This window comes from Scaptodrosophila lebanonensis, unplaced genomic scaffold (assembly GCF_003285725.1).
Source record: "Scaptodrosophila lebanonensis strain 11010-0011.00,11010-0021.00 unplaced genomic scaffold, SlebRS2 tig00000085-arrow-pilon, whole genome shotgun sequence".
NCBI classification, from domain to species: Eukaryota; Metazoa; Arthropoda; class Insecta; order Diptera; family Drosophilidae; genus Scaptodrosophila; species Scaptodrosophila lebanonensis.
In genome coordinates, this window is record NW_022060564.1 from 4,785,491 (window position 1) to 4,857,579 (window position 72,089).

General features: G+C 34.5%; 1 protein-coding gene across 1 annotated transcript; it reads left to right on the forward strand.

Annotated features, from left to right (window-relative positions):
* The first annotated feature begins 707 nt into the window (after positions 1-707).
* LOC115626588 (lachesin) lies at positions 708-33,676 on the forward strand. The gene is made up of 10 exons (XM_030521970.1): positions 708-852; positions 7,375-7,481; positions 11,544-11,760; positions 14,306-14,464; positions 14,579-14,707; positions 26,335-26,485; positions 28,064-28,206; positions 33,077-33,199; positions 33,382-33,588; positions 33,649-33,676. The coding sequence occupies exons 1-10, from the start codon at positions 708-710 to the stop codon at positions 33,657-33,659; spliced, it is 1,392 nt and encodes a 463-aa protein (XP_030377830.1). The 3' UTR covers positions 33,660-33,676.
* The last annotated feature ends 38,413 nt before the right edge of the window (positions 33,677-72,089 follow it).

Consider the following 72,089-nt stretch of genomic DNA (forward strand, 5'->3'; position numbering starts at 1 on the left):
GGTTTTCCATTAAATTAAAAAATTTAAGGGAATTTAATTCCTGCATTTTCGTAGCATCCATTTCATAAGAGTGACATATCTCTCAATTCTATATTATTCTATATTTACTGAATTAAACTGAATTATGTGGGAAAAGAGTTGCCTGCAATATTTCTGAACAATATAAATAGTTTCTCTCATTCAGTTAATTATAATAAATATTTGCTATGTAATTTTTTCAACAATATCATAAACCTTGATAATTAAATAGTGGTTATTGCAATTATTATTAAAAATGAAATGGTGGTTGCTTAAACAAGAAAATGCAATACTTAAACATTTAAAGGTGTTGCGCAGAGACATTGAAAATAACTCTGCTAAACTATTTAATGCAAACGTTAAACAAAGAACACTGCCAAGAGCTGAAAAACTAAAACAAAATACTCTGCGAATTGCAAAATTAATGCATAAGTAGCGCCAGAACAGAAAGAGAAAAAGAATCGCATCCAGAAATCGACGAGTAACCAACAACGCAACACAAACTGAGCTCGAACTCACACACACATACAAACGTTCAAACATACATACGTATAGTGTATCCCGAGGGCAGCCTGCCACGGAATAATGCACTTTGGCCAGACCAAGACGCCATTGGAGCTGTCTAGCAGTGGCAAACTAACGGCGAGTTGATGTTGCTGCCATCTTGGCATCTAATTGGGGCCCTCCTAATGCTTACGGCAACGGCGGGGGACTCCACCAACAAGATCATCCTGCCGCAAATCCTGAACGGCAGCTTGGGGAGTGGCGGCAAACATGCAAGTGGCAGCAAAACGGCAACATCAAATGAAGGAGCAACATCATCAAGCAGCAGTGGTGGAGGGGCAGTTGGAGGGAGTGGTGGCGGCGGCGGTGGCAGCGGTGGCAACACGGTGGTTGGCAGCAATGGCGTGATTGTGGCCGGCGGTGTCGCCAATGTGCCAATGTCGAATTTAAATAGTGAGTATGCCTCGAAAATAATGTTTTAAGTAAATTCCCAAAAAGCTTTGAGGCTGTGTTTAATATCCAATATATATATATATATATACTCGTATATAACATGCCCGCTGGCTAAGAAAGTGCGCGAGCACGCCAAGTGATGCCATCAATAATATTCAGATTGTCGCCACAGCTAAGGGCACTTCCATATAAAGTTATGGCAGCTGCCACAACGGCCCTTCGGGCCACAAGTGATACACGACTTTTTGCCAAAAATTGAAAGCCGACAGACAGAAGCGAAAATCTTGATGTTCGCACAACGATGATTGCATACACTATCCAAGCTAATGCTTAAATCAGAGTTTGGATCATGTTTTTTATTAAAATTTGACTAAATTCTTGGAAGCTTCTAAATAGTATTTGCGATGCAGTCGATAATTTCAAATCTTGATGACCGAATAACGATGATTACATACACTATCCAAATCCAGAGTTTGTACCTTCTTCTTGATTAAAGTTTGACTAGATTCTTGAAAGCTTCTCAATATTTGCGATGCAGTTGATATTTTCAAATCTTGATGTCCAAGAAAATGTCTTAATTATAGTTCGGTCTATCAGACGCCTTACGTTCTATTCATTACTAAAATTTATAGTTATACTAGATTTTTGCTAATCGAGAGAAGCTTCTTAATATTTGCGATGCAGTCGATAATTGGAAACTTTTCTTGTTTGGCATCGCATTGAAAACTCCGCATTACTAACTATAGTAGCTGCCTAGTAGAGCCATTTCTGTAATCAACGAATGCAATAAACAAGAATACCCAATACATCGATAATACGAAAAGGAAGTTTTTTAATTCTTTTGTAATACTTATGAATACTAGAGTTTCTTTTAGAAAGCCGCATCGGCACAATTCCCCGTACTATGTGGAAAAAAGACATAAATAATCAGAAAGTATACTTTATTAAAGGTCCCTAAAATAATTAAAAAGACTAAGAGTCTTCAAGCAAATTTTTAGACCACTTTTATAGATATTATGGTAAACAAGATAGAACGCTACAGTCGAGCAAGCCCGACAGTAAAATAGCCTGTACTCTCCACAAAAAAGAAAAATTAAAAAAAAAAAAATTTTTTAAAAAAAATTAAATTATTAAAAAAAATTAATGAATTTATTAATTAAATTAAATGAGAATACATGTTTATGTTCAGTTTTAACAGCATACATTTACATCACGTACCTATGCGTGTTTATATGCGTGTATGTATGCAGCACAAAGTTGAACCAAAGCAGCAACAACAACAACAGCTGCGGGCAGCGCTGCCGACAGAGGCAGCGCATGAGCAGCGATTTTACTTATGGCTATAACTTTCTTCAGAATTGACCTATCATGATGAAATTTGTCACACGGACACATTAGTACTAACTGGATGTACCTACCAAAATTGATTTCAAAATTCCGAGAATTACGGAAGTTATAAGAAAAAACACGAATTGCGGGGGAGTGGGGGGGTGCATCGAAAAAAAACTCAAACTCGTACTTTCTCGGTCTTAGGAGAATATGGAAACCAAGTTTGGTTATTCTAGCTCTTATACTTTCTGAGATCCTTGCGTTCATACGGGCAGACGGACAGACGGACAGACAGACGGACAGACGGACAGACGGACGGACGGACAAGGCTATATCGACTCGGCTTCTCATCCTGATCAAGAATATATATACTTTGTGGGGTCTGCCACGCCTCCTTCTGTGTGTTACATACATGCGCACAAAACTAGTATAGCCTTTCACCCTTTGGGTACAGGCTATAAAAATATGAATTCTACAGCAATGGATTGCTAGGATCTAATACAGTAGCTCTGTTATACTGTAGCCCTGTTATGCAGTACCTCTGTTAATGAAACTCTGTTAATGAAAATCTGTTAACGAAGCTCTGTTAATGAAGCGACTTAAACGTAGAGAGAGTTAAGAAAAGGACAATGAGCAAGAAAACCAATTAATAAGTAGCATCTGACTGGAGCATTAACAATCAACGCATTAAATTAATAGAAATTTAGACTTTCTACTCAGACTATTTTGGGCCTTTGTTTAAATGTTCGAATAATAAGTTAATCGCATAATTAGTTAGTTGCAGCAAAACAAACTAAAAATGTCCTCATATGGTTTGTGGAGCTTTTCTGTTCGATGCATCGCCAACATCGTGACAAAGTTATTATGCCCTTTTGTGTAAATGTAGACTGAAAACCGACAATCTACACGAGCCAACTGTCATTGTTCTCAGGTGCAACAGCAATAATAACAACAACAATAGTAACTGAAAAAAAAAGAAATGACAATAACAACAACAACAACAGGACAAGCATTGACAATAGCTGAGCATCGCTTAACTGTGCGCGAAATTTATCCAGACAGACGCAATTTATGTCGTTGGGCAACAGGCGATGGCAACAACAACAACCACAACAACAAAAACAACTACAACATGCACATAGAAAGCGGCAGCAACCACAGCATCCCCCCTCCCCACCGCCCTCTGCAACAGTTTCTGGCATGTCAACTGCAGTGTCGTGCCAATTGCCGTTAGCCAATATGTATCATTGTCAGCCTTTTTTGCTGTCCTTGCCAGCAATGTTTCTGTTGTTGTTGTTGTTGTCAGGAAGCAGGCAGGCAGTCAGCATTTATATGCAGACGCGTGCTCTGTGGCGCGAAAATTGCAGCTGCCTGAAATCCCATGATTATGCAGAAAATTTCCTATGAAAGATTTACGCTTGAGTTGCAGCTCTGTGCGCCCAATTTTATTTTTTTTTTTTCGTCTTCTGGCACCTGTTTTGGTCCTCGCTTTTGTTTCTTTGCAAATGTATATGAGAATATACTAGTATAAAAATAGACAACATTTGAGCTCGCATTTAACGTTCATTAATTAGGAATGCAAAGCATTTATGTCATTTATGTTTCTGATGCATCGACTTTTTAAAGTTGCCAATAAAGCAACAAAGGCTCAACAAATAGTAGCACTGGAATAAGAATTTGCCTTCTCTTTCTTAAAACTAAAGCTATTATAATATATTTAAAAGTATGTATGTATTCTAGTGGACTATAAAATCTAAAAATATTTATTTATTTAATATTGCCAGATTCCTTTTAGCCATTTAATTTTATTCAATTTAATTTAATAACTAATTTATTTGACATTAAACATTACAATTATTCATTTTATTGTTTTTTTTTTAAATACTTTTCTTAGCTGTAATGATCATTTGCCTTCTCTGTCATAAAACTAAAGCTATTAGAATGCTTTTAAGAGTATATATTCTATTAGACTAACAATATTTATTTATTTAATATTGCCAGATTCCTTTTAGTCATTTAATTTTATTCAATTTAATTGTATAACAAATTTAATTTTGTTCTATTTGACATTAAATATTTTATTTATTAATTTTATAGTTTTCTTTTATATATTTTTTAGCTGTAGTGAATATTATTATAAATATTATTATATAATTTTTGTATACCAATTAGTCGATTCTTATGCCTTGGTCCTTACTTCTTACATTACTTTAAATATTTTACGGCTTTAGTATGGCTTTTACACATATTAAATGCATGGGATTATAAACGCTTTATTTATTTAATGATAAAGCTAATATTTAAATGTATTTCCCCAAAACCTATTTTAGTTTATAAAATGAGATTAATTTATAGTTTATAAAATTTGGCATAATAGTGGTGATTAACTCTCACCTTCTGCCTATAAGTTACAGGCTATTTACCGAAACGAACCGTTAACACAAACTTCCTCTACTAACACATATATACACAGCAAATTATTCGATGCATTCTTCTTGTTTACATGCGAGTCCTCCTACGACCGAAATTTCGCGCTAGCCAGCGGCTACTTTCATGGTCGAGTTTAATGGGCTTATGTACATTGGGCAATCCATATAATAGGCATATATTACACATTACACATAAATACATATGTGCATTAGTGCATATGCCTGCCGGGATCCTCGTGACGTACTCATCATAAATAGCTAATTAGGCTAAAGCCAAGGCTGTTGCATAGTTGCAGGCGCTTGGGAACTGCAACGTAGTGCTTGGTTTGCTTATTCGTAAATGGAAATTTGAGTTTCCATGAATCGATCAGCATAATTTAATTTAATGCAAAGCAATTCCTATAATTCACAAAATCCTATATGAAATGCAAGTAAAATGTTAAACTTGAACTAATTTCATTTTATTTAGAAACTTGAAATAATTTCATCTCCTTTTAGACCTTAGCTGCATTTTAGTTACATGTGTATACAAAAATTAATTACAGCATTAACATGTTTTGATACATTTTAATTAATGTAACGTAAAGGCAATAATTTATCGCAATCATTTATTTATTTCACTTCTCAGCAAGTACTATAGTGATATAAGTTGTAAATATAAGTGTTTGTGCTACGCACGACTTCATTGTAGACAATTGTAAACCTCTAAAAAACAGCTGAGTATTTTTATTTTATTTGGCAACATATCAATAAATTTCAGTCCATAATCAATAATTTGGTTGTAAGTACAAATAACACATTTTTTATCATTTGTTGTTGTATTTAAAACGATCAATAATATAATGAATAGAAGAGTTTAAAGAAGAGTTGAATTTTAACGCAAGTAATACAATGGTGTAAGCTAACACTGGATATTCAAGTTAGACGTCGACTTATTGCTACTTCTATGGACAGCTGAAATGTCAGACGGTTACTGAATACGACAGGACCTCTGATGTGGTTCTCAAATGACTTGCTGCTGCTGATGACTCAGTCCCGACGACTGCTGTTAACGACTCGTGGCTAACGACTGACTGTAAAGGGATGTCATATTGTTGATATAGGTGCCTTGTTTGATATGAACATGTGAGGGTTATGTTCAGGAATATGTGGGCGGATATTTAGAACCAAAATAAATGAAATATTTAAACAACGCTTTATTATTAAATGAACAATTTCTACATTCTACTGAAATGCTCTAAGCAGCAATCGCTGTTTAAAGCGTTTTAATCAAATTATTTATTTATAAAATATATCTAAGTTGAATCTAGTTTAAGGACCCTAATGCTTGATCGGACAAATATTTTTAAATTCCCCGTTGGATTGCTTTATTCGTTATCCTTTAAAAACCTATATACTCTTTATCTTAAGTTTAAATAAAATAATGGATGTTAACGATAATCGATAACTGTACAACTGTAGTCTATATTATCTCAAAAGTCTCAATTCTGAAGTGTTTAAGCTAGTTAGAGTTAAGTTTCCTTTAATATAACAGAGCATTTAATTCAATTAATCCATCAAATAGAATATTACATTTTTAAAACACACTTTACAGAAATATATTTAATTAGAAAACATAAATGGATTTCTTATGTTGGCACACGGCCAAAAGACTTTAACACTTTAAACATGATTTTTTTTAAGTTCATACAAAAATAGTTTTAATTAAAAAACATAACTTGATTTCTTAGGTTGGCACACGGCCAAAGGAATTATGTTGAAACAGGCGGTGAAAGCATCGACAATGCTAACGAAATAATTGCAACAGAAATTATATTTTCCACTCATCAAACTCAAAATATGGCATGTTCTGTCGAATCGGATTACCAGACATCTCTGCAACCATTCTTTCGCAGCATTATGTCATTGCAATAAAAAATAAAAACAATTTCCGCTGTGCTTCTCTTTCTGCGCGTTATTAAAACTGACGTAAGTCAAATGCGCACTTACCTATACATACAAGTATGTATATATACTCGTATATACTCGTGTACTATACGGACACTTTCGTCCTGCTTTTATGGTAATTTAATATATTTTATGGTCATTAAAAATTGAATGAACGCAGCAGCGGGTGGGCGGCCAACAATGTTCGGAGCCGAACAAAAACAAAAAGCAACGATAATATTACGGGTACTTGTGCGATTTTTTGTAACTTGTTGATTTTTAAAGCAAACATCGAAATGTGTGTGTGTGTGCGAGTATGTGTGCGTAGATGCGTCAATATGCATGTTAATTGCATTTCATTTTTGTTTTTGCAATACATGTGTTTTTTACACGGAAATGGCCCTTTTTGTATTTACAAGTATTATGCATTACATAAAATCAATGAAATAATTATTTCGCCTTTGCCATTTTGCCCAAAAGTTTTATAAAGTCACTCTTGATTTGTTTTGTTTTTTTAATATTTAATTTTGCATGTAGCGCATAATTGATTTCTATGGTTTTTTGTTTATGCAAATTAGTAATTATTGTTGGAGCAGAACGTGTGTGTTATGGCTGCAGCATTAACTAAGTTAAGTAAATATTAGTAATAAATATTTGATTCTAACACCAAATTGTGGCATTTTTGTTCATCAGTTATTTGTTTATTTATTTGCAGCTATTGTTGAAGAACCCGAATTTACCGAATACATCGAAAATGTAACTGTACCTGCTGGACGTAATGTCAAATTGGGTTGTTCGGTCAAAAATCTTGGCTCTTATAAGGTAAATTTTCACCTATTATACTTCCTCGATTTTGTATTTTTAATTGTTTAGTGCTGAGAGGACTTCTTTAAAGAAAAGAACACTATATTTTTTAAATTTAATTTAAACTAATTGAACTGATTTGATCTTAAATGTCTTTAAAACAGTCGCAGCTTATATCTCTGTTTAAGGCTATGTAACATATGTAAATATTTATTTAATTCAAATTTTCAAACTGTCAGTAAATCTTATTAGCAGGGTTGCTTAAATATAATTATGCCTAGGCAATGCAGTAATCGCAAATTAATTATTCCTTGTAGTACATTCGTATTGCTTGTGAATTAATAACCAAATATGGTTTGCTATTTGTACTGAAATGCAAATTTAAATTGAAATCTCTATATTGGTGGCATCAGCCAATCATACTCAGATGTTCTAGGAAGATCTTGTCTGCCATGGCAACCAACTTCAAGAAGTCTATATATTCTTCTGTCATTTCTTTCAGTTGGTACTATTTTCCAAAGCACGAGCAATGCTCACATTCTAATGAGTAGCCGGCGATTAAGGCATATATAGTGATATAATTTAATAAATTTAAATTCGTTTTAATTCCAGACCTAATATTAATTTAAATAATTTTATAAAACTTAAGAATTTACAATGTCGTTGCTATACATTTCCGGTTCCTATTTCTCCCTAGTTCAAAAATAAAAACCTAAATATTCAATGCACTTTCACTGCTAATTTTTCGCCAACCATCATAGAATAGCATTTAATATATCAGTGCTAGAAAAACTCTACCGCAATATACATATACTATTTAATGAAGCTTAAAAATTCAATCAGAAGAGAAAAAACATGCACCGCTTAACACCCAACTTTATGCATCATTAGCAGTTTTTGTGGCATTCGCTCGATTTGCTATTGGCAGGAAAGGAAGGGAGGGAGTTAGGGAAACGGATGATTTATTAATTAAGCAGCTTGTAAGAAATCAGCGTAATGAGTGCTAATGATTTGATTACGGTGCAGAAAAACGTATTGAAAGGATTAGATAAGCGAGCAAAAAAAAAGCACTGCTGCAAGGTTGTCCCAGATAATTGCGAGCGTGGTGCAAAAAAAAGCTTATTAAATGCAGAAAATTACGTATACGCAATGCAAGCCAAATATGCTTCAATTTATATAAATTGGTTATAAAAAAATGGTTCGCAATCGCATTTGATGTCGAAGATCAGGCCAAGTAGCTCAGTAAGCCAGCGATTCGTTTCAAATTTAAAAACATCATTACCATGAAAATGAAAAGGTGGCTATGGCTATGAATATCAAAAGCTTTAAATTGATGCAACACTGCGCGCCCAGCATCATTATCGCACACTCAAAAGTTCACTGAAGTAGCAGAGAGGATAACCGACTCAAGACTCCTTGCCTGCCTGTCTGCCTGCCTGACTGACTGACTGACTGAGGGACGTTCGAACAGACTGAAGTAAAGACTCAGACAGCGCCTTTTTAGAAGCGCTTCTACATCCAAGTATCGCACCTGGATAGCTCAGCTTGCCTTTTACTGCAAGTATTTTGGCTTGGCATGCCAGGAAATAGAATCAAATTGAGGTGTAAATGAGAGTAACAAGAAAATGGCGACTTAGGTGACGACAAGGAATCCATACACACACACGCACACACAGAAGCACGTGTCCTGCCAATGCAGCAGGAATGGAAAACGTGCATGGCATCCAGTAAATAAAATGGCAAATAACAATGCGGATAGAGCTAGAGATGGGAAATATGGAAACGGCGCAGGAGTAAAGATCAAGGCAGTCGCTTTAGCTGATGGCATGGCTAAGTAGCTGAATATGTGGTTAAAGGTAAATAACTCCACATCCAAACGGATTGAAGTCGCTTAGCTTTGATTGGAGCCAGTTCAGAATGTAAGAGCAAACTTTTTGTCAATATCAAAGAAGAGAAAGCAAACCATTTAAAATAGTCGTTTAGATTTAAATGAAGATATTTTGAACTATTATTGCAATGGCTCCATAAATAAGAGTTAACAATAAAAAATGGTGAAGAATAAAGTTTTTTCTCGTTTGAGAAATTTGTTTGGTAATTAGTTACTCTATTCGTATTACAATTAATATTTGAATCAAACTGTTTTCAAAATGGAGAATTAGTAGAATTGATTATTTATTTATTTATGTATTTGAAACTCAACAACGAAAAATATTGAAACATTGTTAAACAGAATTTTAGATTAATGAAATGCGCAATACGGTACTAATCTTAAAAGAGTATTTTAGTTGCCGAAATAAGCCGTTGATTATAATTTAGCACTAATAAGATAGCCCCTAAGATAGACTTTATTTCAAACTATTATTGCAATGGCTTGATATGTAAGAGTTACTAAAATTGGTACAGGATAAAGTTTTTAAACTCGTTTGAGACATTTTTGTTAGAACATTAGCTGGTCTATTCGTGTAACTATTAATATTTCAAACAAAATATCTTAATTGGGTAATGATTAAGCCCTAATATAGGTACATTTTGTTACTGAACAAATATGAAACCAATCTACTTGTATTGGCAAGCTGAAATAGACTGCACAGCTCTAGTCCTTCTTTGTGGGTTTCTAAGGTAGACGTTATTTGAAGTTTTTAGAACTCATCTGACAAATTTGTTTGATACACTAGCTGCTCTATCCTTGTTATTATAAATATTTGTATTTCAATCAAAATGTCATAAAAATGATTAATTAGTAGACATGATGATTGATTAATGATTTAGGTACATTTTTTTAGCCAAGATGTAAAAATAAATTAGACAAGATGAAGTTTCTTAAACTTGTTTTAGAAATTTGTTTGATACATTATAAATAAATATAAATAAATATTTCAATCAAAATGTCATAAAAATGGTAAATTAATTTTTTTTTAGCCAAGAGGTAAAAATAAATTGGACAGGATGAAGTATTTTCAATGCGTTTGAGAAATGTGTTTTAGTTTTCTATTCGTCTAACAATTAATATTTCAATCAAACTGTTTTAAAAATTGTGAATTAGCAGAGTTTATTATGCCAATTCATTAATGATTTACCTCTAATTTAAGTATACATTTTGTTAGCGAACAAATATGAAACCAATCTACTTGTATTGGCAAGCTGAAATAGACACAGCTCTAGTTGCCCGTTCTGGGTTTCTGTTTCAGGAAACTTACAATACAGTCATGGATGTGCGTACGTATGGTATGTTTTCCATGTCTATCAGTGAAAACCAGGAATGGCACATTTCACACTCACACACACACACCCACACACACTCACACACACACACACACTTGCAGCAGCACTGCGTTTATTTTTATATGCGACACTATGATGCAATTTTCTTGCTTCCACTTTTTGCGAACATGGCCACCACTCCTGTTAGAGCTTCCTGTTACTGCTCCTCCTTTCTTTTTTTTTCTTCCTTTTTTTGGCTATGAGCTGTGAAATTGCTACCCGTGCACGTGTGCATTGGAAAAACCAACTACGCTTTTTTATATTTTCACTTCCTTTACGGTGTTAAAGGTTATTAAATATTTTGTAAAAGTTAGTACACCACACGCGTGTTTTGCAAACAAATATTCAGGTGTGTTTGATTAGCTGAGATGTTTGATAAGCAATGGAACTAGGATAATTTAGATAGGTAGTTAGGTAGGTTGATAGCTAGAACAAATTAAATGCATTAAAAATGTGGAAAACTTTATCGCTATTTTAAGATAAATGTCAAGGCTTTTAAGTAGAATTTGTTGGTTATATTAGAAGCCTATCAGTATTTATAATCTATTCTAAGATAGAAGAAGGCAGTTGGTGGCAAATGTGTGAAAATATCACAAATCTGCACAACTTTCAGTTGGAATGAGCTTCATAATTATTGTAGAGTTCTGTGTTGACTGACAAGGTCGTGAAAAAGATCAAAAAAATGTCTTAAATAGCTGCTTAAATCATCAAACTCAATTAAGTCCTACAAATCTCAAATTAGCAACAAAAAAAGAATTGATAATTTAATAATTTGGCTTAAGGATTGTAATTACATGATGCACTCGTTTCTCTTTGCAGGTGGCTTGGATGCACTTTGAACAATCGGCCATATTGACGGTGCACAATCACGTGATAACGCGCAACCCACGCATTAGTGTCACGCACGACAAGCACGACCGCCATCGCACCTGGTACCTGCACATAAATAATGTGCACGAGGAGGACAAAGGACGCTATATGTGTCAGATCAATACAGTGACAGCGAAAACGCAATTCGGTTACCTAAATGTTGTGGGTGAGTAAAAAGAGCTAAGAGAGTGAGAGAGAGGGAGACTGGGGAGAAGATTAGGCGCAAATTTAATAAAACTAATCAGTTTTTGCTTTGGCCATAGCCTAGGCTCTAGGCCATGTTTACGACAAGTCGAAAACAAGCGAAAGTCCTTTGTAAATTCTCGCCAAATTACAAAAATAATTAATGTGCCTTTAAGCAACTGAAACACGGGCAACGGTAAAAACAAAATGGAAAAAGCAAGCAAAAGGTTTCCGCTTGCTGCGCGAAAAACGAAAAAATAACCAAAGCTCACTTTTCTGTTTGTGTGTATTTGTGTGTATGTGTGTGTGAGTGTGTTGGTGTATGTGTGTGTGTGTGTGTGTGTGTCCACCTCACAGTTCAGTGAATCTTTTGCTCGCAAAATTATTTTCCCGTTGGTAAACAAACAAATTATAAAAAATGCACGCGATATTGGGCGAAAGGGAGTGTGCAGTGTTTTTATAATTAAAAAATATTCATTTTTTCCAGCAATGAAAGAAATTAAGCAACAAATTTGACCACCATTTACAAAAATGTTTTCCTAATAAAATTCAATAACAAAAAATTTGAATTAAATTGTTGAATGCACAAGGGACAGACAATCAGTCATAATTGTGCCTATTGATATATGAATAGATAGTACTAAATAGAAATTACTTATTGCTGTAAAACAAATATGTTTTAAATTGTTTTATTAAATTTTTCATAGCGTAAATGTTTGAATAGATTTTGTGTTTTTGTGAAGCGCATATATTTATTGGTGCTTATTTATTATTTTTTTATTTTTTATTTATAAAACTTCTCCTAGCGTTACACGCATTAGGTTACTTTTAAATTATTACGCTAGTCAAATAAAAATTCAATTATATCGAGCTTTTAAATATGTTATTTTAATATAATTAATTTTATTCGAACATTAAACATTTTTATTATTCATTATTATTTAATTTTTTTTTACAGATTATTTGATTATTAAATAATACTAGTTAATAATAGAAGGTTGTTCTAACACACAGTTTCTAGCCATCGAATGCCTTTTTTTTTAGTTTATTGTCGTTTCATAATTATAAGAGAATATTTGAGAATATGAAGTTGTTCAAATAATAATTGGGAGAATCTTGCCGTGAAGAACTATATTTTTAAATGAAGAAAAAGATAGTGTAATTATTAATTATTATGCAAATAGTAAGGATATTTGATTATCTACTTCACATTTAAAAGCAGAATCTCTCTGCTATTGGCGAGTAATTGAGAAGGTGTTATTTATTTACCATTTTTAAATTGGTAGTTAATTAAATATTTAAATATTAACACAGAATACAAGTATATTGTGTCTTCATTGTAACCATGCACGATTGCGCAATGTGGTTTAACGATTTTCAATTTCCTGTTTGTAATTTCTCATGTGTTTAAACGTGCGCTGAAAACTGTGCTGTAATTGTTTTCCACTAAATCTAACGCTCTGTTGGGAGAGGCGGCTTCACTGCCGACCGCAGCAATAAAGCGTGAAATAGATATTATTAATATATGTATGTGGTTGGTCACACCAATATAATTCCGCCCCCCTCCCCAGTCTCAGTAGTCAGGAGCAGGAGCCGCAGGAGCCAACCAAAAAGCCAAAAAACGACGCGTATTTCATGATGATGTGCAAACAACAAAAAGCAGCCTTTTAATCTTAAATGGGTTTCATGACTACTGTTTGTTGTTGTGGCGGCTATTATTATATTTGTTGTTGTTTAAGCGGCTTATGGGCATAACAATTTAGTGATAGCATTGAGTCTATGGTAAATAAATTAAAGCACTGATTTTTTGTTGTTGCTTCGCAGTCAAATAGCCGAGAGCATTAATGGCTTTTTAATATGATGGCTGTATAAATAGATATCACTATATACCCAAGCGCTTTACCCATCAGCGCTAGAGCAATTATACAAAACTTTAATCCTTCATGATCATGTATATATATCTGTACTCACAAATTGGGGATGTAGCCCAATTTATTATTTAACAACAAAAACATGCTTTTCTTACAGTCTTTCTAAGTTGTATGGTTTATATAACAGCTAATCGGCTGATTGAGTTTCTGACATATTTGGGACAAGCTTGTGCTTTCCTCTATAGCTACATTTTATATTCCTCGAACATTATGTCGATCTAACAAGGAAAAGCAATAAAAAGTTTTTGATTATCTTTGAAATCCATTTATTTAAAATTCTTTCTTATTTGAAATTATTTTTAATTCGAAATTCTTTCTTATTTGAAATGCTTTCATAACTCGATTATTTGTCATATAGACTGTGTATAAATGTTAATACATGTATCGTATAAGGTACAAGTCCATTAAATTGAAAATAAACTGCAAGTGTTGATATTTGATTTTCTCTGAAATTTATTTACCTGAAGTTCTTTCTTATTTGAAATGCTTTCTTCACTCGATTCTTCTTTCATAACTCGATTATTTGTCATATATAGTATAGCTCTGTAGTATAAGTGCATTAAATTGAGAATAAACTGCAACTCTTCATTCATTTAGTGCCGCCCAACATTGATGACTCGCTGAGCTCGAGCGATGTGATTGTGCGCGAGGGAGCCAACATATCATTGCGATGTCGTGCCAGCGGTAGTCCAAGACCCATTATCAAATGGAAACGTGATGACAATTCTCGCATAGCCATCAATAAGAATCACATAGGTAAGTGGATGGGGCCAGAGAGTGCTGCATCAATCATTTAGCTGTCATACTAGTCGAAGGAAAGGTAGCTCTTCACACACACACATACAATCCCTTGTCTCCTTGTGCTTGCAGTGAACGAGTGGGAGGGCGACACACTTGAGATAACGCGCATCTCTCGCCTGGACATGGGAGCATATCTGTGCATTGCATCGAATGGAGTGCCACCCACGGTTTCGAAGCGCATCAAAGTCAGTGTGGACTGTAAGTAGCAACAAAGTGAATGAAAAGTATCCCATAGCTATTCCTACCTATTCGTCGTAATGCCACACCTACCTGCAGCTCTACTTTGACTTTTCCCGTAGCTCTTTAATGTTGACTGACTGACTGCCTGACTAACTGACTCGCTTGTCAATGTACTATATACGAGTATGATAAAGTGCGCTTGCAGCTAACTTTGCAGCCCGATACTGCGTCGTCCGCATGCACAAATATTGACTAAACACTGGAATAACTTTTGTGCAATTTTGTTGCAAAAGACAAACTTAAATTGATCAGAAAACAAAACAAAAACAAAAACAAAACCAGAACCATACCACACCGAACCGAACAAATGTTCATACAAATTTTTATGGTTTTGCACTTACCCGGGAAGATTACAAAAAAAATACAAACCATTGAGTTGTTCGGCAGCGATTTTCAATTTATTTTCGCTACATGTTGACCAACGCAACGCTCTAAATAGTGTGTGTGTGGGTGCGAATCCTTTTTGTTTGCATTTTGTTTTTGCTTTTGGTGGAGATCGGTGTTGGAAGATGTGTGCGAGTCTCATATTTTTATTTCGTGTTGGCGGATTAAAGCAAATGGCAGGGACAGTGGACGGGCATAAAGGATTTCAGCGCACTAGACGAGCGAGAATGTGGCAAACACTTGCCAGCATACAACTTAATAACGAGTTGTATTTGTAAAACAAAGGGCAGGTCTACTTGTATATGAAAAATCTCTCTCTTCTCAAATTTCTAAATTGCTGTTAGAGCCTTGCTTGAAAATTCAGGCACTTTTTAAACAAACAGGTGATATACTCGCATTAGGAAGTTTTCAGCTGCATATTTAAAATGTATATACAAGTAGTTGCTGCATTTTCTCAACTAGCCCTAAAGTATATTTAGAGTTTAACTGCCCAGCCAATAAGACAACCTTAAGCAGTTATAAAATATCAAAGTGCAGACTTTTGCTTAAAAAGTGTTGATATGGTTTTACGACTTTACATTTTTAATTTTTTTCTCTATTAAAAAATGATTACTGTTTTAAAAGAGTTGATATGATCTTAAGACTGAACAAATTGCATTTAAAATTATTTTTTCTACTAAAAACATTTTTGGAAAAAGTCGCTATTAATATTATATTCTCTTTGCTGCAAAATTGCAACCACATTTTAAAATTAGTTTCAGTATTTATGTTTAAAAATAAATAGTGAACAGGGCTTACCTTAAACGAATACAAGTTTAAATATTTTGTTTCAAGAACAGCTACAGCTGCAATTCTTGAACGTATGTAGTTTCTTAAATATTCTTAACTGCCCTAGAGTATATCTAGAATATATTAGCCGCCAAGTTGTACGCCATATTTAGGCAATGAGACAAGCTTAAGCAAGTGCCAACTTTTATTTAAAAAAGGTTGATATGGTTTTAAGACTCAACAGTTTACATTTAAAATTCTTTTATCTGCTAAAACATATTTGAAAAATGTTGCTATTAATATTTTGTTCCGAACATAATTTCGAGTATATTATTTATCTTTATTAAAATTGCTTAGGTCTGTAGAAGTAAACAGGACTTAACTTTTTTGTTTCAAGAGCAGCTCGGTGTTCTTTCAGAAAGAAAGAAAGAATATACTTAAGTACACGTACAAATATAGATTGATATTTCTGAAACCCTTAAAAAACACACACACCCACAAAAAAAGCTCTGCTAAATGTGTTCCATTCCAAAAAGAAAAAAACAAAACGTTCCTGCTTTGCATTCTACTTGTTATCGGCATCAAAAGGCTTTCAAAGGCTCCACCGTGCTCAATTGCAATTTAAAACTCGCATCGGCTCAACTCAGTTGTGGCTTCAGGAGAACAGCACAACAACAATAATAGAAACAACAACAACAACAAGAGCTACTCATAATAAAAAATGGTAGCCGAAAGCAAATCAGTGCTTGGCTGCCGCAGTATTTCAAGATTTATTACCAGCGACAGACATCACATGTTGTCATGTCCTGTCATGTCAGCTGCAATGCTGAGCATGGCCGCCAGGACAATGGTGGGACAGGACCTCAAAAATTTGCTCGTTTGCTGTCACTTAAAAATGCCGCAAGCATAAATCTATTTTTGTTTTGTAGCTCGACAAACCGGCACAGCCAAGCCAAGCCAAACGAACAATCAGACAAACAGATAAACAAACAAACAAACAAACTTGTGTACTATATATATAGTATAGTACGTATGTAGGTAGGTATATATACTATATGTTCGTGTGTATGCCTCACATCGGTCAGCGAACAAAAAAGTGCAATACAAATTATACGTGTGTGCCGAGCGCATAAAAAATGTTGAAATGCCTTGATTGCTGCAACCGTCTGCAAAAAAAAAAAAATGGTGAACCAGTGGTGGGAATAGGTGGGGTTGTGGGATTGCACACACACACACACACACCCACACACACAGCTAAACAGTTTTGTGGCTGAATAGTGTTGTGCGATAGTGAGTGAAACAAATGCCTGTAAAGGCAAACGTTGAATGGAAGAAGTGATCGGTTGGCTGAACAAATACTATCGCGCAATTGAGTGAGTGTGAAAGAATATAAAAAACTATTTCAGCAGCAGTGGAAAATGTGAAAATTCAACAAATACTTCTATTTAGCAGTGCTTGAAAAACATTTATACTCTGCACCTAAATGTGGTTCAGACATACTTGAAATATAAGCGTACAGGGGTATATCATAAAGTGTATTTATTCTTGATCAGCATGACAAGCCGAGTCGATAATGCCATGTCCGTCTGTCCAAATGTCTGTTCGCAAGGATTTCGTACTTAACTTGCTATCCAGATTTTTTTAGTCCGTGTAAAGACAAGTTAAGTTATTTTCTGATGTTATTTCCTTTTTTTTAAATTAAATTTATTTAATTAATTGGAAGTGAAAGTACAGGGTATTTAAAGGTGGAGTCCAGCTGACTGTAGCATTTCCTTTCTTGTTAGTTTAAATAAATAGTTTTAATTTGTATATTTAGTCCAAGTTAGCGACTGTCTGTTTTTTACAAGAAAGACTTACAATACAATGCTCTGAGCAGCAAGGAATGCAGGAAAGTTTGAGAGAAAAGTAAAAAAATAAAACTGCCAGATCGGCTGCTTAACTATATAACTTAGTTAATTGCTCAAATAAAGCAATATCATAATTAATTTACAGTGTTCTCCTCCAAGAATATGCTTTAGAACATAGTTTAGAACTGATTTGGTATTTTCAAAATTGATTGGCAAAGTTTAATGAAAATAAATAAATAAAAATATATGTAGATCCTGAAGGACCTGGTAAAGTTTTAAATTCTTTATATGATGTTAAAAGAATTGAAATTAAAAAAATTTTATATCGTGAAGGTATTAATCAATAAATTGATGGAATTATTAATAACAATACATATACATTTTGCCTATACAAAATTAAAACTGGAGTTTAAATTTAGTTAAAAAATAGGTGAAGAATAACATTATTTAATGAGTTTTCTTCTTTTTTGCTCAAAAATAATGGTTGTTGGTTGAGTTCCAAAGTACAACTCAAAGTTAATCCATATTGTGAGGGATTGAATAAATTAAAAAAAAATAATCAATATTTTGTAATTTTAGTAATAATACTTATAATTATTGTAGTTCCTGATTGTAATCCATTAAGCGATAATCACAAGCAACTGTTCCACAACTTCCAGAAAGTAATAAAATGGATTGAGGTGTTAGAGGTTACCCAATAAAATAAAATAAGCAGCAGTGTTTAATTAAAATCACAGCTTACTTTAATAAAATAGTTTTCTAGACTCTACAAACAGTTTCTTATACTTTCAATATGAACTTTAAATAGTTTCTTACACTGCGTCTGATTTCGAACACTGTTAAATCAGCACTCTTTTCTTCATTTAATAAGTGGTACTATATAGGTTTTTAATTAGAATATGCAAATATCAAGGTCTACTTATTTCCGTGTGGCATCAAAATGCATCTGTATAACATGCTATATATATGTATCTCACTATAAATTGTTTTCATATTATAAGTAAACATATTATGCTTGAACTCTATTAAGAACAATTTGTGGCAGTCTTCACAGGTGTCGTTTTATTCTTTTATATTTGTTTTAAAGATTTTATAAGGAGGATACTAAATTACTGAATTCATTTTCTTATTAGTTAATGTGATAAAATTGTTATTCCTCCAATACCAATACATTCAATTACTTGTATTGGAGTTATTCTTAAATTTATTTTGAATGTGTATGCTTCTATACTTATATTATATAGCGGAAAATATATGATTGAATTAATTTTTCTGTTAATCATCTATTTCATGTCGTTATTTCCTTGAGCTATGTTTCTCCTCAACCCATGCACTCGACAGCTTGTCTTTTATTTATTACTTAAACGAGCTCGCAAATGTTTATAAACATTTATGTGTTTACAGAATAAAGTACTGAATAATGTAACCTTAAATAGGAGTTGCTACACCAATTGTTGTGAGAATATACACTCCTTAGTTCCATCTCAACTGAAAAGTAAGTGAATTAACTTAAACATTGTCTACGGTTCCCATTCTCCGGTGTCGTTTTTAATTCAGCAAATATTGCCAAACATCCGCTGCCACAATCAATGCTGCCAAACAATGCCACTCCGGCAGCTGCCGTAATCCTTGCAACGTAACGAGTCTTCATTAGCGGCTAATTTTCAAGTTGTTTACACTCGGCAATGGCACCTAGAGCTTTTTTTCTCTTTCTCTTCCCTGTTTTTTTTGTCATCTACAAAACTGACAGACAGGAAATGTCAGTCCTTGTCCAGTGCGAAGTGCGGGCAAGTGAAGCGAAAATGCCGGTCTCACCAGCCCTACTCCAGGTCCTGTCCCATCCCTTTCCATCCAAAGTTGCCATTCCAGGCACCCGCGCTGCCATTTGACATCAGTGCAGGCTACAAGCTAAATTATTGTTGACTTAAGTCCTTGTACAACCTGAAACGCCGCCTTCCCAACTCGCTGGCCAGCCACTTAGCTAAGACGCGAGGCGGGACAAGAGACGGCTTTCTTTCTTCTACTTGCACAATATTGTCGCCACTCAATTGTAATTTAAATCAGTGCCCAGTCGCTTGAGTGCCCCAGAGGGCGGGCCAGGGCTTGGGCTAGTGGTTGGGCAAATGTTTGTGCAGCAGCTATTGAAAATAGTACGAGTATACATAGTATAGAATACCAGTAACAGGAGCAGTAGCAGGAGCAGTAGCTGAAGCTGAATCTCAACCTGCTGTTGAAGCAGGAGGCGAGCACTTAAGTTTTTTGCCTTTGCTTTGCCTTTTGACTGCTGCTTGAGCTGCTTTTTCTTTCATACATTTTTTTCGTATTTTATTTGTATTTTTGAGCGTTTGGGTCAAGCGTGCAATGAAAGGGTAGAACAAGTCCATTCAGCTGAGCACTTGCACGTCCAAATGTGTGCAATTATGGGTCGCCTGCCGTATGTCTTGCAGGTGCACTCGCCAGCTAAGTGGTCTCCAAGGTGATCGCAGTCAATGCACATGCACACTGGGCCGCAAACAGTAGTTTTTGACAAATTTTAAATCATTAAAAAAAAGTGGAAAATACTTGCTTCTAAGCTTAGGTTTTATTTACTTTTTTATTTATCATATCTCTATGCTAACAACTTTTTTTTATTTATTAATTTTTTAAAATTCATTTTATTTGCAATCTGAAACCTTTATACAAAGGTGGAAAATACTATACATGCTCCTAAGTTCAGTTTTTATTCACTTATTTATCATACTTATTTATTTTATGTTGACAATAATTTTTTTTTTTAAATTCGTTTTATTTGCAATCTGAAGTTTTTTTTTATCAAATTTTAAATCATTTAAAATAGGTGGAATAGTTCAGGTTTTATTTACTTATTTATTTATCTATCTATCGTATTTTCATGTCAACACCTATATTTTATTTATTTATTTCTTTAAATTCATTTTATTTGCAATATTTCTTAACCTAGACAATAAGGCTTAAGCTCAACAAACAAAAACTGTCGACGTAAGAAAATCATTTAAATGTTATTAAAAAGCCTTATAAGCTAGGAAAGCCTAAGTAGGATCACATTCTAATACTCAGCTGTTTCAGCTAAAGATCTCAAAAACTGAAAAAAAAAACAAAAAAAAAACTACAATACTCGTATACAAAAGAATTTAAGATATTACATAGTACGAGTATAACTTAAAATATAATTCATAATGTGAAGTAATTAAAAGAGTAAGATTTTATTAGAGATTCTTTGAATCAAGATGCACGTTTATTGGTGATGAGATAGTCTTATCTGTCGTATTCAAATATGTGATCAGAAAAATATATATAATTGGAGCAGAACAAAAGAAACGGTTCGTGTAGGGAAAAGTTAGAAAAACTGAGTAAATCTGAAGGGATGTGCCAAATCTACCAAATGACGGAATGGGGAATCTATATCACTAGCAAGAAGCTTATGAAGGAGGGTGAATCCTGAACAAATTCTACGTTGATGGTAGATCTATTAATAGAAGTGAGCCAACTATACTGCTTCCAATTTGGAATCCGAAGGGCAAATAGTAGAAATTGTTTTTGGACAGATTCAATTAACATTCCTTTTTCATTGTATAGTAGGGCGAACTATGGATATGTACAATGATTTATATCCATTTGAAATATTGCTTTTCAAACCCAGTTCTGTTTAAAAACCTCTCAACAACTTAATTCGGTTTTTTTTAAACAACTCCAAGAATATCATTATTGTAGAAGAATACGGAACTATTTTTTTTACTTTTTAGTGCACATTAGTTTGTTTTGGAATAGTTTGAAGTCCGGTTTTTTTCTGGTTGTTCAAATTGTTGTTTATTTATATCGTTAGTCTATATACAAGTTTATGCTCCTTTCCTCATACCACAACTTCATCAAGCAACCACTGTGCAGTGTGTGCTGTCAGCTTAAGGACTGAAAAATCTGAAAACTAAAGCTGAAGTTGCTTAACATTTGGACTTGGCACGCATTTGTCGAGTATTTGCTGGGCAGGGGAAAAAAAACTGAGCAAAAATGGATATCAATATAAAATATCTGTAGTGCATACCAAATTAGTCGACCGGTGGGAGCAGGCGCAGCAGAAATCCAAATGTGCCACCAACACCCACCCGGCCATCCACAAAACCCAGTGGCAAATTGTAGTTTCAACTTGCGATGATTTCTTTCTCAAGTGGGGCCCCACAGGTTAAGGGTCTTGTGCTGCTTTTGTAGCATGTGTCGCTGTTGGCCGCTTGTCGGTTTGCTGCACAAAGGCAACAAATCAGTATGCAACAAACTGAACAGTAAGCAAGCAAGCGAGCAGGCAGGCAGGCAGGAGCGAGAGACGAGGAGCAGCTGCAGGACGGGGGGAGGACAAAAATGGCAAACAGGAAACAGTAGCTGAATTTGTTGCTTCCTGTTTGTTAAGCAACGCACGCCACAATAAACGTAAACAAATACACACACAGCCGAGACATGCTGAGTGCCGTTGTGTGTCTCTGTCTGTCTGTCTGTGTGTGCGTGTGTGTCCTGGCAAAAGGACATATGCAAGCTGTCACAGTTGTTTTAACAAATTGTTGTTTTGGGTCGGTCTGCAGCAGCTTTTGATAGCAACAACAACAAAAATGAAATGGGAAATACTCGTACACGCAGAAATTGTTCAACACAAGCTCTCCACTGAAAATTGTACAAAAATTCGTGAGTAAAGAGCAAAATTGCTTGTCAAAATATTATTGAGAAATTGCGGCATGCTTGCCAAGCATGTGCTGCAATGATAGAAAACTACATTTTGTGGCCCAAACACAACTACAAAGTGCATAGAAATTTGTGAGCCAATTGGCTGCCAGACAGTCATCAATGAAGATAACCAAGAAATATTTCTAAATAACGACAACAAATTGTTTGAAACACAAGTACAAGTATATACGAGTAGTGTGTTCTATTTTTTTAAGCTACTTACTAAAGCTTGTCGATTGCAAATTATGGCTTTTGAGTCGATGGCCAACTACTGCCTATTTATGCATTTAGGTACGAAATGATAGCAAATTATTCGTACTAAGTTTTTAAAGCCATGAACTATTAGTTGCAAAGCATAAGACTTAAAAACAAAAATAAAAAAAATTAAGTGCTTTATAAAAAGAGGTTCATTTAATTATGAAAAGCCATAAATTAGTTTAACGGATGTTCGCAAAAGTAGGGTTAGATATTTCGTTAGCATTACCCAAAAAAAAAAAATACTAAAAAGAACAACAATGTTTTCTAGATGGTTTCCTAGATTGTTGTTCTTGGTCGAAACGACTACGGCCGATTTCAAATTGTTGCTTTTCTTTTGATCCCTAAACACTAAATTCTCATTTGTTAAATTTTTTATTTTATTTATTATGAAATTCATTTCGCATTCAGTTCTAATATTTTTAATATTATACCCAAAAACAACATATATCTTCATCATATACTTGTATTGCGGCTAAGCTTCAACTTGGTAGATTAAATAAGACTTTATAAAAACTTATTTATACTTTTTTATTTATACTTATTTAATTATTTACTTATTTTTACTTATTTATTTACTTACTTATTTATACTTACGTTTATTATTGTGTACATAATACTTTTTTTTTATTTATTTTTTTTAAATTATACTGTTATATTTATAACTTAAATTAAACTTATAGTTAAATACAAATACACCTTAAACTAGGTGTTTAGTCTTGGAATTAATAAAGGAACTTAGTTTCATGAACATTCACAAGTATTTTGTTAAAAAAGTTACTTTTTGCTAAAGTCTAGTCATCCACAAAAAGCGCAGCTATGAAAAAAAGAACAACCATCTAGGGTTAAATTAATTAATTAGGCACAAAACAAATGTAGAAACACTGTTGCTTAGGAGTATTATTTCTATCGAAAAAATGAGCAAATATTACAAATGTGTACAAATATTTATAAATTTTCAAATTCTTATCAAACAAAATGCAGTTGCCATTCGAAATGTTAATCCAAGCAAATGCATTTTGATTTAAACAGAACCAGTTTCAAATATTTCCATAGTTAATGAATGCATTTGAATTAAATAGTTAATCAAGCTATTTAGTTGTGCAAGTATTTAGAGTAGATAATTCTCTATAATAGCAGCGTCCAACTCATCAAATTAGTGCTCCAACTCAGTGACAAGAGCAGGGCCATCAACGTCATGACAAGCTAATTAGGTGCGCATTTTGTCACACTTAGCTCGAGCACTTAAGCTCATTTTGATTACAGGATTATAACAAACAAAAAAAAAGGTGAAAAGCCCCTTCAGTTGCGCACCTTCGTAATCGCAAGCCAGCTTTATGAACACAAAAAGGCGCTAATTTGTGTCCGAGCTTATTAAAAATTCAATTGCTGAAATGTTGCGCATCCGAAATGACCATTCAACAAAAAACCAAAAAAAAAAAGAAGAGAAATAATAATAATGCTGGATGGACTGCATCCTTTTTGCCGCAACTTAATTGGCAGCCCGCGGCAACCATAAATCAACAAAAGGTAAAGTGGACAGCAATGCGAAACGAAGCGAGAATGACAACGGGGTATAAGAGGCCTATTGTGGGCTTTGAGGCATTGTGGTAAGCCCTAATGATGATGATGGCAAGAAATGACAAAAAAAGAAAGAAACGAAAAAGAAAAGTGCCACGCAACTATGAGAAATGCAAAAATGTTCATTAGTCTTCATGCAGACCAAAAAAAAAAAAAAAGAAGAAGAATAAAATGCGACTCACATTTAATATCTTAATTAAAAATGTGCGCCGAATGCACCTGAAGTTCGCGCTTTTGAAAGCCTTGGTTTGGGTCGCAGTGCATTGACAAATCGCAAGAAAATTTCTATAGGTGTTTTACATAATTACTGCGCAAGTCAAAAACTCACGACACGCTCATTGACTTAAGCACAAAAAAACAAAAAAAAAAAAAAGAAAGCTGGGGAGCTAAGAATTCCACACAAAGGCTCGAGACAAAAAATCGACAGCAAGGATGATACGAACTCGAGCACACACAGCCAGCCCAGAAGAATATTTCAAAAACGCAGCATAATGCTATTCATAAGATTTTTTGCACAGCCAAGAGCCAGAGTCAGAGCGGGGGCAAGAAATAGTTTTCCACTTCGGCTGTGGGAGATTGGGGCAGGTGGCAGGTTTCGTTGCTGGCTTGGTGACAGCCGGCGGAGGCAACTTTCTCAGGACATGGTTAGGCAAATAAAAGGCAAAGTGCCGCCTTGTGTCTTGCACTCATTTAAATGAAAATCAGTTGCAAGACAGCCAGGCAGGCAGGCAGGCAGGCAGGCAGCAGAAAAACATACAAAAAATATAAGAAAAACTCTGCTTCAAACTGTGACTGCAGCATTTGCATAAGCCGAACCAAAAACTATGCATAAATAAATTAGACTTGAAACTTTTGTTTGTCAATATGGGAAACGAATGAGTGCTACACACAATTTAAACTGCACAATAAATTAAGGAGCAGGTTACAAGCGACCATGTCCCGACCTCCTGCCAAAGGCTCTCAGAATGAAACTAAACCTAAAAGAAGTTATTTAAAAAAAAAAAAAAGTATTTTCAATTCTGTCAATATGAATGTCTTGAAATTTTAGTTTATAAAAACTTTTCATTTATATTTGTTGAATCTTTTTATATTTATTTTATTAAATATGCTATTACATTTCATAATCATAAATAAAAAATAAGAAAACGTATTTTAAAATATCATGAAATTTTAGTTTATAAAAACTTTTGGTTTAAATCTGTGGGTTTTTTAAATTTTTATTTTATTTAACATGCTATTACATTTCATAATCATAGACAAAACAATAGGATGTTTTTTTAAGAAAGAATATTTTAAATTCTGACAATATGAATGTTTTGGAATTTTAGTTTATAAAAAATTTTAATTTAAATCTGTTGATTTTGTAAATTTTTATTTTATTTAATACGCTATCACATTTCATAATCATAAACCAAAGAAATGGAGGTTTTTTTTTATAAGAAAGAATTTTTTAAGTTCTGACAATATGAATGTTTTGAAATTTTAGTTTATTCAAATTTTTAATTCAATTCTGCTGATTTTATTTTTATTTTATTAAATATGCTATTACATTTCATAATCAGCCTATAAAACAAAACAAAAGGAGTTTGTTTTTGTAAGAAAAAGTATTTTAAATTCTGACAATATGAATGTTTTGAAATTTTAGTTTATTAAAAACTTTAATTTAAATCTGTTTTTATTTAATTAAATCAACAAAATGGGCTGTTGATACAAATTACAATATTTATTTAACAAAAACAAGATATAATATAGTATTACGTTACAATTTATAACTTAAAAGCTAAACAGCCTACAAAATAACTGTACAATATAGTTATGTCTATCAACGTCTTCGACACGTTGGGGGAATTTTATTCGCCATACGCCCCGATTCACAGTCAAATGTTTAATTCCATTTAAGCAACTACAAGTATAATTACTTTTTCCAAGGTAGCTAGCACTCCTAATTTGTAAATAGTTTTTATAATATTATCTATGTATAGCAACTATTGTCAATAAATAAATATTTACCTTATTTCCCCTCAGTTCCTCCCATGCTACTAATACCACATCAGTTGGTTGGCGCACCAGAAGGTTTCAATGTCACCATCGAATGTTTTACGGAAGCGCATCCAACATCCCTAAACTATTGGACACGCGGCGAGGGACCAATCATTCACGATTCACATAAATACAAGTAAGTATCAAGAGATAATAACAATTAATTTATTGCTTAACAATGCCACAACACCAACAAATCTTTCCAAACAATAACAAATGTAGTTAAATAAACATTTTTAGCTTAAGTTATATATTTATGTCAACAAACATTGGTTGCCGACATCAAAAAATTATAAAAAGCATCTTATAAGTTAGAAAAGCCTAAGATGGAGAAATCTAGTCAAATTAAAATAATAGCTAATCAATTAATTTATTTATTAGCTCCTACTTTGTTTAGTTTGTTATTTTCTGGAACTATTTTTTATTTTGCAATTTACGCTCCCCTCTCTTTCCTTTACAAACTTGTTTGAAAAATATATTTTGAAGTGATATTTCAAAATAAAAATTGAACGGTTATCATTCGATTTGAATTTGATTGCCTTTTATTACAATTATTGCAATAAAACAAAGGTTCTCTTAGGTGACAGTTCAAGATATATAGATCGAGTTGGTGTTAATGGATATCAAGTCGCAGAATATTGGAGTTCAGTTCGGGGAGCGTTTTAATAATGAAAAAAGCATCTAGTTACATTTCATGGAATTTCACACTTTATTTATTTGTTGATTTTTCTATTTCTTTATTTATTTATTTGTTTACTTGTATATTTCTTATTTCTGTACTACTTTGCTTCTCTATTTCTTTATTTATTTCTTTATTTTATTTTTTCATTAATTTTTAATTCTGTATTTTATGGCATTTCACACTTTATTTATTTAATTATTTCTTTATTTTTATATTTCTTTATTTATTTATTTGCTTACTTGTATATTTCGTTATTTCTTTACTACTTTGCTTCTCTATTTCTTTATTTATTTCTTTATATTATTATTTCATTAATTTTTACTTCTGTATTTTATGGCATTTCACACTTTATTTATTTAATTATTTCTTTATTTTTATATTTCATTATTTATTTTTTGTTTACTTGTATATTTCGTTATTTCTTTACTTCTTTATTTCTTTAATTATTTCCTTATTTCTTTATTTATTTATTTCTTTATTATTTCTGATAGCAGTACTGGGTAGTGGTTTTCGAGGTGTTTTTAGCTTTTCTAGCTTTTAAAGGTCCTTGCACTTTCTGCATCTGTCGGTTTCTGTAATTTCCAGCTTCTTATTATGGGCAGCTACCAGGCAGTCTGCATTTTATTCTCTGTAGCTGGAGCCGGATTCGAGTCTTGTTTGTGGTATTATTGTTGTTCTACTGATGAGCAACTTTTTTTTAAGGTTTCTGCTACCAGGCTTAGCTCTGTTTCCAGCCTTTGCCCTCAATACCTTGGTGGCTCATTTTCTCGTCTGCTAGCCACCTGGATGGATGCCTTCAGGGATTTTATAACTGCCTGGCTCTACAAAAAAATGTGGATGCCATCTTTAGTCTCTTCAGCAGGGAAAATAGTGCAGTAGTTAGGCCTATAACAAGGGCTATTTTTTGTTAACAAATTAATAGAATAGAATAAATAATAAAAAAGAAATAATTTATGTGCGTATTAAGTGAAAAGTGATATCTTACTGTAATTTAACTGTATTTTCTTTTTATTATTCTCCATTGCTTTACAGAGTGGAATCAAGCGTCGGCGTGCCGGCATATAAGACGCACATGAAGCTCACAATCATTAATGTGAGCAGCGGCGATGATGGCATCTACAAGTGTGTGGCCAAGAACCCCCGAGGCGAAACGGATGGCATTATACGATTGTATGGTAAGTGCACTACTCTTTCATTTTGTGAGATGTTTGATTAAGTTAAGAGCGAGCCTGAAATGCATTTAAAATTGCCATTTTTTATTACGCATACGCCAAGTGGCACTCTGGTAGAGTCTATTATTTTGTTATAGAAATGTAATTGAAGGAAAACAGAGCTTGAATAAACTAAATTAAATTAAATAGCTTAAAGCAAGCCTGCTCATTGAATGGCAAACTAGTGGAGTTGTTCAACTTTAAGCAACGCCACAACTAATTATGTGCTCAGTGGGCCATATCCTTTGTTCGTTGAGAAGAAAATCAGCGTTGAAAAAGTGCCGCATTGGCCTTAACACAAATTGACAAATTTCAGCCATTTAGCCGATTCCGTTTTCACATGTAGCAGCAACAAAGGCGACCGGAGACTATGGCCGACTATGGCAAATCCCGACCGCATTTAATGCCACCATTCGACTAACCATAGAGCCAATGTCCTGGCTTAATTGCTTGACGCGCTGACCAAAGCACGCACGACATGCAGCCAACGAGCAACCGACGGACGGAGCAGCACGTAATCGAAAGTAGTTTGGGGCAGAGGCTCCACTGATACGTATATGCCCGGCACATTGGGCGATAGGGTGCGACATAATCAAGCCGGCGAGAATCAAGTCACGTGCTCTCTGGCTAAGGCTAAGGTGTGGAGCTGGCTGGCACACACAACTTTCTGTGTGTGTGTGTGTGTGTGTGTGGCCGCACAGCTCCCCAAAAAGGACGAAGACAACTCACTCACATGAGTTGCAGGAGCCTTTGGCAAACTTAAATTTTATTTCATATATACTTGTAGTACGTAGAAAATCTGATATTTTTTTCCTTTTGTTTCTAAAGCTTGAATTTTGCAGCTCAAGCTGTGAGTTAATATCACGTCTTTGGCTTAATTACGTGATGGATTTGTTGTGCAATTGTTGAAGCAGTTAAGGGGTCCTTTTTGCCTTCTATTTCAGAATTTTGATCGCTTGACCTTTTCACACTCACCCCCCCTCCCCCCCACCTAGGAGTCTATTGTTTTTGCTGCTTTAGTAACTAACACACATGTAAGGCCATTATATAGATCAGCTATTATAAATAAAGGATTGGCTTTTCATGTGAAAAAAAAAACTGTCCAAATCCGAGTTACTTTCCAGTCATAAGCCAATATGATTGAGTCATGGAAATATTGCCCGGATGGGTGATAAAATAAAATATTAGGCGACGAAAAATATTAACCAATTGTTATTATTAACAAATTTTACTGCGCCCACCCATAGATTTCAGAATTTTTGAAAAAAAACCAGCCCTAAATCCAATGTAGAACCTTTGGCGAGTTCTCTCAAATAAAGTTTCTGCCCCTGGAAGGGAGCTTTATATTCTAATGGATCTCAAAGCAGCTATTGTCCTGAAATGGGTTAAAATTAACACAAAAAAAAGTAATAAATTCAAAAGAATCCCGTGTAATTAAGGTTATTTATAATAATGGGCGCTGGATTTAATAAAATGCATAACCGGTATTTTATTTCTGAATAATAAGTAATAAGTAATGAAAAATAAAAAAAGTAAAAATAAAACAAAAACACAGTCGAATTAATAACCTCCTCCTCCTTTTTGGAAGTCGTTTAAGAATAGTTTTTATTATTTTTCCCAACTTGCTTCGCTCTAGCAAATAAAGCTGCAAGCTATCTTTAGTCATAAAGGTAAAAATTAGCGGTACTTTGGGGAAAATTCTTGCTATAAGCAAAGGAGAAGATGATTAGAAATATTGGCAGAAAAAAGGATAAAAAATAATGCAATACAGGCCGAATTAATATAATAATACAAAACATAAATATTTATATATTTTTTATATATACTACATATTATATTTATATTTTGTTATATTCATATATATATATTTTTAAAACAAACGATATGTAATAGTGATAAAAAGTAATAGTCATGTTTTGTCCCAGTTACTTATTTCGCACACATTACATTCAAACCTCATTATGGGGAGGTTTTTGTTTAAAATACTTGCTTATTTAAACAAATATTCCTTAAATTATGACGCAGAGCTCCTCTTTAATTACGTTCTATTATTATTTTTATTAAAATTTCAGAACTGACGCATAAATAAATTATGGAAATGCAGATTCTATTTCCGACACTTTCGCCCTTTTTAATTAATTTAAACCGCGCTCTGCCCATCTCCCTGCCTCTCTATCTCTCTCCCTCTCTCCATCTGTATCTTTCTATTTGTCATAATCAAATTCATGGCACAAAAGTCAGCATATTAATTAGTTTTTCATATTGATTTGAAATATGTCGAGCTTCAATTGCCCGCCGCCCACTTAGCTGCTTAATAGGCAATAGGCGATGCTTGCAAATCAACGAGCATCAAAATAATTTCGCCGATTTCAAATACTATATGTATGCATACAAATGCATTAAATGCAACCGACCAGCCAACCAGCCAACCACTTTACTCCAAAAACCGAACAGCCCGATAACCCAACGGCCTGACATGTGTTGGCCAAAAGCCCTTTTGGAACGCATTGGGAAAACTCGATGCCAAAACAAATTAGGCGCGTAATTAAAATGCGAGCGCTTTTTGTGCACAAATTGAAAAGTGGCCATGGCAGAGAGCGCTTTAATTATAAACATGCATGCATACGAGTACTGGCATATAGACACACGATATGGGGTCCTTTTGGGAGACCGAGGCTGGCATAGTGTTTCGGTAAAAATGTGCATATTGTCACATTATTATGAAAATACAAAATAATTAGCATTTTGCATAATCAACTGGAGCGTACTCTGTCGAGTGAAATGTTAAGCGAGCGTACAAAAATGTTTAAATAAACAAAAATCAAATGAAATGAAACGTGCTCACAATGCCAATTGGAATATGTAAATTTTATGATAACAACAATACTGCGACCAACAAATGCACGGAATTTCCTCTGAAAGATTGAAAAAATGTAAAGTAAATAGCCAACAGCGATGGGGAAGCGAAACGCGGCAATGACAAGTGGAAATGCAGGAGAAGGATATACGCAACAGGGATAGCCGAACCAAGTGGCAATGCAGCTGAACTGAACTATTTGTATTTAGAAAAACTTGTGGCATTCAAAATGCTTCTCAGAAATGTACAAATCGGGAAAAAAGAGCAAATCCTCAATAACTTTGTTTCATTTTCTTTCCTCCAAGTACGAAAATGTTAAAAAAAGTAAAAAGAACACTAAAAATATTAGGTTGAAATCGAATTAAAGCTCTATAAACAATTAAAATTTGAAAATGTTAACAAGTAAACTTTTTATTTTAAATTATTGGACTAGCATATATATTTATATAGAAATCTGGCAGTATCCTCATTAACTTGTATTATTTCCCGAATTTAATGAAGTTATCTACTTTTGTTTCCTCCAACACACAAATTTACATCAAAAGGAAAACACAAATATAAATATTAGGTGGAAATCGAATTAAAGCTCTAAATTGTTTATAATTCAAAATTATATACAAGTGAAACTTTTTTTTTTAAATTATTGAATAAACAGAATTAAAATTTACTTATATTTAAAAGATAGGCAAAATGTTGGTCATCCTTAAAAAATTCGAAGAAAGCCTAAGCTTTTATACTAATTGAAAGAGGAATTCTCTGATGGAATTATTCATATTAACATACAATAGTATTGTATATATTTTCTGTAACACTACTTCGAAAATATTCAATACATAGTTGGTCTTTCGAACATGCTAGTCAGTCTTATGAATAGTAGTCTTGATAAAGAAAAACCTGGCTGTATTGTCCACTTCGTTGTTTATATGTTTTTATCTGATTTTTTACTTTTTTGAAAAAAAAAATGCTTTAGCAACTCCACGAAGCTTTTTGGTTACTTGTTTCAACTTCTCAACTCTCCTGACTATTTGTACAAAAACGAAAAAAATGCTATGTTTTGTTGAATTTTTTAAACTTGTCATCCCTTAATGCCTGATTTTCTTACACTGTATCCCAAGGGAGAAATGATCTGCTAAGAAGTTGAAAAAGAGGCGTAACAGCGTCTATTTTCTAGGAAAAAATACTCCCATCATAGCGAAGGGAATCATTATAGACATAGAAACGGCCATGGGCCTAGTCAGGAGTTCTGTTAGAGGGATTCAAGATTTTGGATTTCCTGAATAAATTCATTATTAATATGACGGAGAAATTTCTTAGGGACAACCATCAAAAAATAAAATTATACGTAATTTTCTGTATATGTAATAAATATAAAGATTTGATTACACAATTTTATTTATATGTATAAATAAAGACTTGATTAAAGCTGCTGCACAAACAACTGTCTATAGACTTACATTTTTGCAAAATGTTCAACTATTGTACTTCAGGCATTATACTGACCTGATCCAATCCTAGCAGAGTGATATTGAGAGTCCATATAAAGGTACTGCTTCTGTTTTTTGTTGGCCTTAAGCAAGCGTTTGTTAAAATCAATAATTCAGGCATTCCGAAAAGTCGCTCCAATAAGTATTCATAAGAACCAAATAGTTGAAAAGATTTTAATATATTGTACAATTTTATGGGCAACAATATTTTGAATGCGTTACAATTCTGCGAAGGGGCAGCTGCCCGCTACACCAATGGGAACGATTGTTACAAACAAAAGTCTTAATAGAATAATTTTTCATTAATTTCAAAACTGTTATCAAAAATTGTTACTAAAAGTTGTTCGTCCAACAAAATCTGTGAAATATATCTTATAGTTTTTCTTGTTAATGGTATTATTTAATTTTTTCATTAAATTTTATATGAAATAAATTTATATTTAAAAGTATTATCTGATAATAATGCTTCTGCTCTCTGTTTCTACATTTGCAGTCTCCTATCCGCCCACTACAGCGCCCTCGAATCTGTACACAACCGATGCGCACTGGTCGGAGGGTAATAGCATTGGCTATGGTAGCGCCGATTCAACGCGTTCGATATATGCGCAGGACAAAAGTAAGTGTATATCACCGACTTAGGCTTGTACTCATTATCATGGTTTATATATTCCCCTCACTTTATTCAACTCATCGTGCTTGTTCACTCTCTTTGTCTCTCTCTCTCTCTCTCTCTGTCTACCATTTGCTCTCTTTGTGTCCCGCTCCTTCCGACTCATGTGCTCTCATCCAACGCCTCAGATACGCGCTATCAATCAAATTTGAATGAAATCGGCTTATCTGAACAAAAATCATTCCTAGATAAAACCAATGGCAACAGCAATGGCAACAGTAATGGCGGCAGTCTGGGAGAGGAGGACGAAATCGTCAATGGGGCCCATGGCGTTACTCTGGACAGCTCTGGACCGCAGGCGATATGCGCCATCGCGTGGCTCTTCATGCAAATGAGTTTGTTGTTAAGGTCTGGACATTTGTAGTCGAGCTCTGATGTATTTGTTTTACCCCTAGGCTTAAGCTGAACGAAACAAGAACTTGGAAAGTACGTATAAAGTTATTCTTAAGGTGCACATCAATATATATATATATATATATATATATATATATATATATATATATATATATATATATATATATATATATATAGTTCTATACTCAAGTAATGAGAAGGCAGTAGCGATTTATGATTATGATCCGCCCCCAAAGAACAACCTTACAGACCTAAACATTGTTTTCACTTGAAGCCAAAACCATAGAGTGCAGTGTAAGAGTTAAGATCCTTAGGCCTAATAGACTATATGAGTATAAATATACATAGGTATTAACTGCGGCTTTGACATTGATATACAAGTATAAGCAATTAAAAAACTCTCACAAAGGGTCAACCCTAAGTTTCCCTAAATGTGCTTCAAATTTTAGATACACACGCACTTAGTATAAATATTTTCGAGTGTAAACTGCAAGCCAAATTCAACAAAAATCTATATATACATACATATACATACATATATTTGTGCGTTAAACGCTGATGGCATTTTTACACACACACAGACACACACATAAGCTTATAAAATGCTTATGCATATAGACGCCTTAAGGTATGGAACGTTAAAATGCGAATTAAATACACATATCGAGAGCAAAAATCATTGAGAGCGAAGCACGCATGCATACACGATATAATTACGCAGACATGTTTGTGCTTGAATAACTGTAATTAGTGTAAGTAAGTATTGTAGAAAAATTTAATTTGCCACAAATTATTGTTTAAAGCTTCAGTTTTCGAGTTAAACAAAACAAAAAAACAGAAAGGACACCAATTCATGGCAGAGGCAGACGATCGATTGTCTTTAAATGATGAACTTTTTATTAAAAATATTTCAAAATACAGCCTTAGATTTCAACACGAGAGGAGAATTCAATATTTTAGTTTCAAATACTTTCTGACTCATCAACTCATTTTTTTAAATACGTTGTTAATTGATTTTAAAAAACGTGGTAGAGTGTAATTCTTTTGTGAATAGTTCATGAGAAATTACTATGTGCACTTCCTTTTTAAAGGATTGGTCTTAGATTGGATTCAAAAAACAAGTATCCAAAATTTCCAAAAAATCAGCTCTTACTTGCTTTCTGATTTCACAATTATTATTCAGGCACAGATTTCGAATTCTGATTCTACAATCTATAGTATTCACTCACAGATTTTAATTCCATTTATTTCTTTCTTTTTATTATTATTATTATTATTTTTTTGCAGTGTACATTATGTAGAATGAATAATATATCAGCGAGAGTGAGCTAATTATTACTAACCTCTATAAGCATAACGAATATATTTCACGTAACTAAGGAGCAACAACATTAACACAAATTTATATGCAGGGTTTAAATCTTTGTTGAATTAAAAACATTATCATAGAGAAGTAAATAGACAATTAAGAAATGGGACGGACAGAGACAAAATATAAACGAAAATGTTAAACATTTAAGTTAATTATTGCTATAACGTGTTGCTATATGGATTAACAGAAAGTGGCTGGCAAATATGCAAAGCTATAGCAAAAGAAATAAAAACAAAAACAAAAATAAAGAAATAGACGAGTATAATATACATACAACCTAGCTATATAGGTATATACTATAGTGCGTGCATAAACATATTCAAGTTAATGTATTTGCGAAACATGTATTTAAGCATATTTAATGGAGTGTGTAAAGCATTAATTGAAAAATGTATTAATATTAAATGAGGAGACACATATACAAAAATGGCATATACATATGCTTACACATACAAGTATAGTATATACATACATATATACCTACATATAAAGTAAATAAATAAAGAGAGGTGAGCAAATTGAAATAAAAATCAACAATATAAAAGACAACAACAACAGCAAATATTATGTGTTAAATGCTTAATTAGCGACCAAATTAAACAACGCCGAGCACACCCACAAACAGACACAGGCACGCACATGAATAAAACAATGAAACAAAAATGTGCTCAAAACATTAATAAACAATTAAGCTGGCTGCAGTTTTGGAACGATTGCCGACCGCATTTTATTTGTTATGCAATTCCATTTCATTCTTTTATTTATTTCATTTCCATGCAACACTCAAGTGGATGTTGCAAACAAAAAATAATAATACAGAAAAACATGCCATATTCAATTTAATTATATGGCCGATGTGTCCGGACGTAGCAGGAAGGAGCAGCTGATTTTTCAATGGCATAACAATTTCAGGCGACACATGTGGCACGCTTTTTACTTTTAGTTGATTTCATGCATTTTTCATTATATTTTTGTATTTTTATTTCTTTTATTCAAAATTGAAAGTGCATTGCATCGCATCATTATCGACAGCAGCGGCAAGATTGTGTTTGTTGGCGGCTGACATGGGTTAATGACGCGACGTGTGCGGTTAATGTCCATGGGCCGTGGCATTGAACTGCATTCCACATGCGCCGATTTAATGTGCGGCCGAATGCATTATGTATGCGACAATTACAGAGAACTGGTAGGTACTACTGTCCTAAAATCATTTCAACATATTCATAAACAGCGTTTATCCTGGGAGCAAATTCCAGGATAGTTTGGTGGAAATCTTGAGCATTCTAATATAAGAAACAATTGGAGATGCATTCTTTTAAATCTGCACAACTCTACGTGCTACGAATTTTTGATTTTACTAATTTTATTTTCTAAGTTTAATTCAAATAATTAACAACAAAATATTGAATAAAAATTAAATTAAATTTGGTTGTTTTTGTGGGAGAGGGTAAAGGATATTTCAGAGCTCTAGCCTACTATTACAATAAACGAAATATTCAATACTTAAATTTTTATCAAGCCGCTGCAACTGATTTATTTATTTATTTTGAACACCGCAACTACTTTGACTTTTGAAGGGCCTGGCCTGGCAATGCAAGTAAACAAGCCGGCTGGAATTTAAATTGGGAATGTAAACAAAACCAGAAGTAAATAAAACCAGAAGTAAACAAAATCAGAAGTAAAAAAACTGAAGTTGTAAACAAAAGCGATATTTGCGGTGCTTTGCGAGACGTAAACAAATTGGGATCCTCCTATTGGTTGGGCTAGATGTAAACAAACCGATCTTTGCGGTGCTTTGCGGGATGTAAACAAAAATCAGCTGTTTAACATTAAATAAACAAACGGTGCATCTGCCTACTGCCCATTTATGTTTGCCTGGTAGATATCGATGGCTTAAGCGTCTTTTAAAGGCAAACTTGGTCAGTTGGGAATTAGTTCTGTCGATTTTGGATATGAACGAGCTCCATTTCGTTTATTAATACACCAGGCGAGCATAAGTGCACAGCAAGTAAATAACCCGGTTCGGATTTAAATCGGGAATGTAAACAAAACCAGAAGTAAAGAAACTGAAGTTGTAAACAAACTGAAGTTGTAAACAAAAACGATATTTGCGGTGCTTTGCGGGATGTAAACAAAAATCAGCTGTTTAACATTAAATAAACAAACGGTGCATCTGCCTACTGCCCATTTATGTTTGCCTGGTAGATATCGATGGCTTAAGCGTCTTTTAAAGGCAAACTTGGTCAGTTGGGAATTAGTTCTGTCGATTTTGGATATGAACGAGCTCCATTTCGTTTATTAATACACCAGGCGAGCATAAGCGCACAGCAAGTAAACAACCCGGTTCGGATTTAAATCGGGAATGTAAACAAAACCAGAAGTGAAGTTGTAAACAAAAACGATATTTGCGGTGCTTTGCGAGACGTAAACAAATTGGGATCCTCCTATTGGTTGGGCTAGATGTAAACAAACCGATCTTTGCGGTGCTTTGCGGGATGTAAACAAAAATCAGCTGTTTAACATTAAATAAACAATCGGTGCATCTGCCAACTGCCCACTTATGTTCGCCTGGTAGATATCGATGGCTTAAGCGTCTTTTAAAGGCAAACTTGGTCAGTTGGGAATTAGTTCTGTCGATTTTGGATATGAACGAGCTCCATTTCGTTTATTAATACACCAAGCGAACATAAGTGCACAGCAAGTAAACAACCCGGTTCGGATTTAAATCGGGAATGTAAACAAAACCAGAAGTAAAGAAACTGAAGTTGTAAACAAACTGAAGTTGTAAACAAAAACGATATTTGCGGTGCTTTGCGGGATGTAAACAAAAATCAGCTGTTTAACATTAAATAAACAATCGGTGCATCTGCCAACTGCCCACTTATGTTCGCCTGGTAGATATCGATGGTTTAAGCGTCTTTTAAAGACAAACTCGGCCAGTTGGGAATTAGTTCTGTCGATTTTGGATATGAACGAGCTCCATTTCGTTTATTAATACACCAGGCGAGCATAAGTGCACAGCAAGTAAACAACCCGGTTCGGATTTAAAGTGGGAATGTAAACAAAAGAAAGAGTAAACAAACTGAAGTTGGCTGCGATGAGCATGTAAACAAAAGCGATATTTGCGGCGCTTTGCGAGATGTAAACAAATTGGGGCCCTCCTATTGGTTGCACTTGGCATGTAAACAAAGCGAGATGTAAACAAAAATCAGCTGCTCAACATTAAATAAATAAACAATGCATCTGCTCATTTACGTTTATGTTTAGACAATGCAGGCTTCGATGACGTTCTTCATATGAATAGTGCGGGGGAGGGCACCGAATAATTGCAATTGGTGCTTGGCACGTTCCTTCAATCAATCATGCATTATAATAGTTATTATTATAAAAAATATGGCATTACTTCCTTCCGAAATTATTGTATGATTTCCACATGCGGTGTACAAATAACAACTAGTCGTTGCAATTATTGTTTTCTTATAAGAAACGTATTTATTCGCTAAGCTAAAAAAAAGCTTAAGCTTAGCTTAGCTTTGATATACATTATATTTATAATAATTTTAATATATACCATTTTTAAATCTATACACTTTAAGTGTTAATAGTTAGTCAATTTTTCTTTTTCTTTATGGGTATAAGTTGATTTTGAATTTAATTGCACATTTGACATAAATATTATGTAATATGATTTGAAGTAAATTTACAATACGGTACTTAACTATAATTTTTAAGAGTATGTGGCTGCATATTTCTGTTGCTTATCTATTAATAAAATTAATTCTTAAACATAATTCCATACCTAATAAATTTGGTAATTGAAAGGGAATAAATTTAAATTATTGACATTATTTCTTAAACAATATTCTATTGTTAACAATTCAATCAATTATGCATATTTTCAAAAAAGTCTATATATGTATATTTTTGTTCAAGAAGTTAATTTAAATGAAAATATTTAATTATTAAATAAAGCTTTCTAATAAAAAATGTGCCACTTTCTTAAAATTCCAAAAATAAATAAATTTAAATGTAATGTGGAAAATGTAACAGACAAAATGAAGCTTAAAGTACTTATATATATATTCCTGATTGGCTTGACAGGACATAGCCACATCCGTTTGTCCGTCCTCCTGGATGAACGCCTCGGTTTCGGATTTTTGGCAAACTTGATAAGAAGGCTCTCCCAATACCCACGCAAAACCAGTCCGTCCGTCTGGATGATCGCCAGGATTTCGAAGATGTCTGAAAGGAAATAAAACTGTATTTAAATTTAAAATTGGAAACAAACAAATTTCAAAGTCTTAATATTTTATAAATATTTTATAAATATAAATAATGAAAAAAGAGAGCTTATGCCGTAAATCAACTGAACAATACGCCGAATTTAAAGTTTAGAATGAAGCGTCTTCATATAATTTTATTTCTGATAAATTTAAATACGTAAGAAAGGAAGAAGAGATAAAATAAATAGTTATTTAAGCATAAAGCCAGGTAAGGATTGTGAAATGCATAATCACATAAATTAACTTTGTTTGCTCAAAATGTTTGCCTGTCCGTGGCATAGCATTAGTTTATTTATCGGCAGCAACATTTTAATTTATTTTTAAAACTTTGTCAATGCCTTGGTAGGCCCATATGGCAATATTTGAAAACATATTGGTTGTCACTCCCAGCTATTCTATGCATTGCATTGGGCAACAGACAAAACATATTAAAGTGTCAACTTCCACTCGCTTATGAAATGGAAATTGTTAGCGCAAGATAAATGGAAAGTCATTGCATTCATTCAATAAGATATTACAAGGATGCGCGTCCCAGTGGTGCTCATCAGCGTTTGTCCTGTTGTCGTTTAATAGAAGGCCAGGCAGCAAAAAGCCAAACAAATGCGGAAATTGAATTGCAAGAACCCGAACGGTAGCAGAAAGAATTAAAAACTTTTTTACATTGGCGGTGAATGCAAATACTTGATGAGAAGCAGCGAGCAGATAGTTTTGCAAACGCTCTTTACATTTTTATTTTTATTTTCTTTTTCATCTATCAAACAGAACGAAGAGGAAGACGGAAAGGCAAAAGAGAATCCGCTTGAAATCGCGACACAAGATGTCAATTTCATTACGAAACGGGAACAGGACAACTCATCTGCATAAAGGGGAAATTATTTTTGCTGACTGCCTGCCTGCCAGCCCGCCCGCCTAACAACAACAACAACTTCGCATTGCAATTGCCTTGCCAGCTTCTTGGACAAAGTTTTTGGGCCAAAATGCTGAGCAAAAAAATTGTTAGTTGAGTTTATGTAAAATGCAGAAATGAACTATTCAAAACAATTTCCGTGCTATGCACACATAAAAAAAAAACGAAACGCATTTATAAAATTATTTGGGAAATTATATTACATGTTAAGCAACTCAACCAAGTACTGATCCCAGCAGAAATATGAGAAATATTTTATTACCAGCAGCAGCAGCAGCAGAAGAAGGCACTTTGCGCCAGCAGACAAAAATATTTGTGGCAAGTACAAAACTCTTTTATTAACTACACAGTACTTGCAGCCGCGGGCCTCAAATATTTTTGGATGACATTTCCCAAAAATGCCGCGCATTGTGCAAGTTTTTTATACGCGGCATCAAATGCCGCAAAACAGCTGCAGCTGCTGCGCGGCACATTGCATACTTTAAGGGGCAGGACATGAACAAAAGGAAAAGGTGGGCCTGCCTAAGGTGTTTCAAATACAATGACTTCAAATGGACTCTTCAATTTGTATTTCTACCTTTTATGAATATTAACACTCTCCACTGATTTTAGAGTCCTTTCTTGGGTAGTTGTTGTATTTAAGATTATCATAAGCAAAAAGGATAAGCTTTTAATGGTCTAAGGCCTTGTTAATCTATTTACCATTTGCAGCTGCATAGATAAGGAAAATACAATTTGTTTGAAGATTCGAGAGCTCTGGAGTGCACAGAATAGACGCACCTAACAGTAGAGAGATCTTCGGAATATTATGATTTCGTTTAGTGTACGATTTCGAATTGTAAACTGAATCCACGCTGCGTATTTTAATACCAAATTTTGAGAATACTGAGATGCTCTGCAAGATCAAGCCAAGAGTATTTTAAAACATATTTAAAGCTGGCTTAAAATATTCTTTAAATTAAGAAAACCGCCTTAAAATATAAACAAAGGGCAAGTATCATAGCTTGCCAGACTGGCTAATAAATTTTCCCCAAAGGGTCAGTGATTCTTCATCTCTAATTTTTAATTATATTTTATCTTTTATAATTTAAGAATTTTAATTTTAATTATTTCTTTAGTTTAAGATCTCTATTGCATTGCTTTTTTTATATATATAAATATTTATTTTTTTCTTTTACATCGACTGCATTGTTTGTCGATGAAATAAATAAATAAATAAATAAATAAATAAATAAATAAATAAATAAATAAATAAATAAATAAATAAATAAATAAATAAGTAAATAAATAAATAAATAAACCAATCAAGTCCTGCAAAGTTCGAAAACATTTCTTAATATACAAAATCTTTTCTGCACACTCAGTATATATTTTCATAAAACCATAAACAATTTTTTTTTTTGAATTTATCTTATTACAAAATAACAGCACATAAATATATGTATCTAGGTATACCCTAGAGTTTTAGAAAAAATGATGAATTTCATAAAAAAAAACCAACCATTTTAAACAACCAATTACTTATTTATAAGTTTTTACATTGCTTCAAAATATGATGTTGTTAAATTTATTAAAAAGTAATTATATTTATTTGTTTTAAAGAATTCTCATATCCCTAACATGCCCTGCCCCGCCATTTATGACTGATAATCAAGGAAGTACGTGACTGTTAATTCTACTTTTCCTTTTGTTCCACTATAATTTCTTTACAAAGTAGAATATAACTCTGTATTCGCTTAAAAAACCTTTGATTACGAGTGTGTGTTCTGTGCCTAGCAGTGTTCTCTGTACGAATGAAAAAAGAGAGTTCCACACACATATGGGTCACAGGCTGAAGGAATTTCTTTGTGCATGCCTGGCGCGCCTAAGCAGGCGTGCATTGTCGGGTTGGCAAATATTGAGGGCGTGGCACATAATGCCCATAATACGTGCATGTGTGTAAAGTTTGTGAACATTCCTGCCATACTTTTTATCTTGCCAATTTCTTAGAGCACGCAACGAGCGATAGTTTATTAAAGGATGCGAAACTTGCCTCAAGTGGACGAGGCACAAAGGCACAAATTATGGTCTATACATAGGACTAGATAGTACTTGTATGACTATAGGGCAGATCTTTTGTGAATGTGGCGCACACACGCTCGCAACAAAGTTGTAAGTGCATTTCGCATAAATAGAAAATTGTTCAATTTATTGGCACAAAGAACTGCAAGAGCGGATGAAACGGAATGTGGGACAAGGCAGGAGGAGAAAAGGACTGCACAGAATTGAAATAAAGCAAATATTTGTGCTCGCTGGCCAACTGCCTTCAAAACAATTTAGCCAGAATTTAAATGCTCTGCTCTCCCACACACCGACCAATTACATGATTGCCGCAAATGAGGCGCATCAAATCTGATTTCAGCTCTATTTTGAACCACAACAAGGACAATAACAACAACCGCATAGAACGAGCAATGAGCAGTCATAAGAATGACAATAAAAATATCAACAAGCGAACAATAAAACATTCAACGAAGGGAATGGAAGGGAAGGGAGCGGCAAGTGAGCATTCTTAAAATGACATCAATAAAATATTTAAGGCGACAACAAAGGACGGGGGCGAAAATCTCCTCAGCAATGTCCTTTGCACCACACTACAGACATCGCCGGCGACACGCCCCCTCAGTTCGCATAACGAACTCGAGTGAGAAGTCCTTCACTCGTTGCTCACGAGCTTAAGCAGATAAACCGATGCGAAGTCGAATCGAACAGGCAGCTTACTGGAAGCTACAACTCGGCGGAGGCTTCCCATCCTTGGAGCCTTCATCGCCATCGCCTTCGTCGTCTCGGTTTCGGTTTTGGTTTTGCTTTTGGTTCTGCCTCGACTTTGAAGTGCGCCAGCAATTGGAGCACAAGAATTTGAATTCAATGGCAGTTGGAATCATCGTTGTCTCCCCTCCCCCTTCCCCCTCTTCAACCCCATAAATGGCTTTTATTGCGGCTTTCCTTCCCTTCGTTATTTTTTGTTCCTTCTCGTATTATTTGTGGGCAAGCGGATTAGACTTGTTAGCGCTGCGTCTTTCAACCGTTTTACAGGCTCCTTAAGTGTGTTGTGATTGTGGGAAGTGGGAAGTGGGGAGGGGATTGGGGATGGAGGCAAACATAAGTTTGTTTTGTCATTGCGCTGATCTGGTCGGGAAATCGCGGCCGGCAATCGAGTGCGTTTAGATGGGTTGCCACCGATAGGCGAGACAGCAATTTCGATTACACTGCTAGGCAGTTTCCTTTTCCTACTAATAAGCTATTAAAGGGCTTCCTTTCTCTTAGTGGCCTTTCCTTCTCTTGTTGAAGTGCTTGCCACTGATTGCAGCGATTTTTCATAATTTTTCCATTGCTGCGATATGAAAAGCATTCAATTTCCATAATCATTGCTGCCCCTGCTTTCCAGATTTCTCGCTGCCTATCTTTTGAAAGCAATGGCAGAACTGCTCAGTTGCCAGTTGCGTGCTTTTTTCTTTGAAATTTACATATTTTAATCAGAAATCGTCAATTTCCCAGCGGCAATCAATTTTCTGGCCTGCTTTTTGGCTGCCAGTTTTCATTTCGTTTGATCTGATTGCGAATCGAGTATTACTAAAGAGGATCTTAAAGTAGATAAAATTAGAGTTTAAAGTTTATTTTAGCTATGACTAGTCGTCAAAAGATTCCACAGCCTGCATTTGAAGCTTTAAATGCTCATTTGTACTATTTGCTGATTTCAGGAGGCTTTAAAGTGAGTTTAAATTGTCCACGAAGCTAGCAGGACTTGCCTTCTCGTCCCACACCCATTATCTTTGGCATTTTGGGGCTGTCAACTCCCCAGCCAAGGCAGAGCGACTGCGGCTTTACCTACAAGGCGCGCCCATGATAAATGACTGGATGGCCGGCTCATGGCTGTTGCTGCCAGCTCCTTCCCGTTTTGCATTTAATTTTAAAGTGTTTTTAGTATCAATGGCCGACTAATTTGATGTCTGCGGCATAGTCAATAAAATATCAAATTACCATTTCACCCACAGGCTCGTCGGCTAATGAGTTCGAGTTGAGTTCTTGACTAACTGGGTGTTTTTGTTGGCTTTTCTTTGAAGTGTTATTTGCCCTAAAGATTGGCCGAGGGCAAGCCAACAAGTTAACTATCATATCCACTCTTCTGCAAAGTTCTCGTAACTCATCTTCCCTTTAAACATGGCCAACAAAATTACGCACAACCACTGCCCCAATGCATGCAGGATGACCCGCCCACCTCCCCCTGTGACTCCTGTTCAGACAAGTCGAGGTAAGCCACCGCGCAATTAATACAATTATCACATTTAATGCCAGACACAATGCATATGCGTACACGAGGCTGCCGCACTACACACTCACACAAATAGACAAACAAAAGCACGAGGTACAGTGGTGCAAGTCGAAAGAATTTGGATAAAGAAATATGCATTTATTATTTAAGTAAATTTAAGTTGTAAATACTTATATGTAAATCAATTCATTATACCAATAAGGCAGTGTAGAGAAGGAGCGTATTTTTTATGTTCGGAATATTAAATAAAAGAATAGTCTTTAAATGTTTAATTCATTGTCTGAAAATATGTTGCTGTTATTATTTTAATTATATTTTTTAAATGTACAGATCTTCCCTATAAATTAACTTGTTATAATTATTACCGCTTTACCTATTATGTACACCATTTTAATTGTTTCGTCTTATAGGATTTTTAATTTCTTTAGTTTTATTTAGTTTAAGTTTTTTGTTTTTTTTGTGTACATCGACTGCATTGTTTGTCGATGAAATAAATAAGTAAATAAATAATCTTCCTTAATATCGTCATGTCCCCCTGTCTGTCTGTGTGAAGGAACGACTGCATTTCGGCTTTTGACAAATCTTAATTTGTGTTTAAGATTAAAGAAAACAATTAAATTAGTTTCGTTTAACAATTAAACTAGTTTTGGCTTAAATATTAGCTTCCTCTTTCTAGCAATAGCGTATTTGTTGCGATATACGCATTATTCCATGTATTAGGATCAACAATTAAAAAGGTTAGTTTGCTTTTATTTTGAGACAAATTTTTTGTATTTTCTTAACTAACAACATATTCAACCTTATTCAGCAATAATGTCATTATTTTAGACAATTTTTATATTTGATATTCACGTCCAGTAGTTGAAAGCTCCTTCAAAATTATTCAGCTAGATTTTAATATAATGAAGCAATTTTCAACATAATTTATTAAATATTTGTGCAATAAAATACTAATCTACTGAAGAGCAGAATAATGTCAGTGAATGTAATAAATAATATTATATAAATATAATAATAAATAAAAAAAATAATAAAATAATTAAAATGAATATATAAATATTAGTTAATTACTATACGATTAGTTATTTTGGATTGCAAGTGTGATAAGAAATCTTAGCACAGCATGCTGATTATTTGAGGGATAAATTGACTAACTATTACTCATTAGTTTATTTTATTCCCTGCACCGATCGCTGTAGAAATCAATTTTACTAAAAATAACTGTTTGTTGCTCAAATGTTATAATTAAGCTGATATTAATTCGATTTCTTTCGGTCGCACTAAGCCTGCTTAACAAAAATTGAAGCGATACGTAATTTATTGTGTAATGATTTCGAAGGAATTTAAATTGTTAACCAATCATGTTCATTTTATGATTTTATTTTACTTTTATTTTTGTTTAAAATGTTCATTTGTTATATATAGATGTTATATATATTCTTCTATATATATATTTTTTCATTTATTGAAATATCTGGCATAAACTGTTAGGTCAAGGATAATATTGACTAATGCTTTCGAAGGAATTTAAATTGTTAACCAACCATATTCATTTGATTTTATTTTACTTTTATTTTTGTTTAAAATGTTCATTTGTTATGTATAGATGTTATATATATTCTTCTATATATATATTTTTTCATTTATTGAAATATCTGGCAAATAAAAAAAAAACTTAAATTGTTAAAAACTCATGAGCCCCTCTACTATGATGGACCAGCGATAAGTGTATGTATTCTACATACTTGCAGTTGCACAAATATAAGTAACACTTTTAAACAATTTGCGTTTGCTAGCCACAGTGCAGTCAGCGGTGTCAGACATTGTTGTTCACTTGACTCGTGCCGCATGCCTCACCGTGTCGTGTGGCAAGCGGAAACTCAGGGGAAACACAGAACGGGCATTCAATTACACCTGCTTACGAGCATTACAACGCCATTATGTGGATGTGTGTGTGTGAATGTAGTTGTATATGTGTGTTGTGCCTAGCCATTGGTTTTAGGCACTTGGCAAGGTCTGGCAGACGGTAGACAGTAGACAGTCGTCGGCAGACATGCCAACAATTTTATTACATTTTCGTTTGTTGTTCGTCGACGCGTCGACACTTTTGTTCTGCCTGGTGCTAGTGTTGTTGTTGTGGTTTTCTGCGGTTGCTTATTACTTCGCACTCGAACGGGAAGTGCCAACAATAATAATTACAACACCAACAACAATTACGACTATGCCTGCAACTGCTGCTGCTTGCCAAAAACTTTTGCATCCCAATGTCGCGCGTCGCGCTGCCAAAAACATCAGCGGCGAAGCACAAAACATAAATGAATAATAATAACAACAATAATAGTAACAAAAGCGGCGGCAACAGCAACAACAAAAATTAGCTCACACTTCACACGAACTTGGGCCATGTTCACACGAGAATTGGCAAATAAAACTGACCTAGCTCTTTGAAGATTCTTAAATCGACGATTAGTGGAAATATACTTCTTTCCAATTCATACACTCCAACTTAGGACAGATCGTAAATAAAATTCAAATATCTTACAAAAGAAAAGAAGAAAAATACACTGTAATTGTCTTAACAAAGAAAGTTTATCAAGTTGTAGGCTCTTCAGACAAAGATAAAAAGTATTGTCTGATATGTGCTTTGATTTCTGCAATATGCTTGCAGAAATATTTTTTATTTATATATATATATATTTATTTATTTATTTATTTATTTATTTATTTATTTATTTATTTATTTATTTATTTATTTATTTATTTATTTATTTATTTATTTATTTATTTATTTGTTTATTTATTTATTTATTTATTTATTTATTTATATATTGTTTTATTCATTTATTTAGTTATTTATTTATTTATTTATTTATTTATTTATTTATTTATTTATTTATTAACTTATCCTAGCGTTACAAGTACAAGATTACTTTTAAGTTATTGCGCTAGTCATTATTGACGGCTAGAAACTGTTAATAATGAATTAGTTATGAATGCGATATAATATTACGAAGTTACTTATTTTAAAATATTTGTTTCTTTTTTTTTTTTTTTTTTTTTTTTTTTTTTTTTTTTTTTTTTTTTTTACATATATACAATTTATTAAACTAGTTTTCTACTACCAATATGGCAGCTTAAGCTAGTTGAAAGTTAGGGAATACAAAAGTTGTCTATAGTAAGCATCTATAGGACGCACTTATATCTATGTACATATATACAATATTTACAATGTTTTACATGAAAAATGATTATATTTTATGATATATACTATGTATTTTATACAAGGGCTCTTGTGGGGAGATCCTTTGGATGGCACTTCTTCAGTCTTCTCTTCTTAGGTTTGGACAGGAGCCGCCTCGCTAGTGCGTTGGGGTGACTGCCGAGTCGCTTCTCGTAATTGCTTGCGTGCATTTGAATGACATCGCCAACCTTGGGGACACATAAGTCTCTTTCGATGTCCCTAGTGCGCATATACCAGGGAGCGTTGCATATTTTTCTGAGTATTTTAGCTTGCGCAACTCTTATTTTGTTTAGGTTTGAAGCAGCGGCAATGCCATAAATTGGTAGCGCATACTTCCATATTGGAATTGTTTCTTTTAAAAAACATTTTTCATTTATTAATTGTTTCTCAGCTTATTTTCTTAAGCACCGAACAACACTTAATCAAATCTTACTCTAATTTATTTTAAAATTAATTGTTTATTATTTGTGGAATTAATTTATTTAAACACAAGTGATGTAAACATTTGAAAACAATATTCATATTTTCCATTTAAGTAAAACAGTACTTATAAAGAAAGTTCCAAACTTTTTCAGCCTAATAAAAATCGAGAGAGCTCACAACACTTCACTAAATCTTAAATTACAACAACGCGTGTGAACGGGTCTTAAAGCCCGAACAGATTACAGCGTAACGGCAGAGTTGCAATTTGGCAACGCCGAACGAAAAATTTTTGGTTATTAAATTTTCAATGTGGATTTTGTGCAGCTGGCAGGCGAGTGCGATGGAGGGAGGGGAGTGCAGAGGCGGACTGGCTGGCTAGACAAGCGGCGGAGCGCACTTTGCGCAAAGTGTTGAAACATGTTACGCTGCTACAACAACAACAACAACAACCATAACAACACTGCCGCGCATACTAGTCGCCGTTCTTGTTGGCATGTTGTTCGTGCAGATTTAATTAGTTTTTATTACCACAAAAAATGGTGGGATCTGTTTTTATTTTTGCTCTTTTCCTTACGCTTTGTGCTGTTTTGGCAAATACATTCCATATGGTAGGTTTCATGACGTTGCTCTTGTTGTTGTTGTTTTTATTGGTGCTGTCCTGCTAATAGTTTCATTTTATGTTGCATACTTTTAAGCGCACACCGCTGCCTGCATTCTCATTCTCAGTTAGCTCTACACATGGGTGTGTGTGTGTGTGTCATAACTGTAAAAATGCTTGTTTATGTCACGACATGTGCGCATATATAGAGAACATCGTGGGAGTTTTCACTATTAGGAAGTGTTTGCATAATTCGCATATTGCTCATACGCTCAAGGACAAACAAATTCAAGAGATGGTTGGATAAAAGTCTACTAAAGCAGGAAATCTACAATAAGAGTTATTATGTATAAGTTATTGAAAAGATGTAGATAAACATTTCCTGGCCTGCACTGCGACCTGCCGAAGCACTATTTGTTTCGAATACATAGAATATGAGAAACATATTTTTTTAAAAGCGCAATTAGGAAATCAAATAAAAGGAAATAAAAAAACTTTATGGAGATTCTGATAAGTCTGATCAATATGGATTCAGGGACGTTCGCAAACCAAGCGATCATTTAAAAGTAAAGAGAGCCCAACACGACGAAAGAGAGCCAACATATCGCCGGGCATGTCCGGATCTATTCGTGATGTCAAAAATGTGTCCTTCAGCCTCTTAACATTCGAGTACAGTTTATTAAAATAATAACATATGTACAATTCCTTTAAATACATTAAAAGCACATAGGTGTGCGTATCTATTTACATTACAAAACGGAACAACAAAGCATCTCTAGCTGAATAGAGGAGTGGGGAACGGATACTGATTAATAAATAAAATTCTTGTTTCTTGTTGCAAAAACAGAACGTTAGGGGGTATAGTTAATATACTTCTATCATGAGACATCAAACTAATATGGAATCACAATTTAAAAACTTCTACTGAATTAACGTATCAGCAAGTGGTGGACAGCAAATGCTTTAAACATATTTCTACTGCTTTTAGAATTTAAACTAGTAGTGGACCTATATATGTAGAATATCCATAACTCCCCTCGCTATCTTAGACTGCCTCAACTTTTATCGGGAGCGTTGAATAGGTTTCATCGAGTGTTTGATTACTTTATGAACTCTATATAGTGATTATCTCATCATCGTTAATGACAAGCATGTTTGCCAAAATACGACTATTAATATTAAATATATTATTCAAATAAAAAATAAATAAATCAGCAATTATCTGGATTTGTGAATACAAATTCAACAATATAACGTTAAAAATCTGCATCTTTAAGGCCCTAACAATATTAATAGTTAGTCATGTATATAATTTAACAAACAACAAACTTAGCCTTTTGTTTATTCTCCTTCTTTCATTGCCAATTTCCCGCTGTCATCTATCGTTCTTCTCTGCACTCCAATAAATGATTATTCCTCCCCCAGCAGCTGAAGCCCCCTAAACAAATGATTATGGACAGAGAACTGCCATTAGAAAAAGTTTATTTTGGCACGCCCCTGCCTGGCATGCAAAGTCTGGTACAAATGATTGTAATATTTGTCTAAGCAGTTTATCATTTTCCGGTGTGCAACTCGAAAATCTCAACAAGCGCAATTTGCCAACAATAATAATAACAACAACAGCAATAACAACAACAACAACAACAGCAACAATGAAGGCTTTGGTGGTGATGATGCCAACGATGTTCTCAACGATAATGAAAAAGCGACAACAACAACAACAGCAAAAAATGCAAACAAACTTTGGCACTAAATTCACAAATTGCTCAAGTTTTAAAGTTTCGACAGAGATCCCGGACCAGAATAGGAATGGGAAAAGGGGCGATGGGGCGAAGGGGGCAGAAGGGGCACAAAACTATTCAAAAACAGAGATTTACGCCATGTGTGAGCTGTGGGTGCCAGGGGGAGTTGGGTAGGGGAGGTGGAAGTCGTGGCAGATTTGCCGCTTGTGCAGTTTGTTGCCTTCATTTTGACTTCCAGCTTGAAGAGCGAAACAGTGGCAGTGTTGTTGTTGTTGTTGTTGTTGTCGTTTCTGGTGCTGAGCTTGTTTTGGTTCTTTCACTCGGCTTAGTTGAGTTATTAAAAAGCAATTTGTGTGCTGTGGTTGCCGGGGAATAAAGGGAGCCAAAGCAGCCGAGGAGGTAGGTGATTGCGGCTTTGCTATTTAGGCAAGTTAGTTCAACTGCTTGACAGATTGGGCGTAAATGTTTATGGGCGCAAAGTTTCCGAGCGATAGAGTGCGAGTGGGGAACACAGAGGAGCCCTGTCATTAAGCGATTCAACAACAGGTTAGGAACGACGCATTAGAACAAGATTTGCGCAGTCATTAACATTAGAGCACCGCTTAAATTGAAAGTCTAATCCGATGGGATAACCCTCAACTCTTTGAATTAATTGACTTTCAACTAATTTGAAAATTTCAGGTAGAGCCTAAGCAGCATATATGTATGTGTTATAGTAACTTTTAGTAAAGTTTAATTATGCAATTCACATTGATTATCGATTCAATATTCAAGATTCACATTGATTATCGATTCTATCTTCTAACGCCTATTTTGCATACACCAAAAAAACATTCCTCTGCCAGTTACTAGGTTGTCGAATATCATAACAAAACGCCAGCAGCAAGATTCAAGTCCATTCTTTTAATCTTAGGTGAATATTTCTAAGCATTAGAAGAGTCTGATCAGCAGTTTTCGATGTTCGATGACGTAGTTAGAGTTGGACGAGCAGAACTTTTTGTCATCATTTTGATTCAGAATATATGTATAGATAATTCTGCTTGTTACGTTCTTACCATAAACCTAATTTACTCTTTTTAGCCCTCGAGTGCATGTTATCAGAGGATTTTTCATATTGCTGATATCATTAAGCGGCAAGTCTTTTCGTGTTAGTTTTAAGACTGATTTACTGCAGATTAGTTCGTGTTCGAGCCACAGATCGAAGATATATGTACTATATATTTATTTATTTATTTGTTTAATTAGTTTTTACTCTATATCCTAGCGTTACAAGTATTAGGTTAATTTGAATTATTAATTAATTTAGTCATTAGAAAAATATATTTATTTCCTTCATAATATTTCAGATTTTGTGTCACTTTTTATGACAATCTCATGTAAATGTTATATAAGCTCTAATACCAATTCGTTCACGCTTCTACCATACCAGATGTACCTCTACACCTTCAATTTTCAGCTTCAATCGGTTTCAAATTACAGATAATAATGCTAAAGTCTCCTAATTGTTGTTAGATTTGAACGCTTTAATGATTTTTCTAATTTCTTTAATTTTTTTCTATTGCTTGTATTTATTTTGTATTTACCATAATTTTGAAAGAAAGCGAATGAATTCCAAATTTTTCCACAAAAAGCCACAGTTTTACACATCCTTTTCACATATCCCCTATAATTTCAAAATGGGTCGAAAACTGGAAGCTAAGCTGATCCTAACTCTGTTGTTTCGTTGCTAGATTGTGGGATTTATTTAAATTTTAAAGCGAAATTATGATTTGTATATGCGCCAATAAATATTATTGCACATTTTCTAACTCATAATCAACTTTTGGAAGAACTAACCAAAAGATTTTACACACACACACACACACAGATTACACAATGAAAGTGTAAAGGCGCACAAAAGTATGCAATGGCAATAAATTTTACCTGAAAAGTTTGTGTTCTGCAAAACAAAGCCAAGAGCAGACTATTAAATGCACACACACACACACATACACATGCACGGTGCAGGAAATGCAAATGCAAATAAAGCGAAAATCATTATCTGCGCATGGAAATCTGGTTAACTTCGTTTTGGCACCAAAGGAGAAGGAAAAGAAGCAACAAAGAATATAGAGAAAACCGCAAGCAAGAAAAACGCAGGTAAAATGCAAACATTTTTCAAATGTGTGTGTGTGTGTGGAACACAACACACACACACACACACACACACACACACACACACACACACACACACACACACACACACACACACACACACATACACATAGTATGTTTAGTGTAGAAGAGTTTCGTGGCTGCCAAGAAGTCAACATGCAAATGGCGTTGGTTGCCGGCTGAAAAGTGCTGCCAAGTGCCGGGCAGAAGGACGAGTGGGTGCAAACAAGTTTTTAGCGTTAAAAGTTGTTGAAAGCAGCGTGGAAACTCAACAAGCAGCCAGCAGCGAGCAGCAAGTTTAGTTGAGCGAGCGAAGCAGAGGGGCAGAGAATGAAGCTGTTTGTGTGGAAGGTGTGAAGCAATGGTGGCACATATATTATGTTAGTCAAGGCAGCTGGCACCTGTGCACCAACTGCCAGCAACTACAACAACTCCAACAACAACTGCAATAACAGCAATGCCACTTGCATTAAATAACGGAAATGAAAACAAAAGACTTCAACTTCCGGCAGCCAGTGCAAAAAAAAAGGAGCAGCGAGTGCTACTCTCGAGTGAAAGTGGCAATGTGGCTTTTGCCGCCATGTCTGGCTCTGATTGCATGTTGCTGCTGCTGCTATTGTTGCTATTGTTAGTTGTTAGCTGCTCCCGTACATGGCATAAATAATTTGCGCTCAACGGCGCAAAACAAACGAGCAAACAGTTGCACTTGTAGCTCGCAGTGTTGGCCAGAAGGAGACCAAGCGCCATACACTTGTGGCCTGCTCCGCCCTTTTTGTTTCGCTCTCTACTCTGTTGCTGAGCTCCTCAAGTGCAAGGACATGCTAACTATTCGTATTGTTGGGGCATATTACTTTGCGCTCTGACACCTCGGCGTTGTAACAAATTCTCTCTGGCCTGTGTACATACTACATACATTTTTATTTCCTTTGGAGAGCTTAAAGGCGGCCTTTTAGCAATGACCTCTTGCTTAACTATGGCTTGTCTAATTAAATTCTTTGAGAGTGTTCTTCTTACTATGTCTTCTAACTATGTATTTAGAATTGTACTATTTTACTATTTATTTTAGAATTGGGCATGAGGCTGAATGTTTTGCAAATGAAAGTAAATAATCTCATCAAACAGCTAAAAAAAAACATTTAAGCAGTTGCTCAAAATATTTATAAAATCAACAGCAATACACTTTGCTACTAAATCATATCTTAAAGAAACTATATTTAATTTTTTCAATTTCCATATAATATCAAAATTACATTATGTTTCAGCTCTAAAATATTCGCAACGATTACAAGGCAAAATGTGTATGCAAAATGTTTTAATTGGGAATTAAACAATAGGTTTTTTAAAGAAATTTACGCTGAAAAAGAAAAATAGGCATTGAAAAACTTAGAAAGTCAGCATTTTTAATTGATTTTCTTTAAGCTATAAATATTTGTAGCCGCTGACAGCATACGGAAATGAAGAAATGTAGATATACTTACAAAATCTTGAAAATAATCCAAATAAATTGCAATTTCTGTGAAAATTCCCTTAATAGGCGCCTCTTTTATCCACTTTTTCTAAAACATTATATTTTAAATATGCGGACAAAAATTCAACGACAGTGAAAGAGTTTTAACTGTATTGCAAAGACAAGAATGTTTCTACAGATTTGCTGTCTAATAGAACAAAATTTAACCATTATTATTTGTTTAATATTCAATTGTTCAAGAGCTGTGTCTAGGAATGAAGCGAAGCTATTCTTCACTGATTATTTTATTTCTTATGATGCTTTCATTAATGCGTCAATTGTAAATGAAGTTACTGCCTTAACTCTAATCTCGGCTCATTTTCTGCCAGCAGCTCCAATTACTACTTTAGTTTAATTCGGTATTAAACAAATTATAAACGAGCCGTCTTACGATAAGTAATTGACTTCAGTGCGACAATAAAAGAGCTTAATCAATTTATTTGACACAGTCCATGTTTGTAGCCAATAAAAGAAATAAATGAAAATAAAATTAAATCAATTGAAATAAAGAAATAAATAAATCATTCAAAAGCTAAAATGTGTAATCTTATTAGAAGATATTTATGATTTTTAACCGGTTCTGAGGCAAAGTAGAGCTCCAAAGTAGCACTTGAACGTTTCCATCACTTTTTAGCTGAATTTACTAAAGCCTGGAGAGCCTCAGCGTTGCATGCAACACTTGGTTTCAACGCCAATAAGTTCTGTGCAGACTATATGGAGGATGCTTATCTCTTTCTTCTCAGCCTGAACCGAAACTCTTCTCAACCCACTAGTCCAACACCAAGTTTAACCAATATGGAACAGGCATTGGTGTGATCCTGCAGGACTTTTCAATATGGTGACAAAACGACCTGGACAGCGTGTCATTAGAACACAACAGTTTACTTTCTTAATAAATTACTCTTCGTTTTAAAAAAATACTCCCGCTTTGCTTCTCCTTTTCCTTTCTTAAGTAGGTATAATTTTTTCCAAGTTTTTTATTCTAAACACCAAGGCATTTGTTCAGGTTATACAAAAGTCTTGTCTGCTAGGGCCAAATAGTTTTCACATGCATGCCTGCGCTGAACAGAAGGAACTCTTTGCTTGATAGTTTTATGTGCTGTTGCAAAAATGCTAAATAATGTGGCAGCCAGTTCGCTGGCTGCTGGTCCTGTTGGTCCTGCTGGTCCTGCTGGTCCTGCTGCTTCCACTCGCTGTATTCTGTGCTTTGAGTGGCGCATATGAATAAGTGGGCCGGCTGGCTGGCTTGATAACAACTGAAATTTATAGGCAATTGAGCTGGCAAGTGGCTAAGGCGGCGAGCATCAGTGGTTAGGCGGCTTTCTAATAGAATTGCACTGGAATTTAAAGGGCAGAATGCCACAATGCGAGTAGACGGCAGTTCAAGAGCTCGGCAAATGGCAGAAACTTGTGCCAGAGCCTGAATTTGTATTTATGATGACATTAAATTGCCGCCAAAACTAAGCAGCAACTGCAACAACAACAACAACAATAGCAGTAGCAATAGCAACAGGAGTAAGGACTCAAGAAAGAGGAAAGCTCGTAACCAGGCAAGATAAATAGCAAAACAAAAACCACTCACAGCCGCGTAAATTGAAGTGCGACCGAAAAACTAAAAAAGGGAAAACTTTCTCATTTCTTGCGGTCAGCCGGCAGCCCAGAAAATCCAAACACCAGCACGTGGTAGATCCGGGGCAGGCGGGTTGGAGAGCTGGAGAGATGGCTTGCAGTATAACCAGAAGACACTTAGTGAAATTTTTTCCTCATTTTTTGCGCGACTTCTTTTCCTATTTTCCATGTTTACTATTTTATTGTGCAACGGCGCGCGCGCTGCCTTCCAAAAATACAAAAAGGAAACAAAAAAACAAAAAAGAAAGAAACTTAGCGTTAAATTACTGCGAGCTCTCGAGGGCATAAAACCGAAAATGGAAATTTATGTCCCAATTGCATTTGGGCCGCCACTTCCGACTTGTGTCGTCTGCGCTCCCTGCCGTTCCCAGTCGCTCCTGGCCGCTCCTGGCCTCCCTGGACAATTACAAAAGAAAGTTTTCCACGAGGATAGACCGCAGATTATTGGTTTTTATACTTATATTTCTGCCTGCGACTACTCCCGGGCTGTCGCACTTTAAGGCCCTGTTCCTTGGCTAATTATATTAAATTTGCATTAAAATGTACAATTTTATGGCCACCTTTCCATTAACACCAATCTGCAGGTCCCCCAGCAAATTAACATAAACAGCCCCCAACTGTTGTAAAACACTTGACTTGCTGATTTTATTCTGGCTACGAATCCCATTAGACATTCGCATATTAAATGGCAATTTGATATTTTATTGACTTACTTGTTCATTACAATTAGGCGCACTTTGAATTAAATGCCAAATCCAGAATCGAAGCAACAGCTTTAACTCAACGACTCCGAGTCATTTATCACAGAAGCGAAGAAGAAGGCAAAGCCACAGTCGCGACATCTCCAATGGAGAGTTGACAGCCGCAAGTCGCCAGAGATAATGTAAGGAGTGGCATGAGAAGGACTTTGGGCTTCAAAAAGCCGCACCTTAAAGCCGCATATAAAGGTGGAAGGAAAAGGGAGACACTATCGATTGTGCTTGCAAATATTTTAAAGGAAAAATGTATAAACAGGTGGATACAATAAATACAAACGACTTTAAGGACTATTCAAAGAATGTATGCTATTACAAAAGGCAAAATTCCGTGCTAATGTCAGTTTATCAGCATTCAAAACAAATTAAAATATGACATACATAAGTCATTTGTTTAGTTTGAAATGAAGTCATATAATTATGACTTATTTATATTTATATTTATTATGAATTGCCAATTAAAGTTTATTCTTGTCTAAAGCAAAAAAAAAATGTATATATTTATGAATATATTTTTCTACCTATTTATTTATTTATTTTAAAATTTTATTTTTATTCTTTTTTAACAAATCAACAAATTGTGCTGTCGATTCAGATTATATTATTATTTTTATATTTTGTATTACAATAAATTATATTATTATGAATAATATTATGTTATAATGTACAATAATGTATATACATTATTAATAGGACTAATAGCATTAAAAGTAATGCCTCCGACACGTTGGGGGAATTTTGGTAGCCATTTGGTCAGCTATGTCCCGGCTTACAGCCATATGTGATCAGAGATATTACAGACCTAACAAACTTATTAAATAGTTAGTAGAGAAGAAAACTTAATTCTATTTAAGAGCTAATTAGATAAAGTAAGGAGCAGAAACAGAAAAACGAAAATCTCCCACCTGGTGGGGGAATTCCATTGCCAGTTCGGCAATCTATTTAGTAAATGCATAATGGTTCTGTTTTTTCTGCACTACAACTAGCTTCGCCATCGGTTCAAATGAAACGAAACTTAGTCACAAAAGTGGCAGCCAAATTGATTGCCGCTGGGAAATTGACGATTTCTGATTAAAATATGTAAATTTCAAAGAAAAAAGCACGCAACTGGCAACAGAGCAGTTCTGCTATTGCTTTCAAGACAGCAAGAAATCTGGGAAGCAGGGGCAGCAATGATTATGGAAATTGAATGCTTTTCATATCGCAGCAATGGAAAAATTATGAAAAATCGCAGCAATCAGTGGCAAGCACTTCAACAAGAGAAGGAAAGGCCACTAAGAGAAAGGAAGCCCTTTAATAGCTTATTAGTAGGAAAAGGAAACTGCCTAGCAGTGTAATCGAAATTGCTGTCTCGCCTATCGGTGGCAACCCATCTAAACGCACTCGATTGCCGGCCGCGATTTCCCGACCAGATCAGCGCAATGACAAAACAAACTTATGTTTGCCTCCATCCCCAATCCCCTCCCCACTTCCCACTTCCCACTTCCCACAATCACAACACACTTAAGGAGCCTGTAAAACGGTTGAAAGACGCAGCGCTAACAAGTCTAAGCCGCTTGCCCACAAATAATACGAGAAGGAACAAAAAATAACGAAGGGAAGGAAAGCCGCAATAAAAGCCATTTATGGGGTTGAAGAGGGGGAAGGGGGAGGGGAGACAACGATGATTCCAACTGCCATTGAATTCAAATTCTTGTGCTCCAATTGCTGGCGCACTTCAAAGTCGAGGCAGAACCAAAAGCAAAACCAAAACCGAAACCGAGACGACGAAGGCGATGGCGATGAAGGCTCCAAGGATGGGAAGCCTCCGCCGAGTTGTAGCTTCCAGTAAGCTGCCTGTTCGATTCGACTTCGCATCGGTTTATCTGCTTAAGCTCGTGAGCAACGAGTGAAGGACTTCTCACTCGAGTTCGTTATGCGAACTGAGGGGGCGTGTCGCCGGCGATGTCTGTAGTGTGGTGCAAAGGACATTGCTGAGGAGATTTTCGCCCCCGTCCTTTGTTGTCGCCTTAAATATTTTATTGATGTCATTTTAAGAATGCTCACTTGCCTCTCCCTTCCCTTCCATTCCCTTCGTTGAATGTTTTATTGTTCGCTTGTTGATATTTTTATTGTCATTCTTATGACTGCTCATTGCTCGTTCTATGCGGTTGTTGTTATTGTCCTTGTTGTGGTTCAAAATAGAGCTGAAATCAGATTTGATGCGCCTCATTTGCGGCAATCATGTAATTGGTCGGTGTGTGGGAGAGCAGAGCATTTAAATTGCTGGCTAAATTGTTTTGAAGGCAGTTGCCCAGCGAGCACAAATATTTGCTTTATTTCAATTCTGTGCAGTCCTTTTCTCCTCCTGCCTTGTCCCACATTCCGTTTCATCCGCTCTTGCAGTTCTTTGTGCCAATAAATTGAACAATTTTCTATTTATGCGAAATGCACTTACAACTTTGTTGCGAGCGTGTGTGCGCCACATTCACAAAAGATCTGCCCTATAGTCATACAAGTACTATCTAGTCCTATGTATAGACCATAATTTGTGCCTTTGTGCCTCGTCCACTTGAGGCAAGTTTCGCATCCTTTAATAAACTATCGCTCGTTGCGTGCTCTAAGAAATTGGCAAGATAAAAAGTATGGCAGGAATGTTCACAAACTTTACACACATGCACGTATTATGGGCATTATGTGCCACGGCCCCAAATACGCCTGCATAGGCGCGCCAGGCATGCACAAAGAAATTCTTTCTTACTGCGACCCATTTGGCTGCAAGTATGTCGCTTTAGTTATTTTTCCCAACAGAAGTAAATGCAAATAAATAAAATAGCTGCAAAGGATTCCAAGTAGTCTTGGTTTCTTATTTAATTTAAAACGAAAAACAAATAGGAATGCTTTGCTAGAGCTGTTTACAACATTTTTTTGGGCTTGCCTTTATTTATTAATTAAATTATTTAAGCCCAAAATATATTAAATCACAGGAGTAGAATGCATTGTCAAGTTTTTAAATATTCAAGACAAATCGAAGTAACATAAACTTCCTGAATAAAACAATTAAGTATTAATTAAGACACTATTTGATCAATATTTTGTTTAATCTTGTATGCTTTTATTTAAGATGCTATATTTTTCTCAATTGAAAAAGCTTTAAGTAAATAACTTTATGTTGGCTAACATTTAAAATGAACACAACACAGCTCACATTATTAGTGATACTTTTATTGGTATCGCTTTTTAGATTTATTGGTATTATTATTTATTCACAGTTTATTAAAGTTTAAAGTGTTTTGTATACCAGTTTTCAAAAAGTGTATTAAATAATAAGATAAAATTCATTTAAGATAATTACGCTCCTAAAATATGTTATCTGTTTTCAATAGTGGCTGGAATTAGAATGGTATAAACATTTTTAAAAGTGTATTAAATGAAGATAAAATAAATCCTTTCCTAAACCCATATAGAAATGTGTTTTCTGTTTTCAATAATGGTTAGAACTAGAATTGTATACATTTTTAGCAAGTGTTTTAAATGCAGATTAGATAAATCCTCTTCTAAACCCATAAAAATACTTGTATGTCTTCTGTTTTAAATAGTTGCTGGAATTGATTTACAAACTTAATCTTCAAATAAGTCGCAATTGCTCAAGTGCCTTTTATATAGAAGAGCTATTTATTAGCTAACGTAGCAACACTGCACTTTTGTTAGAATTGATTTCAAAAATATATAAACAGCAATTTATGAACTAAAAATGTTGAAAATACAACAAAGCTGCTATGTTCCCTTCGATGCCAATTGTGTCTTGAAAAAGCGCTGATGAGACAACAACAATGCTTTGGAATTGTCGTCTAAATAAGAATGCAATTCAAAATTTTGAAGCCAGTTTTGGAATGTCTATAGCTGTGCTCGCCCTCTTTAATTTTGTTGGCGCTCTTTAAAATGTGGCGCGCAAGAGGCTGCCACCAATAATCGAAAGCTATTATGCGCACATTAGTGCGACGCACCGATTTTTATGCTCAACTCAGGCTGGTTGTTGTGCTCGTAGTTGTTGTTGTCGTTGTTGTTATTATTGTATTTATGCAAATATTTACATATGCGCGACGGCACACTTTTCGCCAGCAACGTGCGTGCGCGTCCTTGTGTCCTTGTCATTGTGTCATTGTCGCTGTGGCCCCGAAGGCTGCTACATTTATTTTTCGACTGTTTGCCAAAGCATCTGCTACCCAGCAGCCGTCTCCTCGCCGTATTTTATTGTTATTTTTGCTATTAAATTGCGTCGGCTTATCGCACGTTTAAAATAGCAACAATAACAAGACGAGCACGGCAGAACGGCAATTCAGCTTGCCACACATCCTGCCCGACTCTCCCCCCTCCTGGCTTCCTGGTCGCGCCGCAAAGCTGGCAACTGTCGCCGTCGTTTGAATTGTAACTTTTAACTCCATTTATTGTAAATTGTTGTCGCGCTTGCCGCGGGTGTCATGTATTTTTGGGACGCGACAGGACGGGACGGGGCATCTATCATTACCGATAAGAAAAATGCGTGCGTGTTGTGCTGTGTTGTCTTGAATTTTCCACATATTCGATTTTCCATAAAGGCATTTCTTGTGTCACGTTCTTAGGCCTAGTCATTGAGTTTTTGTATCTTTTCAGCTTTTTAAACGTTTTTGTAAAGCTGAAGCTGACAAATTTAAGATAACCAACGCACAGTTGAAAAGTAAAAGAAAATGTGTTATTCTTATGCCACAGACATACTACACGTATAAGAAACAAATGTACAAACTTTATAAATAAATAAACAATACACATTTATTTTCAACTGATTGAACTTCAATTAATTCAAATAATTGTACAAGTTAGAAAGTTAGAAAACACTCTAAACTCCAACATTAATAGCTCTTATACCCTGATTGGTTAATCATGCAGATCACTTATATTCATATATTCATTTCCTTAATAAATAGATGTTTGAGATGTTCACAAAACGCAATTTCATATACAGCCGACGGCATAAGTATTTTGACATAATTTAGGGATATGTTTTGTGTTTTACTTTGGCGAATTGTCACATGTAACGTTTATTTTATCTTTTCCAAAGCACATTACTAAATATCCAAGGTAAAAAATTATAATATCTAAGGGAGATATATTTTATATTAATATTAAATAATAAAGTGTTTAATCATTTACTTTTGTTTATTATTTCTAACTAACTAAAAATATAATAAAATATTAAATAAAATATTTAATACAAAATATTAAAAATTACTTATGCAACCTTGCTTTTCTGAAATATGTGTATTTTTATATTTTTATTTTTGCTATTTATTACTTTATATAATTACTTGCAATTTAATTTGTCAGTAAATAAACATATCTTTACGCCATATTTATTTCCATTTTTTTCGTTGACTTTTTACAAAATTATTAACAAAATCGTATGATGACTTCCTTGTCAAATTACTTTTGCCGTCGGCTGTATTGAAACAATGAAGAAAATTACATAAAAATTTGAGCTCATACTTCCGGATCATATTTGTAGTATAGTTCTGAAAAAGTGCAGATTCCTAATCTTGGTGATATGTTGATTTTCTAGATCTAGCAGTGCTCTTTCCTTTTCTTAGAAAAACATCATCCAATATTGAAATCGACGATGCTTAATCAGGAGTCAATTTTTTTTTTTCAGCGTGTAAAGCTGCATTTATTGACTAATTTATATAGATTAGGAATTTTTATATATTTTAGTCGCAGATGTATTTGTTATTGTAGAGTATCCGATTTAAAATTGTATGCCCACCGCGGTTCTAACTTATGGAGATCCCGTAAAGAAAAAATACAACAATATAGCAGCTAATATAGAGGTCCTTCTGCTTCCCAGATCAGTACGTACATAGAAATGAACAATATACTTTTAAAGTATATAAATATATATTCACATTCGATATACGTGTAATCGGTGCAGAAATAAATCCAAGAAAATATCAAAAACATCTTCATTTAACCAAATTATACCATCAAAATCGATTTACTATAACATAAAAGTAGCAGTCATAAATATGTTTAAGAAAATAACAAAATAATGTAGTGCTAAGGCAACTAATTGTTTTCATAACTGGATGGCTTCCGCAGGCAAATTAGTTGAAAAGCGAGAAAACAAGGATTCTTTGATACAAACAGGATCATGCAAAATATATTCTAGTTCTTTGTGAAATTATGACAAGCGAAAGGGTGCGTTATAATTTGAATTATATACTTTGTAGTACTCATAATAAATTCACTTCAAGGTGACTTCATTGCGTAGAGAGGAGGAGAGATAGAGATGTGACACAATTAATTGTCAATGCCATTGATGTACGACGCTGTGGGTCAGACAAAGTGACAAACTGTCTAAAACTTTGAATGGGCGGCTGTGACAACAATTTCAATTAATAATCAAATCAGCAAATGCGGCCACCAATGCGCAAGAGGCTGAACTCCCAGCGGCCCCAACGACAGGCGCACAAAATTGAAATTAACAGCCAACTAAGTAACCAGGTCATAATGCGGCCGACGACCACAAACGAGTGGGCCAAGAAATTAGAATGAGTTGCTCGACTGTCGCCGAGGTAGACAGACCGCTTGTAATCGTGTTAATGAAGACGGCGTCACGCCGCGCCGTAGACAAAAATCTTTATTATTTTGTAATTAAGTGGCTTGTCAACTCGACAAAGTTTTTCTCGACACCATCACCGTCTATTGAAGTTTGCTGACGACTGTCCTTCTCCCCGTCCCACTTCAACTTATTTGAATGGCAACAGCCCGCCAAGTGGGTGTCAAGGCGTGCCAAATGCTTTGCCCTCGCTTATACTAAATGCATAAAAAACAAACTAAGCAGACGTTGGGAAACGATTGCAAAGAAAACTCTTGTTGATTCAATTTCAAAAAGTCCGAGACTGTCGAGTCAGAGTCAGAGTGCGCGGGTGCCGATGCGGCGTCAGGCGTGATAAATTGGCTCCGAGAGGAAGAAGCTGGAAAGTTGTGGACTCTCTGGAGTTATCGGGGACAGACAGGAAGGTGCCTTTGTACTTCAATACTTATAGTTGCATTAAGCTGATGACAGCAGGACAAGCATTCATGCTCTGTTTGTGTTTTTATGGCTTCTTGTCTGACTTGCCAGCATCGGCTTCTGCTTCTGTTTCCAAAGCCAGAAGTCGCCAAGTCAAAGTATTTATGCTCCGAGTCCCCTTTTTATACCCTGTACCCGTAGGGTAAAAAGGGTATATTAGGTTTGTGCAAAGTATGTAACATGCAGAAGGAGGCATCTCCGACCCTATAAAGTATATATATTCTGAATCAGCATGACGAGAGAAATCGATCTAGACATGTCCGTCCGTCCGTCCGTCTGTCCGTCCGTCCGTCTGTCCGTCTGCCCGTCCGTCTGGATGAACGCAAGGATCTCAGAAACTATAAAAGCTAGAATAATCAAAGTTGGCATCCAGATTCTCCTAGGTCCGAGAAAGGACGAGTTTATTTTTTTTCTTTTAATTTTCCCCCCCTTCCCCCGCTACAGAATTTTGTCAATAGCGTCCACATTTCAAATGCTACCTAAACCAAACTTTGCACACAGAATTAATATATAATTGTCTACTGTTGTTCAAAATTTTATTCGATTCGGTAAATTCTAAGAAAAGTTATTAGCTAAACAAATTCTCGCCAGTACAACCCCACCAAACTGCAGCAACAAGTTCGCTCTTCTTCTTCCTCTTTTTGTTGCTGCTATGGGCGCATATAACTCACTGACGGAAGTTTACCTGGGTACAGGGTATTACACTGTCGGGCTTGCTCGACTGTAGCGTTCTCTCTTGTTCTATTTGTTTTTGATATATTTTCATCTCTCAGTATCTAATTATATCGCAGTTGATACACAGCTAGAAAAAATCAAGACTTTTGTGCCTATATCGATTTAAAACCGTGAGGGTCTTGCAATCTTGTATATTATATAAAATTTGTATTAAGATATTACTTCCTATTCAATTTAATACTTCAATGCAGAACAGTATTACTTTTTATTAATCTTTTGTGATTTCCAAGTAAAATTTTGATTAATTTGTAATTTTTATTTGTAATCTGTTGTAATTTTAAATAATAATTTAAATAGTAATTTATGAATAATAAATTATGAATTTTCTGTTGATCGAAAAGCAACAACAAATCCAACTTAGTTCCATTTTAAGGCGAAATAGTGCGCTCTAATAATAATAATAATGAATGTGTGGTCGACTTCAGATTGCGAATTTGTTTTTAAAGATTTACAGACGCGCAGTGTTTAATATATAATATAATAATAATATACTATATATATTGATGGCAAGAGGTTAACCCATCATATTCCCTATTAAATGCGATTATTAAATTAAATACAATATAAGAGATTTGTTTGAAAATATTGTTAGATTAAGGAAATTAACAATTATTTAATATACATATATCCATCCAAAATACTTTGGTGAATATTGACGCGATAAAAGTCAATTTATTTAAGAGCCAAGATTAGATTTGAAACACCATTACAACTTAGCTTTAAAATCAAATCGATTTCTCTGACTCAGTCGATAGTTAAACTCTCATAAATATTATATAATTGTTGCTTTAGTTTCAAAATAAATACAAAGCAAAATTTAGTTAACAGTCCGAACAGGTCTGTTGGTTGCTTTGCTGCTTAGATTTTTCGAACACAACAAACAAATCAGTGCATGCCACGCCTCCAGACTCTGATATGCAGCAGGACATGTCAGGACATGTCTCGCCTCGTTGTAGCTGCTGCTGCATCTCGTGTTCCCTTCTTTTTGCTTCCCTTCCTTTTCGGATACTCTGACATTTATGATGACAAGCGGTCATGTTGTGCGTCCCAACTGATGTTGACACGTGCTACATCATCATAGCCAGCATTTCTTTTCCTTTTTTTTTGGTTTTTATTTTTGTTTTTTCTTTGCTCTTGCCTGCCTCTTTCAACTAGCAGCTGCCTCGTTGGCGTTTTTCTGCAGCACGTACGAAACATAAAAGTAACTGCACTGCGCTTTGTTGAAATAGTTGCAAAAGGAACGATGAGTGTCCAAAGCACCAAAGGGCGTGCAAAAAAGGCGCAAAAAATCCCGAACACCATACAATAGCCAAATTCGACTGGACTTCAAAGTGCGAAATTGCAACCTCACTGCAGGCATATGTGTGTCCATGTGTGTGTGTGTGTGTGTGTGTGTGTGAGTAAATGTGGGTAGATGGGTGCATTGCACCCATCAGAAAAAAAAACAAATGAAAAAGATGTGCTGAAAAAACTGTCTAGTCTAATGATGACGATGTAGAGGCAGAACCACTTTGGAGTTGAAGCAGGTTATGTTTTCATAAAAAAATAAAGAAAACATACTTTGAAGTTATGCTGTCAGATATGGCAGAACATAAAGGACAAGATACTGAAGATCACACAGCACAAAAGGAGTAGCAATTAAGGCTGATAGAAATTTAAGGAAACAGATTTTTAAAGAAATTTGTGCTCATTGCATACCTAGAAGACGATGGCAATTATTAAAATAAATACATATATATTAACAATGTTATGCTCCCAAACGATGTACTGCATTGCTCAGAAGAAAGCATTTAAAGTCAAGGAAAGAAATTTGATGCTGAATCTGCATTCTTTAATACCCCCTTTAAATATTTGTATCCTTAATTGATGACCTTATAAAAAGAGAAAAAGTTGCGAACTTCCACATAGCATCTGCCTATACTAAAAATACAGGTTTATGCGAAATAATCAACTAAACCCATGAAAACATTCGCAGTAGGCCACTTTGTAAACAAATCAGCTCTTTGCTTTGTTGGGCATCCTTTCCATAGCACACTAGTAAATACTCGTAGGCATGCTTGTAAACTCACTAGTAGTATGTAAACAATAGCAGATTTCTATACACATAAGCACATAATTCGGCCGAGGCTGCATTCTTCCTTCTTGAGCTGATTTTCAATAGTGAAACAAATCGATATAAGTAGCTACGTACATCTTTCAAAACCCATCTCTTTGATCAACTCCAGACTACGTGTACTTTATTAAATTTTAAAAATTAATTAATTTTGAATGAAGTATTTATTATATTCAAAAATATACAAGCTTGTCGGGAGTATATAACTACCAAATTCTGTTTTTATAGCTCTAATACTTTCCAAAATTCTTGCGTTCATACAGACAGACGAACAAACGGTCAATCGAATATAGGGATATGAAGGCTTATCGACTCTTTTTATCATCATTTCATCGTTATTTCATCATCATTTCTTGAATAGTTTATCAATTATTATTATCAACTATTATTAATTATCTGCATTCATTTTCTTAAATATACTAGCACTAAACTTATATACCTTTGTGAACTTTTAGGTGGATGGTATACAACTTAACTGATAATTAAAATGTTTCTGTGCTCAGATTGAATTTTTTTTTTAAATTACAAACAAAAACTCTTAAAAATCCTTAAACTTCTTTAAAATGTAATACAAATGCTGCACAACAAAGCAACGTTTTTAAACAGCCGTTTGAGAATTAATTTGCATTAATTCTTGTCAATTTTTTAATAGATTACAAGCTTTTTTACCAGATTAATTTAGTCTAATTTTTTTGACGAAACTTGTATGTATCGGGGAGTAAGTGCAAACAAAATGTAAATGATGATATTTTTAGCTAGCGTTAAACTATTCTTAACACCATATACAAGTATATAAAAGCTGTTTAAATGAGCTGAGCAAGCAAATAAATTCGCTTCGTTTATGTAATTTCTGCACTTTCTTTTTGCTCGCTTGTTTAACCCAACAACAACCTAATGTCAGAGTGCATTGCCGGCGACAACTTTCACTTGAGTGCATTGGAATGCAGCTCATGATCCAATCAAAATAGAGGTTGCAGCTCAGATGATTACGAATGCTGGAACGAGAATGCTACAAGGTTGAATCCTGTTTTTGCAATGATGAGTGCCTTTAAAATTTATGAAAATTATGAGCATGATTTCATGTAAACGTGCCAACTATACGTATCCAAGCCAAGCGAAGCAAACCGAACCTGAATCGAGCTGAACAAACAAAATAAACAAGAACGGGGATGAGGCTTGGCGGTCGTGAGAAAACAAAGGTCCTTTCGGACTATGACGACGAGGACGCCGTTGTATTACAAAGGTTGCCAATGCCATTACCACTACGTTTGTGCGCATCCTTTTCACTTCTGTTGCGACTCGTACTATTATTGCTGTTGTTGTTGATGCTGTGTCTACTAGAGATGGGCATATGATATGACCGTGAAAGTTTTCAATTATTTGAAACAGGAATTGAAAAAATAAGTTATTTAAAAAAGCAACAAATATTCAACAATTAAAGAAAATAATTTTATATTTTATTTATTTGGGGAAAAATTAAATTTGTTTTTAAAAAAATATGTAACTAACAATTTAAAATGTTTGAAGTACAACAAAATCCATTAAGTTAAAATCTAAATTTTATAAAATAGGTTAAGAAGGCTAATCGAATAATTTTTAAATTTATCAATTAATTTATAAGAAGTTTTCTCTAAATGAATAAATAGATAAGGTAGCCTTTCATCACGCACCCATCTATAGATCTTTGGCAGTAGCTTTGCTTGGTTGCTGTTGTTATTGCGGTTATATCCTAGAAATGATTTCAGCTCTGTTTACCCACGTTTGTCTGTTTGTTGAGATGCCTGTCGGTCCCTTTGCTATCGCAGAGGGACACGGAATGGGGGACGAGCAGTGAGAAAAGCGCGAGCTCAGCGAGCCGTGCGTGGTGTACGTTGCATTGCAAAAGCAGCTCAGCGAACCACTTGCCCCCACTCCTTGCTATCATCGTCCTGTCTGTTGGCAGCTAGGAATAAATTATTAAATCATATACTGCTAACTTAAGCTTTTATTTGCACTTTAAAGTCGACCCTTGAAGTCTCGCTTCCGCTTTTTAACTTATTTCTAGTTAGTTCGCTTATCAGAGCTAAAACCCCCAATCTATCCAGTTATGAAAATTGCAGCTTAAAGATTTGCAACGAATTTCGGACAGTCAGCAGGTTGCAAATCTCTTAAGCTACTCCTGGTGTAGTCAAGCGCTTAATTAAAGTCTGCGAAAAAACGTTGCATACCAACGGGCGCCCCAAATCGATAATCGCTTAATTGGCCGCGTGAAATCCACGCCAAAGTGTAAAACGTCAAAAAAGAAAGGAGGACTACCTGACGCCGGCCTCTTCAATAATCCTGCCACTGAATGTCACGCGCAAAAAGAAGCGCCTAAAAGAAGGCAATTGGATTTGCAGTTCGCTCTTCGCAGCGCTCTTTGCTTTTCAGAAATCGAGAATAAACCGGCTACGTATTTAGCTTTTCTTGTAAGGCAGATAAATTGGGAGTACTTTAAGAAATACGATAGTTTTGTGGTGTCTTAAGAACTCTTAATTTGTTTAAAATGTTGGAGGGCTGCAAAAATAAAAGGCAACCTATTCATGTTGCAAAAGGTTCAGTTCAACTTTATTTGGGCTTGATAGTCTAATAACATCGAGTTCCCGAGAACAACTCAATTAAACAATCAAGAGAAATCTATACAAATATAAATCTATACAAGAAGAAATCCAAAAATTAGAATTACTTAATGGTTAATGCATTGCTTTTAGATAAATCTATACATAAGCACAAGAAGTAATCCAAAAATTAGAATTACTTAATGGTTAATACATTCCTTTTATTTGCATTTGAATCAAAAACCAAGCCAATGCTTGAACAAAAGACAATTTGCACTTTCTTTGAATGAATAATTTTGTTACAATATAATTGTACTTTTTAAGTTTTATGAATAAATGAACATATTTCTCTCGTTAATGATTTATTCAAACTAATATTGCTTTGACCAGCTGACAACAAAATAACCGCCGTTTGCCACACTTTTATGACCTGCAACCATGCTACATTATAAATTACAAAATATATTTCCATGACTTTACCAAATGCTGTGTCTTTTTGTATCCAAGCGCTTTTTGTTATATATAATTTATGCAAATTTAAATTTCGCACTTGACGGCACTCCCGCGCCTCCAAACATATACATATATGTTTTTTCCACATTTTTATGGCGGTCGCTGCGCATTTTATGCCACTTGCCTTTTGTCTTTTTCAGTTCAGTTGTACCCTTGGCAGTATATAGGGTAGGGTATACAATGTTTTATTTACAATATGAGGGCCTCATATAGAGCGAAAACATGTGCTCGGACAAATTATCGTTGCATGCTTTTTTCCATAATGCATGGCTGTTGTAACGGTCAGCATTAAATTGGCTTTCGAAAGGGGCAACCGTTAATTTTTTTATTCGTATGTCATTTATAAGGTATGGGAGGAAATGAAAATAACTTGGTTGCTTAAATATGAAAAATTATATAGTACCCAAGCACTTAAGTCGGGTGCTTTAAGAGCCTCCTTAAAAACTTAAGAAGTAATATTACGCAATATTTTCAAACATTGTTCAATAGCTAGTAGCTAAGTGGTAGTACCTGGTACCCTAAAATCCAAAGCACAACCCTACTAAGAACAAAACTCTGCAATTGTTTAGAAAATAAGACATTTCTGTGCAGGTTATTGCTTTTTTGATCTGAACCCTTCCAATATTGAAATGATAATCTTATATAATAATAGCAATCACCTAAATAATTTGTACATACATATAAGCTAAGCCCCGTCCTATATAAAGAAATAAATAGTATAGTGCAGCATTTAAATATTAAGGCTTCGAGCCATAGCCAAATAATTGTTTGCCTGTACTGATAATAATTAATAATAATAATAGTGATAACAATTAAATAAATAAAGATGAACGAGAAATTCTTTATGTTATATTTAAAATTTGAATATCCAATTAAGCAACGAATTGTCAAGAAGAAAAGAAAGAAAAGTCTCTAAATAAAATAGTTTATACATTTAAGCTTCTCAGGCCTAATTAGCGAACGTTGTTTAACTAGTTTTTTTTTTTTTTTTGTGGGTTTTTAAGGAACTTACACAAATGAATAGAAAGAAAAGCGATTCGTATCTTATATACTATTTATATATCATCAAGAGTTCCCTAAGCCGTTCCACAACGAACTTTCATTAGAGCTTTTAAATATAATTCAGCCAACTAACTCCAAGTATAACTGACACGAGTTAATTATATTCCTCATCCATCAAACATTTGTAACAGTTTCTACAAAATCAATTTCTTAATCCGCACAAAGAGACATAAGCCATTAAAGCATCATAGTAAACATTCAAGCTGCAACTATAAATAATATTAAACCCATCTTGGGTTGACCACACAATATGCTAAAGCAACAATTGTCAAGCATATTTCCAGGCATTAATCTCAATAACTAGCCGGACACACACACGTGCTGCCACGCATAAATATGACAACAAAAACTATTAACACAGACCTATACGTACTCGTATAGGAACAAAGCACAATGCTGACTTATTATGCCAAACAGCCACAGAGAGGCCGTTGGCCAAAAACACAGCTTGTCATAATAAAGTAAGGGGACTTGTACAGTGGGACAAATTGAATTAATAAAATAACAAATTTGTAGTGTTTGTAGGGGACTAAATTAGATATTTAAAACGTAAAACAAATTTTTTCAAAAGCTTGTAATCAATTCGGAAGCAGATTTTAAGTTGCCAAAAATTGGAATGCTGATGCTGTTTTTAAACCGATTTTTATTTTTTATTCTGCCCTTTTCCCCTTTTTTTCTGCACAAGTGAAATCGCTATCTTGAAAAGGTTGTAGATAAAAAATAATATATAATAGATGTTTCTTTTTTGTTATTCACCCTTCGATTAGTCTGCATTACTTGTGACATTTGTGTAAAAGTTATTTTTTGAATAAATCAAATATTTTCAGATGATGTTTGTAGAAGAAATAATGAATATTTACCCGTAAGAGTTATTGTACCCAACTGCCTATAATGTTGTGGAGTACGAGTAGAACTCAATCACAGTATAGTATAGTCGATGTGGTAGCTCCAACTGAAATATAAAAATCCACAAATATTGTGAAAATTAAAAAATAATATAGAAGTTTATTTATAAATATGAAAACAGATGACAATTTTGATAAATAGGTGCCTGTCTTATTTTCATCTCATTAATATATCCAAGGCATTTAGGCAATTCAAATTACACCTCTCCAACGATGAAGGAACATCTTAAACCATTGCATGATATAAAAAATTGCCAATATAAAAAATGCTCCTGAGTCTTTCATTAGCGCTTGACTCTGATTCTATTTCTTTTCGATTAGGCATTAATTGATTAGTAACGCTTCTACTTATTAGATAACCCAGGATGCTGTGAATTAGCAATTCGTCATGCTTTTTCTGCGTTTGTTCGGCAAATCAATATATATATATAATAGGTTAGCAACCTACAACTTCTTTAAGGATCATACCACATAATTGGCGAACAAGCAATCCCAAGACTTCGAGATTCTAAAACAGATCTACTGTCATGATTTTTAAAGCGATCTTAATATACGTGGCCCACAATTTAAA

Bases quoted from the DNA above. Each gene is read 5' to 3' on its own strand.
- LOC115626588 (XM_030521970.1), top strand. From the start codon at position 708: ATGCTTACGGCAACGGCGGGGGACTCCACCAACAAGATCATCCTGCCG. The intron at 11,761-14,305 runs GTGAGTAAAAAG...TCATTCATTTAG, and splicing joins CGGTTACCTAAATGTTGTGG to TGCCGCCCAACATTGATGAC. The intron at 14,708-26,334 runs GTAAGTAGCAAC...ATTTCCCCTCAG, and splicing joins CATCAAAGTCAGTGTGGACT to TTCCTCCCATGCTACTAATA.